Genomic DNA, 72,089 nt, shown 5'->3' with positions numbered 1-72,089 from the left:
TAAAACCTTGTTATTTTGTGAAAGCATATATCACATTTTACAATTCATGTCTTTTCAAAACTGGCTTCCCGATTTGTGGTTGAAATTGGTTTGTCTGGGACCAGGCTGTATTTGAAATTGGTTTATTTGGGAACAGTCCACTACCCTAGATAAAACTTAATAAATAAATAAATAAATAAATAAAATAAGCCTCAGAGTAGGTTGGTATATGTTTCTTTATTAGCATCCTTAGCTCTGCAGTTGGGATAACAGTACCATTTTGGCACATTCACAGAAGTCTTCTTTTGTTGTTTGTGTTTCTTTACATGGATATAATTTAGGTCTGCTTGCCAATTTAAGCCTTAATTCAAGAGCATTTATTTATACACCAGCCCTCTTAGCTTTCTCCCTCTGCTTCAAAAAAGAACCAATTAGGACACTCAGTTTACTCTCTTTTATAGCATGTATCCATCTAAAGGCGATAATTAGAGACTACACCCACATGCAGACATGAATATTCACTGCTTAACAACATCGGGCTGTTTGACTGACATCTGCCCATAGGTCTCAACCTCTTAAGAGGCCAATGTGGAACACAGACCCCAGCAATGTGTGACAAACAATCAAAATGTGGAACACCCTATTTTCGCACTGCGAAAAAACACACCGCTTCCATGGAACCTTGACAAATCTGAGCAGAATCACGAACAAATCAAGAATTAATAAGAAACAAAATATTTCCACTATTACCTTGAGTCACTGACAGAAGAAGAGAATGTAAATTAATATATACAATTTCTGAAATAGCAATCAGGCAAGAACAACAAATCCAGAGTTATAGTTCCCTCAACAGTCAGCAGCCTAGCAACAGCACTGTCAGTACGGAATGTTCCCTCCACATGTACTGCAGGCAAATTGAAACTCCCCAAGTATTACTTGTTTACTTTGTTGCCCCTACTAACTATTGGGCATCAAATTCTCTTAGTCAACTGGCCCACTTGTTGGCCATCACTGAGGCAGTGCTAACCAAGGGATGCAGTCAGTCAAACAGCCACAAGGGGTGGTTCTCCTTAGCCCTAACACCTGCACATGCTTTTTCATGCCCAATAGATTGTCATAGAATGGACCTTTGTGATGCATGCCACACTTCTGTGTGATGTAATCAGTTGACCATGCTCTCCTCCTAGCAGACAAATACCTCCAGATGATCCCCAGTCTCCACAAGGGATTCTTCTATGGAGAGTGTACCCATGAGCACACCCCTCCCCCATCCCATGCCCAAAAGCAGGCATAAACATTATTATTCCTCTCCTGCCCGTGCCAACTTTAACAGGCACCTGAGCTTGTATGTGAAATGGGGTTACCTGGCTGTTAGAATCATGTAAAAAATGATTGATTTTGTCCAAATGGAAACTACGACAAAATATGGTCAATACAGCAACAATATAATAAAGCTTTGTGATAAAATTCATATTTCTATGGAAACAACCCTCCCATTCATTTAACGTTTTCTGCATATCCTTCTGGTGCTTGGCTTTATCTTCCTGAATATTTGAAAGTTGCAGATCTTGTTATATCACCTGTCCATTTATGCAGAACTGCCATGATTTTGGTACCTGAGCCTTGCCTGGAAGCATGCAAAAATAATGCTTCAAAATAGCAAATAGCCTGGCGTTTTCAGAAAAAGATACATTTTTAACATCCATCCAAACACAGCAGAAAAATATGTGAGTATTAAAACACACGAGTATGAATAAATGACAAAAGAAACAAACAAGAAATAAAAAAATAATACAATTTTATAAAATGTGGAGTTTCTATTTGCAGCAACAAAGGTAAAAGAAGTCCTTTCCATTGCATGGAGGTGTGGCTTATCCTGCAAAATCTCATAAAGAAATAACCAGTCTTGACCATCTGAACAGGAGGCAATCTTGTCCTTATTCCCTATGCATCCTGCAACACTACGCCTTCAGAACAACAATGATCGCTGTCACTCTCCATGTCCTGCAATACCTTTTTTGAAGGTATTACAGTGGCACAGAAACTAGTAGTAGAATGCAATTGGCTGAATTCTCTGCATCCTCAGTAGCTAATTTACTGTAGGACCATTGGCTTGATTGGCTTGTATACCACAATGCCAAGTGACTGTAATTGTGTTATACAAGCCAATCAAAAATGGGAAAGCGGAGCAAGTGCTGTTCAATGCGGAACAGTGGAACAATGGGCTAAGTTGATGTTAAATGCTGAGTGTTCCACACAATCCGGAGCACTTGGCTGCTCAGCATCTGGCTGTACTTACTTTCCATATATCTGTGCAGTTCCTGCAAAAAAATTCTGTGGTACAATAAAAAACAACAGCCACCAATCAAAACCGGAACCTGCATCCACTTAAAAAAATCGCAAAGCACAAGAAATACACAAAAGGATCCAAGGACGACCAAAAGCTTCCAAATTAAATCTGTCTTTAATGTACAGAAAGTAAAAGCATAAGCACTTATGCTTTTACTTTTTTTACATTAAAGATGGATTTATTTTGGAAGCCTCTGGTCGTCCTTGGATCCTTTTGTGCAATTATGTGGTACACATTCTGACATACCTGTAGTATACATTATTTCAAAAACTACAAAAAAATCAGAATGCAAGATGCATTCATATTATCTATTATCTGGCAATGTACCACATCTTTTCAGTGGTAATATTACTCTGTTTTGTTCCCATGGTACTATAGCATGCATTCTGATCCTCTTCACTGAAGAAATGGTCAGTAATGTATGAAGTAATTGTAATTCAATAAACTCAATTTGTTGTATACAAGGATTCTTATTTTTTACCTGGCTGAATTAATTTCTTTATTTCCTTATGTAAACACTATATCCTATAAAAAAGCTGCAAGTGCCATCCTATAGTGTCTGCATATAATGGAATAATGGATTAAAATGTTGACTAATTACACTGCCATCATGTTGGTGCCCTATAATCTAAATGTTTTGCCAGGTAACTTCTGTAATTCTGAACTAATTGACATTTCAACTTCTGCATAAATTGCCTAGTCATCACTTAGCTTGAACTGCAAATGTCTCTTTTCCCATGTCCCAGATCGTGGTTGACAAAGATACTTGGACCAGTCCATCTGATGGTTAACAAATAACACAAATAATGAAGAGAACAAGCTGTGTAGTAACCTATTCAGCATCTCAATGCAAAATGTAGATGAATGAGATCTGTGGCTTGGGTCTCACGAAAACTGGTCAAATGATTTTGTTGCTTTTTATTGTTCATTGCAGAGTTTGCATATATATATATATATATATATATATATATATATATATATATATATATATATATATATACATACACACACATGCACACACACACACACACACACACACACACACACACACACACACACACACACACACACACACACACACACACACACACACACACACATCTAATCTACAGATGCTCTCAGGTTAGCGTCTGAGGGTTGGCATAATGGTTAAGGTCTTAAGCTCACAAATATGCTTTACCTTGTTTGATTCTGACTTCTGGTTAATGGCTAGGCTTGTATTAATCTGTAGATTAATAGCTTAACATTTACCTATGAACCTATAGCGATTCAGTGCTGTAAGCATTGACTGTAGGTGATTTGCAATATCCTGACCCCATGTAAAAATGGGAAAAAGGAGGTAGATGAAGATGACCATCCATGTCAACAGAGACTCTCAGGCTGCTGGCATATTGCAGTAAAATAATATATTGGATTCAGGGTAGTGTTGATATGATTTACAGACAAATGTGTGAAATGGAAATGAAAAAAAGTACTTGGTTTAGATTCATAGATTAGTAGAAGGCTAACTGCCCTTGTGGGCTATTTTAAGCCTAGCCAATTATCCCATGTGAGAATCAAACTGCGCACTTTGTGTCTGTAAGGTAAACACTTTAACCATTATGCCAGCCTCCCAACCCCCTATCATGTCATCCACTTCCATTCTGTGGCCTGTCAGTGAACCTACATTGAGCGTAGCTTAGTTCAGGTTGATTGGTTTGCTTAACAGAGATATCCCAGGTAAAGCTGGGCAACTGGACATCTGCTGGCCTGACTGGACTCCTGCCCATGGATCCCTAGTGCCACTTATCACTGTCAAATACCCATAATTAATCACCTACAGCCATCCATATTTTACACTGTCAAGTGGCTAGCCCTGCCACAGTGTGAAGTCTGTGTTCTCCTATCATAAGGATACTGCACACACAGTAGATGCCCAAAGCAGATGGTCTGTACAACTCTCCTACCTATAGGGCACCATATAGCACCATACAGAATCTGTGTTGCTGCCCACAGCTCCATTCTTTGCTGAGTTTGAGATGGAAAGACTCAGCATGATTTTTTTAGAGGTGGGAGGAATCCCCAGAGAGAACATGCAAACTCTACAGTGGCATTAGCCAGATGTCAGGATGGAGCCTTGTACCTTGTGCATAGTGGACAAAAGCCTTAACCATTATGCCAGCTGGCCTCTAATGTTTTTATCAGCATTTCATTCCAGTGTCTGTTATCATAACATGTATTTTAATGTTTATCAGAATCTTCAGAACACTTAGCCATCATATATTATAACTACAGTATTGAAAAAGAAAGACTACATTTCATAGCACAAAAAGTCCCATTATAAGTTTTGTTTCTTCATTTGCTAATAGGGTACGTGACAACTGATCCTTTCTTACTCTTTTCATCTATGTTCTGGGCCCCAGGTAATATGATCCATCATTCATTGTTATCTCATTCATGTAACTGTGATCAGATGATGTGCAGCAGTAACCAATAAATTATGGAAAAACGAGAGCTTGTGTTTTGTTACAGAAACAGTAATCCTTCTGTTCCGTCATTGTTATTACCCAAAACACACACACATGAGAGCACATATATATAATTGAGCGTTGGTAATGTTGAACGTAACATCAGCAGAAGTGATCAAAAGTCATTTGATCAGTTCAGCCGGCATTACGCACATGCAAGCTTGTGCACAGTGTGGATCAGGGAATTTGCCCTTCCACACTGTAGAGCAATCTTTGAGTTGATAGATATATATAATTAGTGGGGAATGTTGGGGCTGTGCAGGAGGGCTTGCCTTCCTACAAAAAACATAAATGTTTTGTTGTTTTATTGTTTTGGCTTTCGATTTTTCAGGATTGATCATTAGCCGTTCGATGTTTGTGAACTTCTGTGTTTCAAAGTACACCCACATACACACACATATATAAATGCACACGCACACACACACACACACACACACACACACACACACACACACACACACACACACACACACACATGCATTCCTAAGCCATCCTCGCTTTTGCACACACACACACACACACACACACACACACACATGCATAGATACACATGCATGCCTTCACACACATGCACACACACACACACACACACACACACACACACACACACACACACACACACATGCAAACTTGCACACAAATGAAAGAATACTACAGAAATGAATAATTTCTTTGTTTACTAGTAGAAATAGACAAGTGCTTTCCTATCTACAGATCTTTTTTCTGTGAGCAAATCAGCCAATACTGATAGTCTGAGCTGACAAAACTGTTTCTGAGAGAGCAGCTACAACTACTGGGACCTATGTTCTTAACATAGGAATGGATGGTATTTTAAGAAGCTATTGAAAAATCAGCAGCTAAACATTGCTGTGTTCCATCATCCAGCAACTAACAACTTCTGTGCTTCCAGTACAGGTTTAAAGAAATGAATGGTTGACATTCCAGACTGCAATATGAACCTAGAGAAAGCTGGGAAATTGGTGGGCTTTATCAGAACAATAGCACATTTAATCCACCTCTGCAATGTGATGAGCGGGATGAACTGAATGAGATTTATTGTGCAGCTCTTGGCATGCTTTCGTTAAGGGGCATTTATCGTATTAGCATCCATTAACCATAACATTGTTAATGATAGGGAAACACAAATGTCCAAATACTCTCTGATGTGGGAACAGAGGGAGGAGGCAGAACAAGCATATGAACAAATAAGCTATAATTGAAGCTTTATTCTCAAGATTATGCATTAAAAGCACTATAAGGCCCACAGCTTTAGAAGCCAGTTTCCATCAGCAATACACAAATCACATTATAATAAGAAGCAGAAACTGAATGGTAGCAGTCAAAAGTCAGGAGGCTAGAACAATGACCTTTGGCATCATGCAGTTTACATTTTTAATTACACATGCCTGATGATATCTCCCACTTGGCATCACAGAATGATAAACCTCACAAAAACATACGTAACTGTGGATTCGACTGACTTTCATATGCATTTTTGCTTTCCTTCTCCACTGGCTTAGTTTCTAGTTCACAGGTGCTGTGTATTGCTACATTTTTTTAATCTTTAGGCATCTATAGCCATCACTGCTTCTAGAAGCAATCTTAATATTCCTAAAATTCGTGATCACTGATATTTATTTTAAAAGACTACAGAAACTGAACCAACCAGCAGGTACAAAGTTTCAGCAAATGCAATAATTCCTGCTGCTTTTCTTGAAATAGTGGATCATTTATTTGCTTATTTAACTGACTTGAGACATCAAAGATACTATTACCAGAGCATATGACAGTAAAATACAATATCACTTACTATTTCTGAGGGCTAAGGTTATTCTAAGTAGATTTAAAGGCAGAAGAAATGTAGTTAGAAGGGTGGTCAAGAATATGGAGTGGCTTGATCCCAAGAATCCGGAACCAAAGCGCAAAACATCATGTAGAATGGCCAACTGAAATGGGGGTGGGCTAAGTGAGAAATCATTCAAGAGATGTCTACAGTATGCCCTTTGAATCTGTTTCAGAGGGTAGAAAGAGATGTTTAATGTATGACGAATGCACAACTCCATATGAGAAGAAGTGTGCTCTGATGATTACAGTAAAACATTAAGAGGTGGAGGGAGATAAAAATAAAATAAAAAAAAAAAACACCAGACAGTGTGCTAAGGGTGAAAATGCAAAAAAAGGCAAAAATAATTTGTTTGCCACTGTAGCTTGCAGTGGATATCTGTCCCTCCAATATTCTCTCTCTCACTCTCTCATGCACACACACACACACACACACACACACACACACACACACACACACACACACACACACACACACACACACACACACAATTAATGTACACAAATACAACTCCTCCCAGCACACACAGTCATTCATGAAGGATTATCTCCCTAATTCTGTAACCATTGAACCCCCATATTTAATAACCACATGTTAACCTGCATCAGTGATAAATGCTGAGTCTAAGGTATACAGAATCAGTATCCTGCTTTGAACACATGCCAACAAAGTCAGAGAACAGAGATCAGGTAGAGTTCTTCAGGTACAGCAAAGCCAGAATTGTTAACCCTAGAAAAGACACTTTTCCTCACTGTTGTTCATCATGGCTCATGTCCAGACATTTGCTGTGGTTCAGTGATCCTCTTGTAGGACATGCTGGGCAGACTGGCACTTAGGTTCATAGGTTCATCGGTTGGTACTAGGCTATCCACCCTAGGGCCTATACAAGCCTAGCCATAACAATTCCCTGGCTATTTCTTCCCACAATATTTACTTCCCTGCACCCCTGTCTAGCAGGGTGACTGACGTGATCACCAGGGTAAATTTCCTATCTCCCATCCAGTCATCAAGGTTTCTTTTGAAGAGGCCCAAGGTGGCACTCTCCTTGAGATGTATGGGCAGTCTATTCCAGAGTATTTTGAGTCTCTGGGTCAGGAACCTATCCCTCCAGCATGTTTTTGTTCATTGTGACGACAAGGTTTAGGTCCCTGGAGTGTGTGGCTCTGATGGATTGGGATTTCTTTAAGTGTAGCATGTCCAGCAGCTCTGGGTTTGACATGGCCTTGTATGTAAAGCAGTGATCACCTCTGAGAAGACGATATGCGACAAAGTATAGCTGGAGTTTTTTTTGTAGGTCAGCATAGGGCATCTGCTTTAGGCCTATGATTCTTTTAGTGAGGTATTTCTGCGACCTTTCCAGTTGTTGCAGATGTCTTGTGAGGTACATACCAAATGGGGCATTGTACTCTATAATGGGTCTAATGAGGGATGAGTACAGTGGGACAATGACCTCCTTTTTACTGGATGAAAAGCCCTTAGTGATAAGGTGTGCCACATATAAGGATTTTCTGACTGTTGTGGCGATGTGGTTATCGAAGGTGAGACCACTGTCCACCTGTGTTCCTAAGTCTCTTATCACACTTTTGGTATTTAGTGTACTGCCACCTATGAGATAATTCATGGGTACATGTTTTTTCTCAAAGGGGATAACTATACACTTCTTGGCACTGAGCTTGAGCTTATGACTCTGGCACCAAGCGTCTGTTTCTATAAGGCCCTTTTGTAGAATATCCACATCATTTGGTGATTTAATAATGGCTCCTAGTTTGCAGTCATCTGTGAACTTTGTTAGCCAGAGTCCCTTAGTGTTGGCCTGTACTTCAGAGAAGTAGATGCCAAGCAAGAGCAGTCCCAGGACTGAACCCTGAGGTACTCCACTTGTCACTTGTCTGGAACTGGATTTGGAGTCAGCTACTTTTAAAGAGTGGTTTCTGTCAGTAAACCAGTTGGCAACCCATCAAGTGACATAGGGATTTATGCCCAGCTTAGTAAGTTTATCTATGATTCCAGAGTGGGAGATGGTGTCGAAGGCCTTGGCGAGGTCCAGATAGGCTGTGTGGGCCACCTTACCCTCGTCCATGACTCTGGAGACTGATTTGAAGAAGTCAGTCAGGTTCAGGAGACACGATCAGCCCTTCATGAACCTAAACTGCGTGAGGTCCAGTGTTTGAAGGTTTCCAATGTCTTTGCTTATAGGTTCCATGATAATACGTTCCATGGCCTTGCAGATCAGGCTCGTCAGACTGATGGGTGGGTAATCACAGGATCCAAGGTGGATTCTCCCTTGTGAACTGGGATAACTGTAGCTGTGTGCCACTCAGTAGGCACGAAGCCTGAGGTGAGGCTATGATTAAACATGACACTTAGGTGAGGCGAAAGTTCATTTTGTAGCTCATGTAGTACACAGCCCTGGATGTCATTTGGTCCCATGGATGTTGTATTCTTAGCTTTGGAGAGTGCATTTTTTACCTGTGTGGCCATGATTATTAGAATTTGGCAATCTTTTGGTATTGAGATGGGCCCTTTAGGGGGTAAGAGAGGGGTGAAGTTGGCACTGAATCGATCTGCCAGGATATTGGCAATCTCCTTGGGATCAGTATATTCAATGCCATTCTGTTGTAGCTCAGACCAGAGCTGAACATTGCCATTTAGATTCTTGACATAACTATAGAATGCCTTGTAGTTGTCTTTGGAATCTTTGGCAATTTTATTTTCATAATTAGCTTTGGAGGATTTTATGAGGGATCTCAGCTTCTTACAGAGGCTGGCAAGGGAGTTTTTTGCATTCTGGGATTTTCCTCTTTTCTGCAACAGTTTCTTCCATCTGTTGTATAGTTTGTTTATGACAGGGGACCACCAGATTGGCTTCCTTTCTTTGGAGGAGAGCATCTTGGTTCTAGTTGGAATGGCACGATTCATGCATGAGTGGATGTGCTCATACAGTGCTTTAGTGTAGGATTCAGCAGTCAAACTTTCAGTTTCCATCTGCATGGGTGTCATGAAGTTTGTCACTTCTGACTTGAGTAGCATGAAGTTGGCCTTGGAGAAGTTTTTTTACGGTTATTTCCTTACTGGGAGGTGGGGGTGGGATGTGGATGTCAAAGGTGATTAGCTTATGGTCAGACCTAACCAACAAGGGGTGACCATAGGTGTGGAGCATCAATTTCCCATGTTGGTAATGGCCAGGTCCAGGATATTGGAGCCCCTGGTAGGACTATGGATTAGTTGATCCAGGGTGTTGGAATTTATGAATTCCAAAAACCGTTGGGCAAAGGTGTTGGTACATGAGTAGTTTTCCCAGTTAATGGCAGGGTAGTTGAAATCACCCAGTATTAAGGTGTTTGGTTGTATCCTAATATTTTCCAGTATGTTTAAAAAGGTGTAGTGAGAATCCTGGGGCATGATGGGGAATCTGTAGCAAGCTACAATTTGGATTGCAGTCTTACCTAGTGTTAGTTGCACCTGGAGAATTTCAGATGCATTGTGTTGGGCGACTAGCCTGGAGGTGTGATTATCCTTGGTGAATATGGACAGTCCACCACCTTTAGTGTTTCGATCCTGGTTTGGTGGCCGAAAAGTGTGGTAAGAGGTGTAGCCTGGTATTGCAGGGGTGCTTGCTGGAGCATTGAACCAGTTCTCAGTTACTGCACAGATATCGATGTTCTCCATTTTTAGGAGTGCCTCGAGAGAGTGCATTTTGAGGTTTAGACTTCTAGCATTGAGTAGCATTACCTTCAGATTTTGCATACTTGTACCTGTTATGATGGTGGTTTTGTCCTTTGAGCCTTGCCTAAAAAAAGCACTATAGGGGTGGCAAGAGCCTTAGCCAGTAACCTAAATCCCAGGGCCGACAGGTGCAGACCATCTCTGGCAAAGCATCGTGGTTTGTCGATCATGTCGTCCCAGGTAGACAGATACTGGATCCCGTTTGAATGACACCAGAAGCTTAGCCAATTGTTGAAGTCAATCATTTTGTCCTTATACTGTCATATCATTCTGGGTGAAGGCAGGATACTACTCATGGCTAGGGTCATACCTGCCTGGGCCACATGATCCGAGAGCTCTTCCATGTCTCTTTTCATGTAGTCCAGGGAGATACATCTCAAGTCATTCACTTCAACATGGACAATGACAGAGTCATATTTGTACTTGTTGTGGAGTGACTTGAGTGCATGCATTATGTAGCAGATCCTGGCACCCGACAGGCAGCTGACTGTAATTTTCTCCTTGTTCAGCCTGGTGAGTGGGACATCAGTGTGTCTGACTATAGAGTCACCTATAACTAAAGTGTTGGGTATGTCGTCTTGCCTTAGGGGCTGTTGTTGGGTGGCACACTGGTGTTGTGAGCTATGTGATACTTTGGTTGTGAGTAGTGTTTGTTCGCGTTTCAGCTTTGGAGGTCCTTGTTGCTTGGGCAGGTTAATGTTAAGGGTCTCTGCATATGTGGGTTTAGTGTTGCTATATGTGGGTGTTGGTGGTCAGGGTTTTGAAGGCCTATGTGCTGCTTGAGGTGTAGTGTAGGTGTTAACCTTCTCCTCTTGATTGTCTAACACAATCTTGGCTAGAGAGAGCTTTGCTTCCAGTTTGGCTATGTAAGTGCATCTCTCGCAGGTTGTACTGTTGGGTGGTAGGAAGAGAGGGTTGTCTGTGTACATGAGGCAATTGCTGCATTGCCCCAGTATGCCCAGATTCACCAGGTGGACAGGAGAAATCACGGAAGCTGACCGTTGGACATACCTGGTTAGGTGCTTTTTTTTTTTTTTTTTTTGTAAAGTACAAGAGCTGTTTTTAAAGGATACTTGTGAAATCAATACAATATTTATGTGAAGATATAGAAACACACTGTAAGCTGTACGCTGTCTTTGACTCTCTAATAAAATAAGTGACAAAAGGTAAATTTGCCCATTATTTCCTGGGCTGTTTACAGTGGTATTTTTTTTCTTCCACTAAAACTTGAAGCAGTAACCTGTTTGCACATACCAAAACATAAGGTGATACTGTTTATGTTCTTTCCTGAAATCATGCTCCTTTCATCTCCATTGTAAATAATTTCTATTCGGAAATATTTTGTTAACAAACAGTAATTATTTAATAAAAAAATGTATAACACATACTTAAGCAATAAATAAAGCATTTTCTTTGCATTCTCCAGCTCTAAGGAATCACTTTCTATCCGAAGTTAAAGAAGACAGAGACATTGGGAACCTCCAAACACTGGACCCGACCCAGTTCGGCTTTGTTGAGGGCAGATCATGCCTCCTAAACCTGGTGGACTTCTTTGAGACAGTTACCAAGGCTATAGATGAGGGAAAGGTGGTACACACAGCCTACCTCAACCTCACAAAGGCCTTCAACACCATTCCCCATTCAGGTTATTATAGACAAGCTCACCAGCCTGAACATAAACCCCTACATCACAAGATGGGTTGCCAACTGGCTCGTGGATAGAACCCACATGGTGAGAGTTGCGGGAGCTAGGGTGGACTCTAAACAAGTGGCATTCCCCAGGGCTCAGTCCTAGGACCTCTCCTGTTCGCCATATACTTCTCAGAGGTACAGGCAAGCAAAGGAGGACTATGGCTGACCAAGTTCAAAGATGACTGCAAACTAGGGGCTATAATTGACTTTCCAGCTGACACAGTCATCCTCCAAAAGGTTGTCACTGAGACGGATACCCGGTGTCAAAATCATGGCCTCAAGCTAAATGCCAAAAAGTGCATAGTCATCCTCTTTGGAAAAAACAAAGTACCCACAAACTACCACATAGGTGGTAGTCCCCTAAATATGGAAGATGTAATAAGGGATCTGGGGACTCAAGTTGATAGTAATCTCTCCTTTGATAATCATATTGCCAAGTGGTTAGAAAATCCTTCTATGTGGCCCACCTAATCACAAAAGGGTTCACATCCAGATCAAAAGAGGTCATTGTGCCCCTCTACTCATCACTCATCAAACCCATCATAGAGTACAATGCCCCATTTCGGATGTACCTTACAAGACACCTGCAGCAGCTGGAAAGACCACAGAAGTACCTCACCAAGAGGATTACTAGCCTCAAACAGATGCCCTATGCAGCTTGACTAAAGAAACTTCAGCTGTAATCAGTTGCATACCGCTTACTCAGACATGATCTCTACCTGACATACAAGGCCATGTCCAACCCAGAATTGATGGACGTGCTCCACCTAAAAAAAACCTTATCCCCTCGAGCCACATGCTCTAGGGATCTAAATCTCACCACAACAATAAATAGGACATGCTGGAGGGATAGATTCCTATCCCAGAAACTTCCTATGCTTTGGAACAAGATTCCAATCTACATTAGGCAGAGCTTCTCGCTAACACTCTTCAAGAGAAACCTTGACGAATGGATGGGAAACAGAAAGTTTACCTAAGGGATCACTTCAGTGGCTCTGCTGGACAGAGGCACAAGGAACTAATCTAAGGGGGCGGCGAAAGCCAACACATTCTGGCTTGGCTTATAAATGCCTTCACGTAGATAGCCTAGTACTTACCTATGAACCTATGAACCTATAAGACAATGAACTGGTTGGGTATGTAATGAAAAATAAAGTACTTAACTTCAAACATTGAGCACAAAACACAGATAGTACATATAGCTGCAACTTGCAAGCAGTGATCTATGAATTACTGAGAGCACATTATTTATTTGTGTTTGTTTTCTGTGGTAGAGCACCAGTTCCATGTACCTTTATCAAACTCAGCCAGGGAGCAATGTTTGGTTAAGTGGCTTGATAAGAGACACACAATCAAGCACTGGAAGCTAAAGTGAATCAAACCTTCTAACACTGGACCAGAAGAAACAGCTTAACAGTTCCTTAATCCTCTAAGCCAACAGCCAGACTTATAAATACACTAATATGCTAATAAATAAAAACATTAAATCTAGACAATGCTATAACACATTTAAAAAACTATTAAATGAAAAGGTCTCCCTGAACTCTTAACTCTATTAACTCCAAGATCACACTTCAAGAAAACTTAAGGCTTGGTTTAAACATGAAAAATGTGCCACCTTGGAATTAATATATTCAGAGAAGGAAACTATCATAAAAATATACTTAAACTAAATAAGATTTTAGAAATGGCCCTCTCTTAGCAAGTGTCACATTGTCCTACAGTACGGAAAAAACTTGATTATTCACCAGACCAATGCTGTAGATCTACAGGTTACAACACACCTGTAAGTTATTACTGGTTTTCCTATTACTGCTAAGTCTTAATAGATGATATTCTATACATAATTAGGTGTTATCTGCTGTTTATTGCACTTATTGTAGTGTACATTTCCTTATACAACTGATGAGTGGCATGTTCCACTGACCTGCTTTGCAGTTGTTTCACTACTTTATATTTTAATGCTGTTTTAATAATTGTTTCTACCATTTTACTTCTGTCATATATTATTGATACTAAAGTTTCGTTGTGCTAATCCAACCAAACAGTTAGGAACTAAGTAACATAATAAGCATACATACCACTTGGTTTCTGATCTCACCTTGAACAGTACCCCCAGTTTAAGTGGAAGGTAGTTTGGGAATCTGCTATTATATTTGTGTCATTGTTTCTACTGGTATTCTGTGGCAGTCCTCTGATTTGCCTGCTATTACCTTGTTTCACTCAGATTTGGAGTGTGTACTGGTTGTTCAAATTGGCTTCTTTCACTGCCCATGTTTTGACTAACATAAAGCCCGAGTTACCAGATTTCCTTGTCTGTCTTTGTTTGCCCTTTCCTGCATACTCTCTTTTCCTCATGTTACTTACTTTCAGGGTCTCCTTGTGCTGGGCAGCTGTTTTTTCTTTTTTGTCTTTTTCATGGAATTTCCTACACTTTGCCCTCATGAATATCAAGTACTACATATGTGCAAGGCTTGTAGGGAAGCAGGGTATTTAGGCTTAGGTTTCCTTTGCAGTGTTTATTTTATTTTATTTTAATTAATATAATTTGGTATTATTGATTTGGTCTGTCAGGACTGGCTGTTCTTGGTGCTTTTTCTTTTGAATTTGATATCCCCACCAGTCACCACAAGCAGAGCCAGATCACCACAAGCAGAGCCAGATCTAGCACTAAGTGACCTAGGCAGCTGCCTAGGGCCTGTGTTGGCTGGGAGGGGGGGGGCGATAAAAAGTAAAATTGTCTGTGAATGAAACAACTCTAAAGAATTCTGTAAACATAGGGATTTATTTTGCAAATGGGCAACAAGAAAAGGGATTTATCCAGCAAAGGAACAGAACATGATGCCACCAAAACAGTGAATGCATGCTGCAGCAAAGGTGTGTGTGTGTGTGTGTGTGTGTGTGTGTGTGTGTGTGTGTGTGTGTGTGTGTGTGTGTGTGTGTGTGTGTGTTTGTGTGTGTGTATAATGTCCCTGTTAGGTGGTCTGTCTTGTTAAATGACTTTGGTCAAAATTAAAGCCTGAGTCTTGATAACTGGCAAGTAAGTGCCTTAAACCTCCACACCAACTGCCAGGTCTCCTTTGATTTATTTTGTATTTTTTTTTTGTTGTTTTTGTACTTCCCTGAGGATTACAGCATATCAACGTCAGTCGTAGAATTTCATAGTTGTGCTGTTTAGTATCAGTTGTGCAACGGATAGCACACTTATCTTTGGTGCAGAACCAGGTAGTCCGATTGCAGGCACTAGTCTGCAGCTTAAGGGGAGAGAGTGCTGCACTCCTGAGTGTGGTCTCCTTTGGATGAGATGCCTACTAACTATTAACCTGTCTGTTTGCTAGCCATTCCCAATTGCATAACACCAGCACAGCATTTTTTAAGTAACACGTACAATTTTATTCTTCAAGGACAACAGGCACTGAATTTGTAGTTGAAACACTGAAATGCAAAGTTAAGGAAAGAGAATAAAGTGGCGAAACATGGACCAATCCCAATCCAAAAGAAAATTAATAATTTCAAGCACCAAACGCCCACCACTTCTTCTTCTCTTCAGACAAAACAGCATTAAAAACCTCAAATAAAACACAATTAAGAACTAAGAACAGTAATTTAACCACAATTAAAATTTAATTAAAAATAAAACCTAGCTTTTCTTTAAAGCAACCTACTAAAAAGAAAAAATTCTAACTATATTCAACCCACAAACATCATAAATGACATTATTCCATCTTTCTTTAAAAATTTTTAAATTGATTCTAATTTTAATCCTATAAAATACAATTATATATAATACCAAAAATATGCAATGTTATTAGGCAGTTAGTAAAAAAATACTAAAAAAAAATAAAATATTATTAACTTTTAAAGCTTTTAGTTTAGTTTGACATGATTGAACAAACATCATTGATGCCTGGGATATACATATACAGTTTTAATAGCCAAATACATAATCTTTTTCTTCTTCCAGTAAGTGCCAAAGGTCCTCTGAATTTTAAGAAGTGTGTTATGTTCTACTAACTTAAACTTGTAAAACTATATTCTATCATGTAATGCTGGATATCAGGCATTATAACCTTGTATATAGTATAAGCATGTATGTTCAGATCGCTGCCTTTAAGAGACACAGGGCAATATTGAAGATAGAACACAGGGCAAGATTGACATGAAGCACACACTACACCTTGGGGACCCCAGTTGAATTATTTTAATGTAAAAAGACCTACTTTAAAATTTTTGGAGAAAGATAATTTTGACATATATTTACAATAATTTTATCATGTTGTTGATATTTACCCATTTTTAATATGTGTTGATGGGACCTTTCTTAAATACCATTAATTGGGACCCTTTCTAAAAAACCTTAGTTGTTGTTGTTGTTGCAAACCTTATAGTAATTATTTGTTTTTGTGCCCATTACAATAAATTAATATACAAATGCCCCTAAACTGTCTGTGAATATGATTTGAAAATGGTGTTAAAACTAGTAACATATTTTTCACCATCTGTATACGACCAAAATGTTTGCTATTTTTGTGGGCACCTACCCACCTTCTAGGTTAGTTTCCAAATGGATATTTAACTTTTTATTATTTACTATTAAATAATACTCTTTAATCAACTTCAATACTCTTACATAACTTTTTAATCAACTGCAAAAGTTACTAACTTGTTGAAAACACATTCAGTAGAAGTTTGGTTTGAATCCTGGGAACTAGCTTTGTCCTTTGAGTCCCCCTCTCCGTCCTTTATGATCCCAGTGAAAGAAAAAATGGATGAAAAATTGTAATAAAAAAAAGTTTTAAGAGGTTATTTTTCTCAACCCTTTTTTGTTTTTAATTTGGGTTTGTATTGTCTAAACATCTATAAATAAGATTAGAGGGGTTATATTTTAATTTGTGTAACCGGGAATATGATTTGTTAATTAATCCGTAATTGTAGTTTATAATAAGTGTCTAAACAAAATTCGATTTCAATAAAAGATCACTCAAAAATTTTTGCTTTTTCTGCTATGTTGAAGCTTTAAAAGCAATGTCAAGTTTTAATAATTTGGATTGTTGTTAATTTATATATTACAGTTCAGAAGCACTAAGGTGTGATGCATGAAAGCTTAACGCTTATAACTTTTTTTTTATTTTGATTGGTCCTCGTTTCTACTTCTCTTCTCTTTCTTTTTTGTTTGTTTGTTTTATGAAATGCAAAGTTGATTGCCAGCAGCGACCTCTTCATTAGCTACAGATCTCTTTAATGTGTAATTATTCATATCCTTTTACTTCTGTAAAGATTGTGCATATTGACTGATATTTGTGGATTATAATGACAGCAGTTTGAGTGGCCTTTATGGTTAACATGTTCTGAAATGTGTAGCCTTGTCATTATTGGTGCATATGTTTATTTTACTGGTTACTGGAAAAAATGTTCAAAACTACAAATTTAAAACACACTCTAACAACTGGTGTTGTATTAAACAAAGAATATAACTGAATACAGTCAGGAAGGTGAATTTATGCATGGTCCTAAAACTACATGCAGGGGGTCCATGATTTAAAAAACAGCCAAAAGGTACACAATTCACCATGGGCAGATGCATTTTTTATGGATGTGAGTTTCAAAGGCAGACACCTTTACTTTTGCTCATGCTAAGTCTGTTTTCATTATGAGATTGTTTTGTTTTGTTTAGCAAATGGCTATCAGTGTTTGTGTAATAAAATTTGGAATAAAAAGTTTTATATTAAATCAAAACATCTGTAACCATTGTAGAAGTAAAGAAGAGAATAGTATGCATAATAACAGATCTGAACATTGTTTTATGGTAAGAGGAGAGAGAGAGAGAGAGAGAGGTAAACAATGGGATACGGGAATGGCTGCTGTGAGGGAATGCTGAGAGCTGGGGATGCAGGGGAGCCCTGATCCATTACCCTATCAAGGGTCCAATTGACCATCATCCATCTAAGACCACAAAATAGCTTGGCATGCTTAAGTTTTTTATGGACAAATTAAGGAATTTTCACACAATATATACACTGTGTGCTATTCTGTTGTATATATATAATTCACTCTAACTGGGAAGTAAATCCCAAGTTATCCCATCAATGTATCTAGTAACCACCTTGAAAGACAGATTGGTACAACTACCAAACACCTCTGAAGAAATTGATGCCATTTTTGTCAGTGAAATATTCATAAAATCATTCATTTATTTGTTACGGACAACCCTCAAATATGCTTAAGCAAGCATATTAAATGTGATTCATTTATTCAGTAACCTAATAAGAAAACACACCTATCCAGTATCGTAACAGCTTGCTTTCACTATGCCACCATTCTGTTGGAGGCAGGAAGTCAGCAGCTCAGTGTACTATGAATATGTCATTACATTCATATGTTAAGCCTTCCCTGCTGATTTGCACTGGAACAGAAAAAATAGCTGAGGAATGATGTTTGCTGTAAGCACTGGCATTATTTTAAAGAGGTAAAATTATTCTTTAAAAAATGATTGTATAATAGCAATACACCACAGTAGTGCTATGGGTAATTCACATATTTAGCCATTTTGGGAAAGCTCTGGTTTGGAAGAAAAGTTATAGTTTCATGTCCAATAAATGCTGCCCACTATGCATAAAATATAAATTACCTACTGTCTGCATTGATATATTATCAAACTATACAATGAGAGAGTTTCACTAGTGTCAGGACATGAAACTCATTAGATCCCACCAACAATTTAAATAGATTTATGGAAAGACAGATGAGCATCACTAATTGACACTTCTAAAACCATTATTTTATTTTTATTTTTATTTATTTATTTATTTATTTTTTACATTTGTTTACCTGGAAAGTCCAGCTGGACATGTGTCCTTTTTCAGTGAAGGCCCGGGGAGATAAGCTCCAGGTTATAAAGTAACATAGTAAAAGTACAACGTATTAACAAAAGTGAAGTACTTCATATTAACAAAGTCAAAACAACAGTGATTAGACATTGCCACTATAGATATAACATCAAGTAGAACTTACAGTAATAATAACAAGGAGAGTATAACATTGTTAGACATTGCAAATATAGCTATAACTATAGTTATAACGCCAAAAAATGTGACATCATCCCCTTTGGTAAAAACTAATTTCCCACTAATTACCACATTGATGGGAACCCACTGAACACTGAAGGCATTATAACAGATCTGGGGACGCAGGTTGACAGCAACTTCTCCTTCGTCCACCACATTGCCACTGTGGTCAGAAAGTCCTTCTATATGGCACATCTCATTACCAAGGGTTTTGCACCCAGAAAAAAATAGGTCATCATCTCTCTCTCTCTACTCTTCCCTCATTAGGCCAGTCATTGAGTATAATGCCCCATTTGGCATGTACCTCACTAGACACCTGCAACAGCTAGAGAGGCCACAGAAGTACCTCATGAAGAGGATCCTAGGCATTAAACACATGTCCTATACAGGCAGATTGAAAAGACTCCAGCTATTCTCTGTCTCATATCGCCTACTTAAAGGCAATTTTTGCTTGACTTACAAAGCCATGTCTGACCCAGCAATGTTAGAAATGCTATATCTAAAGAAATCCCAATCCCTCCACACCACACACTCCAGAGACCTCAACTTCATTGCCACAATCAACAGAATTTTCTGGAGGGACAGGTTCTTCACCCAGAGATTGCCCATGCTCTGGAATAGACTTCCCATACATGTCAAGCAGAGCACCTCGCTGTCCTTCTTCAAGACAAATCTTGATGATTGGATGGGTAATAGAAAGTTCACCCCGGGGATCACTCCAGTGGCTGTACTTGATAGAGGCATTGAGAACTAACTTTGGATGGCACGATGCCAGGACACTTATATTGGCTAGGCTTGTAAAGGTTCCAGGGTCATTAGCCTAGTACACACCTATGTACCTACATACCTATGAACCTATGAACCTAAGTAGATTATACAGTTATATACACAGTATTATCAAATATGAGGAAATACTTAGCTTGGCAGTTGATAAATAAATAAACATAATTATCAATAATGTGTGATGAGCATTTAGCTCTTAGCTCTAAGATTGGGCCTAAATCAGTTAAGCAAGGTTAGAAGGAGTGATGGTAGAACAGAGTGGTATGTGAAATGGCCTATCCTGGGGGGCTACAGGGACAGACCCAGGAGTTTGCAAGGTGCTCTTTTAGTAGTGTTTTAAATTGTTTAGATGAAGGAATGGTCACTACTGAATTTGGCAGGGCATTCTAGAGCCTTGATGTGTAGTTGGAAAAAATAGGAATTTGGCATTTGTTTATTTATTCAGTGATGACCAAGTTAGTTCCACTAGGCCAGTGTCCTCTTTCAGGGGAAACATGATGTGATACTCATACTGACTAGGGGGAGTTTGGCCAGGGCATCAGGGATCTTCCCCTACTCTTTTTTTTTTGTTTTTGATAGATCCCATAGAATCTTTTATATCCATCCGAACAGCAACTCATCCAAACAGCAGCACACTCAGGAGTGCAGCACCCTCACCCACCTGTGCTACACTGCATTGTCATTATTTGAAAATTAAAATTAATAAAATAAGTAGTAGCTTAGAACACACAGCCAGCCTTCTGAACTTGTCAAACCCAAGTCAAGTACCCACACCCACTGAGGCACTAACACTACTACCTTATTGCTGTTACTGCTAAGCAGTGAATATATATGGCACACTTAATATTTTTTTTTTTTTCACACTTTCAAGTTTCTCAGTTCATTGTGTGTATTGTTGCATTCATTTTTCATTTAAAAATTTGACACCTTAAATTTGAATTTGATTACTTTATTATTTTATTAACCAGGTAACTGGACACAAGTGCTCCTTTACAGGGGCAACCTGAGAGCACTGTTTGGTTAAGTGACTTGCTCAAAATCACTCAGCAGACAAATGGATGTGTAAGGGATCAACCACTGCACTTTGGTTACAAGAAACAGATAATTAAAATGCTCATTGCCTTCATCCTCTGTCCTAACTGCCAGACACTGCAATGTCATAGAGAGTGACCCACAGAAGTGTTAGGACTTACACTGCAGAGGCTAACTATTCCAGTCCATTTTCATTCTGTTATTTATTTATTTATTAGATAAGTGAATTGGCACTTATTAGAACCTTTCCAGCCATGACCCAGGCCACAGGGTAAGAGTAAATAAATCATATATACAGTCAGTTTAGTACATCCAGCCAAGCAGATCACGTCTGGGAGGTGGGAGAGAAGCAGAGTATATACAGAAAACACAAGCAAGCAACGGAATAACACGTAAAACACCGTACAGATAGTGACCAGAGGTCAGAATTATGCAGTAAATCTTCCAGTCCTTTCAGTTCTTTCCATCGCTAAAGATTTTCTTACATGCTGTAAATGGCCCGAGGTGTCTTTTACTTAGTTGTTTGAATATTTGCAGTGAATGTTTTTGTGATGATTAGATAAGTGCTTCTTTTGCTCATGCCAAGGAAGGCATCACAGTGCTGCATGGTCAGCACTGCTTCCTCCAAGCTCTTGCTTCCTCAGTTCACTTCTCAGCTGGACTGCCGTACACACAGAGTCACTTCATTCTGCCTGTGACTGCACAGCTTTCAGTGCACTACTCAGGTTTCTTTCTATATGCTGAAGTCAATACATGGCTCATAAGTGTGTTCATCCTGAGATGAGCAAGCATTTCATCTAGGAAAAGTTTCTCTACTTTATGACCAATGAGTACAGGAATAAGATAAGCTTTCAGAGACTGTGACTTCAGTTAAGTGAACAAAAGAAAAACAAATCATTGACAGACATATTGTGTTTGTTTTTAGCATAAAATTGTTTTACCATTTATTCCACATCTCATTGTTAGGCATAATACTTGTTCATTCCAGGAATAGGTTTAGTCACAACTATGTATGCCTGCGACTAGGGCTGACAACTTTTCATGTCAAAAATTCTGGATATGTATATGAAAGTAAAATGAGTGTAATTTTGGTACCCAACATGCAAAATTTTGTTTAATAATGTTTAGATCGAACAGAGTTGATCAAGTGATTATTATGATAAAGTAAGTTTTACAATATCTATGCTACTGTATTACAGTATTTTGCCAGATATAAGGTTCAAACTCATTTTCTCACACATAATAATTTAACAAATGTTGCCTTTTGTATGATAATGCCATGACTAAGCAAAGCTCTTTTCAAAACTACTTTAAAATGGTTAAGCAACACTGGTTTACCAGCTGCAAAATGAAAAACTATGTCATCGTGATTAGCTACAGTTACCTTCTTCAGAGAAAAAATGATCACACAGGACATAAAACTGGTTCACAGCTTCTCTCCAAGATTACGTACTGTACTATACAAGCTTGAACTGTTTTAGACTTTGAAACCCAAACTAAGACTGCCTCACCCATCAAACAAATGTTGGTCTATTTCAGACTCCTCAAGAGCTCACTAAATGCACCCTGATGGAAACATACTGATAAACTTGCCCATAAAATGTACAACTCCAAAGGTGCATAAACAGCATGCATACTCTTTCACACCACATTCAGCAAGTGCCTACCAATGGACATCCTATGATCTGTTGACGTTTCCTTAACTTTCCTTAACTCTCTCCCATACCTTCAACATTCTGCCAATTGACCAAAGTACCTACAGAACTTACAGCTGCAACCAGCACTGCTAAATGTACTCTACTCATTCTCAATGCATTACTTTTTTCCCATCTCTACACAACATGTTTTGAGGTCAAACAGAATAATCACTTTCTTTCCTGCAAAGGCAACTTGTCCAAAACAAACAAAAAAAAAAAAACCTGAAAGACAACAATGCAATCCTATAACACTTCTTGAAGAGTTTTTTTTTTGTCTTACATTTTGTGTCATGGTCACCTGTCTGTATATAAAATCATACATATTTTATTTAGTAATTGTGAATCATCAAATAAAAGGAAACCACCCTCATTGTATAAGCACACATAAAGTACTTTGTGTTATGTGTTGGTACATCATACTTCTATTGTGTGATTCTTTCCATGCTTCGAGATTCCCCAGCAGAACATTTCTATGAACATGTATTTTATATAAATATTGTTGGATGTGAAGTCTGCATGAATATATGTTTGCAGCAGTCATGCAACAAGTTGTTACCGTAATGTTTCAAATTAAATATGCAGCGTGAGCTGTTACATTTTCAATACATCAGGCTCTTCCAAAATGTACCAATGCTGATAGCGAGAATTAAAAGAAAAAAATAAAGAATATAGCTTACCTACAAATCAGAAACAATATCCCTTCGTAGTTAAGCGCCACTACCAGTTAATTACAGGGAGTCGGCATGTTTACCCAGCAGTCCTTAGTTGTCCAGCCTTATTCCATTTGGCTAGTTCAATGCTGTATAATGTTGGTGGAAACAGTTACACCAAATATCTGATTGCGTGTTGCTAAGTATAAATATCTGTGGTTAAAATCTACCAACTAGCAGCTCAGACAACATTCAAGATTCCTCTTCTTCCCGCTCATGCAGTTTTCCTAACTCTTCTCCATCACCCTTAGCCACCCATCCTGCAAAAACAAGCAATGTTTAAAAATGTAGTATGTATAAGCGGGAATAATTGCAGTAATTCTGTTGCAGGATGTCCAAATAAATATGAGACAGTCACACCTTCTGTGAGTTAAAGTGGCCCCATGCTACTGCTGATTTATTTGTGTACATATGGATTCTGACTTAAATTCAGAGCTGTCAAATAATTTTAATTTACAGAATAATTTACTTAATGTTTACTTGTATATTGCTGGTACAGGAACTCATTCCCACTACAGTACTGCAATGATTTATTCTCTCTTGCTGAATGGTGCCAGATAAAGGAGAGGCAATGTACTTATTGCACAATAACTTGTCACTGAAAATGGCACAAAGTTTCCAGTACTGTTTTCACTCTTTCATATATATTGGACTAGCATTATATTTAGCTACAGTGGAGGTGGGGTCAGGGGAGCAAAATCTACCTCAATTCCCCATCACACCAAAACTGTGCTCACTCACAATACAAACAATTCAGACAATAGTAAATCGGTAAAACCAGGCTGAACAAGGAGAAGGTCACGGTGAGCTGCCTGTCGGGTGCTAGGATCCACCACATAACACAAGCACTCAGGTCACTCCAAGGCAAGTACAAATATGACTCAGTCATTGTCCATGCTGCCCTGGACTACATGAAAAGAGACATAGAGGAGCTCTCTGAGCATGTAGCCCAGGCCGGTATGACCCTGACCTTGAGTAGCATCTTACCCTCAAAAAGAATGATGCCACAATATGAAGACAAGATGATCAATTTCAAAAATTGGCTTAAGTATTGGTGTCATTCAAAGGGGATATAATGCCCGTCAGCCTGGGATGACATGCTCGACAAGCCACGATGCTTCGCTAGGGACGGCTTGCACCTGTCACCCCTGGGCTTTCGGATATTGGCAAAGGCTCTTGCTACCCCCATACTGCCTTTTTTAGGCAAGGCACAAAAGACAAACCCACCTCCATGGGTGTCACAAGGGATAGGAAACTAAGAGTAATGCTATTTAACGCCAGACGTCTAAACCTCAAGATGCATGCACTCGAAACTCTCCTTAGCATGGAGAACATCGATATCTGTGCAGTAACAGAAACCTGGTTCAAGGCTCCCGAGAGCACCCCAGCACTACCAGGTTATACCTCATACCATGCTTTTCGGCCCCAAAACCTGCACCGAACCATAAAAGGAGGGGGAGTATCAATATTCGTCAAAGATACTCACACCTCCAGGTTGGTGGCACAGCACGAAGCATCAGAGACTATCCATGTGCAACTAACAGTGGGCAAAACTGCCTTCCAGTTTATAGCCTGCTACAGACCACCCTCCCAAACCCAGGAACCCCACTCAGCCTTCCTGAGAACACTGGAAAATATGAAGGTCTCTCCAAACACCATTATATTGGGTGACTTCAACTACCCAAACATAGACTGGGAGCATTACTCTAGCTCCAACACCCTAGCCTAAAGGTTCCTAGAATTTATAAACTCAAATGCTATGGAACAACTTGTTACCACTCCCACAAGAGGGCAAAACATACTGGACCTGATCATCACCAACATGGGGACTCTATGCTCCAGACCAGAAGTGTATCCCTCACTGGTAAGATCAGACCATAAACTAATCTCACTGGATATTCACATCCCGACTCCACCCCCTGCCCTGAAAACCACAGTGAAAAACTTCTTTAAAGCAAATTTCACACTCCTCAAAACCGAGGTGGAATCCTTCAAAGCCCCCGGGCCTGTGGAAAATACGGCCCAGACTGCAGAATCCTTTATAAACGCATTCTATGAACACCTTCAGGAATGCATGAATCATGCAATCCCAAATAAAACCAAGACCCAATCCTCCAAAGGCAGACTTCCTGTCTGGTGGACCCCAGCCATAAACAAACTATACAATAGAAGGAGGAAGCTACTACATGATAGAGCAAAATCCCAAAAAGGGAAGGCATCTCTGATCAGTATTAGCAAAAAACTACAGGCACTCATAAAATCGTCTAAAGCCAGCTTCAAGAGAAAAATTGCACAGAACACTAAGGATAATCACAAGGCTTTCTTTAGTTATGTTAGGAACCTGGGTGGGAATTCCTAGATATGCTCAGAATTAGTCCAAAATGACAAAAAATACACCAAACCCACAGACATTGCCAACATCCTAGCTGACAGGTTCAGCGCAAACTCCCCCCCCCTCCCCACCAAAAGGGCAAATATCTATCCCAGCAGAGTGCTGCCCCCTTGACATCTCAGATGCTCAGGTAAGAGCTGCCCTCTTCAAAGCCAAAAACACAGCATCAATGGGACCAGACGGTGTCCCGGGCTGTGTCCTACATGAACTCCAAGAAGAGCTAAACCCAAACATAAAACTACTGCTCAGTCTCAGCCTTACTACAGGATATGTACCCAAAGAATGGCATACAGCAACAGTGGTCCCTCTCCACAAAGGTGGTGCCTCAATGGATCCTGGAAACTATCGCCCCATAAGCCTGACTAGCTTGGTCTGCAAAGCTATGGAAAGGATCATCATGGACCTCATAAATAAAGATATTGGGGACCTACAGACACTGGATCCTACCCAGTTCGGCTTTGTTAAGGGCAGATCCTGCCTCTTAAACCTGGTCGATTTCTTTGAAACAGTCACCAAGGCCATTGACGAGGGGAAGGTGGTCCACACAGCCTACCTGGACCTCGCAAAAGCCTTCAATACAATATCCCACTTGGGCATTATAGATAAGCTCACCAGCTTAAATATAAACCCCTATGTCACTAGATGGGTTGCAAACTGGCTCAAGGACAGAACCCACATGGTTAGAATTGCTGGAGCCATGTCAGACTCCAAACCAGTTACAAGTGGCGTCCCACAAGGCTCAGTCCTGGGACCTCTCTTGTTCGGTATATATTTCTCGGAGGTACAGGCCAACACGGAAGGACTGTGGCTGACCAAGTTCGCAGATGACTGCAAACTGGGCGCCATAATCGACTCTCCAGCCAACACAAGCATCCTCCAAAAGGGCCTCATAGAAACAGACAACTGGTGCCAGAGCCATGGCCTCAAGCTAAATGCCAAAAGTGTATAGTCATCCCCTTTGGCAAAAACAAAGTGCCCACAAATTACCACATAGGTGGTAATCCATTAAGTACAGAAGAAGTAATTAGGGACCTGGGGACCCAAGTTGATAGCAATCTCTCATTTGACAACCACATGGCCAAAGTGGTTAGAAAAACATTTTATATAGCCCACCTAATCATGAAGGGATTCACATCTAGATCAGGGGAGGTCATCGTGCCTCTTTACTCATCCCTCATCAGGCCCATAATTAAGTACAATGCCCCTTTTGGGATGTAGCTTACCAGACACCTGCAGCACTTGGAAAGACCCCAAAAGTACCTCACCAAGAGGCTCAAAGGGCTCAAACAGATGCCATATGCTGCCCGGTTAAAGAAACTCCAGCTCTACTCAGTGGCATACCGCCTGCTCAGAGGTGATCTGTGCCTGACGTATAAAGCCATGTCCAACCCGGAATTAATGGACATGCTGCACCTCAGAAAATCCAAATCCCATCGAGCTACGAGCTTGAGAGACTTGAACCTCAGCACTGAAATAAATAGGACATGCTGGAGGGACAGATTCATAACCCAGAGGCTCCTTTCACTCTGGAATAAAATCCCAGTCCAGGTTAGGCAGAGTCCCTCATTGACTCTCTTCAAGAGGAATCTTGATGAGTGGATGGAAGATCGTAGGTTTACCCTGGGTATCACTTCTGTGTCACTGTTAGACAGAGGCACAGTATACTAACTTTGAAAAAGGGCATAGCAAAATTAATTTAAAATGGGTGGTGAAAGCCAAACACACTCTGGCTAGGCTTATAAATGCCCTAGGGCAGATAGCCTAGTATGAACCTATGAACCTATGAACCTATAATAGCCCACATAAAGCCCTCTTCATATGTGAATCAGTGGAGGAGAAACAAAACAATTTGAATTTTTATAATAATAGAGGTTTCTGCAAACCCCCTGTTCAAACTGATAAACTGGAAGGCACTGGCATAAAGAAAAAAGCATCTCCCATCAAAAGCAATAGAAAATAGTCCCCTGTAGATAACTGATTTTATTTTTTTTACAGGAAATATGCTGTCCGGAAAAGGCAGTCTGCATTTTCCGAACAGTGCCCCTTAATTCTAAACAGTATAGAAGAATTCCAGACGGTTAGCAGCCCTACCTGTGACAAACAGATTCCACCCCATTCCCCTTTAGACAGGTGAGTCAAATGTGTTATTTACCATGGAGTCAAGCACAATGCTCTTTCTTGTTTCATGTGCGAAGAATAATGGTGTGGCTAGAATACAGGCATTTCAGAATAACAGAGAAAAACATGATGCCATAGAAATGTCTGAGGTTAGAACAAAAAACTTGTAGTTTTTCATGGTTCACAAGATTCTCCCAATTATAAAATAGGTGAGTAAATTTCTGTCTCAGAAACAGAAGCAGTAAAGTGAAAAGGTTTATGGGTTGTCCAAGCTTCAGTTCCAAAGTCTAAGAGCATAGATATGTGGTCTTAGTCAAGTTAGATTTTATCGCTTTCAGACAAATAAGACTGTGGAGCATACATCAGATGTCAAACTTAATATCTTGACCTTAATAGAGCCCCCACCCCCACCCCACCACAATCATTTGTAATACTTCTTCACTTCCTGTACAGCCTGTTTCCCTCTGGTTCTTGCATTACATATTCCCTCTCATTTAGGAATAGTTCTTGTCTTATAGCAAATAGATTACAATTTATTGATCATGGACAAACCCCAGGGGAAAGGGCATATACCCCAAGTCCAGGAATTGCCTATCTTGCACAACTGTCACCCATGTGTTTGGTTAAACAAAGTATGTCAACGAAACAACAGAGGTCAACATTATGGAATTTTGCTTATTTTAAGCACTCCCACACACACACACACACATATATGCGCGCGCGTGCGTGTGTGTGTGTGTGTGTGTGTGTGTGTGTGTGTGTGTGTGTGTGAGTGTATGTGTGTGTGTGTGTGTGTGTGTGTGTGTGTGTGTGTGTGTGTGTGTGTGTGTGTGTCTCATTTAATAGCGAATGCAAAAAAAGAGCAATAAAAAGAAAAAATGACTGAAATCAAACATTCAAAAGAAAGAAAGCAAAAACAGAAAAGAAAGAAAAAAAAACACTGTTTTTAACAAATGGGACAAACCCTTTGCACTCCCACACCCATGCTAATAAAACATTCCATCACCAAGATCACACTACAGTGAAGAAAAAAGGGCAAACCCATATTCATATAACATATATTCATATATATCTATATCTATATCTAATATATGTATATATATATATATATATATATATATATATATATATATATATATATCAGTAGACATATAAATACATAGATATATAACTGTACTAATTTGTCCAGAGATGCCTCGTGGAGGGGTGGGTGATTTTTAGTTGTAAAAAAAAAATTAGAAAGGGTAGCTTGGAAGGAAAGTGAGCTAGTTTATGATTATTTTGGAGAGAGGACAGGGTTAAACTTAGTGTGAGAGGTAAGGATCTGGTTGAGGAGGAAGTGAGCTTGAAGGTAGAGAAGAGTTAGATGAGCTTTTACTGATATCTGGGCTACAAGGGGATAGAGTTTTGGCTTGGATTTGTTAATCCCACCCTCCCTTCCCCATGTAGAGTTATTGTTTGGCTTCTGTATGTATCCTGGATTTTAAAGTTGATTTGGGATGGCAGAGAAGATGGATTCAGATTAACCCCTCTTCTGTTCCCCCCTTCTCCCTCTACTTTCCGTTCGGTTGTTTTTCAGTGGTTATTTTTCTTGGTGTTATAGAAATGAGCATATTACTCTGCTTCTAATGTAGTTTTGGTTTAAGTGAGCAGATTGATTTAATGCCATTTTGCATCAAGACTAAATGGAGATGAGCGGGTAACACTGCCTACTGGAAATTTTTTATGTTGTGAAACTAAGACAGGCTGTTGAATGCTGTTGAATCTATTCATGAAACAACTTGATCAAATAAACTGGTCATCTTATCCTAATTGGTGTGGTTATTTATGTGAAGGGAGATCTGCACAAATATATATATATATATATATATATATATATATATATATATATATATATATATATATATATATATAATAAATTGAAAAAAGTACTACAAGAAAGCAAAACAATCATTTAAATAAAATCACATAATATAAATAGCCCAGCCTCAAATTAAAATATAGTTTAAAAAAATAGTACAGTGTCAAAACCAATAGAATAAAAAAATACACAGGGAGATTCAATAATGCCTACACAGTTGTTTTTCACCACGTGCGTGTTGCAGTGCAATGTGCACATGGCCACAGAAACCTTTAGATTCAGTAAGCTGTGTGTACAGATGCGCACCCCTGTGCAAATAAGCTAAACAACATGGCATGCTAATTACAGAATAAGAGCTGAATTACTTGCTAATTAACCAATCTAACATGGTGGAATTATTCAACAAGCTATAAAGCAACCATGTAGACTCTGTGCTGGTGTTCTTCGTGAATTCCAAAACTTTTGGTATACAGCCATGGAAAGGAGTCTACATGGACAGAATAAAAAGTAAAAGGTGTGAGATTTGTACAGAACTGGCCTTAACATGTGACATCATTAGATACAGGCTGCATACAACAAAAGGAAAGTAACCATAGCAAAATAATCCTCTTTTTGTGCCATAACAGAAATGCAGCTTTCCTCCCCCACCCCCACTTATAAGTAATACAAACAGATAAAAGTGTAAAAGTGTGTGCTAATCAAAATAAATATAAAAATCATTAAACAGAGTATTCATAGTTACAGGGCAGACGCATTAAGATCATGAACACATGAGCAACATCAAACATAAAAAACTTACAAATGCTTTGTATAAACATCAGTTAATGCACTCAACTGCTGAATTTAAGTTCATGGTTATTGATGTAATCTGTGGGAATCGGATGAATAAAACTGGATGGCATAATATATTAAATAGTAAAGAAAAGTGGATTATTGACTTAATGAATATTTATGAATGTTCAACCAATGGGAAATGACTCTATATTATTTAAACAGCATGTTTTTTGTGATTTGTATCTATACACTGAGGAAGGCTGTGTTGTTCCAGCCGAAACCAGTTTGTCTTTGCTGTATGTATTTGTGAATACAAAAAATTTTTTTTAAGTCACTTCTGCTGGCTCTTTGTGTTTTTTGCTATTCATAGTTACATGTCAGCATATGCAATATGTAAGTGGTGAAATGCAGGCATACATGCAGGTAGGTGCAAGCGTGTGTGGGTGTGCCTTCTTTGAAGATTGGGCGCCAGGCTGGCAACTTGACACTGAAAAAATTCACTGCCAATCATTAACAGAACGGAATTCTGCTGTGGTGACCCCTAACCGGGAAAAGCCGAAAGACAGTTTATTGTCTAAAAAGCAGTACTCCTCTGTGCAGATATATCCCACAGTAATATCCTCTCTTCTGTGTTCAACACATAAGCAATTCAGCTCCCCTTTAGTTTCCCCTAGCTACAGGGTTGCTGTCTGGTGTAGATTCAGGGTTGACAGCATGGTGAAGATGCAAATGAGGTCTAAACTCATTAGAATTGCTGAATCTCAAAATATTCGATCCATGTAAGTATGTAAACATAGTGCAGGCACTCTATCGGTGTTTGTGTTTAATGGATGGCAACTATGAATGCTTACATCAGATGGGTGTGTCAGTTTACACTTACAAAGTCTTACATGTACGTCTGTCAGAGTTGGAAATGCCAAGTAAGCAGTGCACAGTTCACAGGTTCTGTTTCATTAACATCCAACCTCCTGTAAATTTGCTGGCAAACTGTGTTTTCTCTGTCAGTTTTTTTATTATTTTATTATTGTTTGGCCATTCCTTGCATGATAAGGTGCTTAGTGCAATCACAGGAAAAGGAGGAATGGATGGAAGTTTTGACTGTGTGTATCTTGTTTGTGTAGCATTGTGCGATGGGCAAAAGGGAGACTTTAAGAATAATTAGTAAATAAGGGAATGTCATGTAACTTTTACAGTGGCAGCATTGCTAAAGTATGACAGTTAGTACTGAGTTTGTGGAATACACCTGATACTTAATTGACTCTGTGGCAGCAGGTGTTAATGCAGTGATACATTCCTTTTTGTGGCCAAATGGTACTGGGTTCGAATACAGGTGTATGTCATACTTTAAAGTACTTTGCATTACAGACTGATAATGAAATGACATGAATTGTTTATACAATATGTACTGCTGTGTGTTGGCATACCACAGCAATGTTAAGCAGCAGTGCGCTGGGGTAACTGCACCTGTTTGCTGCCACTAACTGCTAGTGTGTGATGCACACTTCTGAGCAAACACGGAGCCCAAAAAATGAAGAGATTCATTGCTTCTCCAGCATTGCTAAGTTCTGATAGTTAGCACTGAGTCTCTGGAATGCACCTGTTACTTAACCTACTCTGTAGTACCACATGTTAATGCAGTTAATGGAGTGTTAAATTCCTTTTTGGAGACAGATTATATTGGGTTAAAATACAACTCTGTGTAATCATTTTAACTACTTTTGTATTACCGTTGCTGTGAGTTTGTGCCCGATGCACACTGTCACACAATAATGCAGTAAAGAAAAGAAATGATGAAGATAGGACAGAGGTGAAATTGGGAGTAAGCAGAGGGAAGAACAAATGGAAACCAGTGTAGAAATATGCAGGGGGGAGGTAGGAAAGAACCATAGTTATCAATTTCTTCAACAGTAAAAATTGAAAATATATGCAGAATATTAGCTGAATTTGGACTGTCACCTCCAAAGAGATGGGTGACCACAGCACAATCATGTTGTATAGCCAATTGGATTGAATCAAATGTGTCAAGAAGACCTGTGTGTGAAAAATGTATGGGGCAAGCTTTTTTTGTGGGACAGGTGTCCATTTTTATTTTTTGAGAGCGAGAGGAACATTGGGGAAGGGACGTAGGTATGTTTGGGTCTGGTAAGGTGGGTAGGTGAGGAAGGAATTGCAGACAGACAAGACAAACAAGACAAGACACAGACTGTGATGGGCACAAAAGGTCAGTGGACACTATGGATGGGGTGAGGGTGGGGACATCCAGGACCCATGCTCATCAAGTTGAATGACGGTGAGAATCAAGTCCTCAACCACTGGACTGTCATCACTGTCCCCTCCCCCCACCACTGGTTGGATAACTCAACATTTACTTCTCACCCTCCCATGCATCACCCCTGGCAGTTCAGCACAGGTGATAAATTCACCACCTCTGTCACTACTCCCAGAGTGAACCACTGGACTATCCTCTGGGGTATAACTACTTGAGGGGGCAGTTAGTGCAGGGGCAGCAGAAGTGGTGCTGCCAGGTTGGCACCTAGACATGTTATGCAATGATGCCAGGGCTGGTGGAGTTGGGGCAAGTGGATCCTGTGAGGCAGGACTACCCCACTGTGCTGTGCAGCATTTTATGATGTGGTACACATGGATGATATGGACACATTTTCATGTCACATAGTAATACAAAACAAACAAAAAAAGATAGATAAGGGTTTGGGTGAGAGAAAAAAGAGACAAGATTAGTATATCCATATGTAACATAAAATGGATTAATACAATTATTTGACTCTGTTATCTTAACCTTTACACTTAAGGCTACCACCCCCTAACAGATAACTTTTACTTTTAAGAGTATGAGCTCCTAACAGATGCACCGTATATTACAGATTGCAGCAAGTACTCCTTTACATGTGCATATATTGCACATATGCATGTTCCAGTTATACAAATTACAGTTTACAGCAGGGTATGTATGCCACTGGTATATAGCTTTTACTTTAAACATTTATGTTACAAATAATTGAAGAATTTATAGTATTGTATATCTGGAAATTGTGGTATTTGAACCCGCAACCTCTGACTAAAGTCTAATGTTGTACTCTTGCTTTGTGCTACAGACTAATGCATGCATACTTATTTTTACAGTTGAGATATGCATGCTCAATTTGATACAACTCTATAAATATCAAACAAGATATCTTTAACTTTTAATGCTACAGTAACACTACTCTTCTGCTGCATACATACCACATGTCTCCCTCATCCTTGCCAATCTATCACCATGGGTCCTAACATTCACCTCCATTTCCATGACAGCTGTGGAAAAAAAACAGAACAGAATGCCATTAAGAATACCAGTCTTGCCTATATTCAGCTTTTAAGCCTTACAAGTACTCTCTGTAGTTGATACTTACACATCTGTGGAATGTCCTCCATCCTATATTCCTTGATCCAAGCATTGAAGGTATCCTTCTTCCTGTGACATAGGTCACTAAAGTGGTACCTACATTGGTCACCAGTGTGGAGGATACTGGTGGCATTGGTTATAGCTCAGGTCAAAGTATCCCAAGCCTCTGACTTATACTGGGACCCAGAATAGTTCTCCTCCAGTAGTCTGGCATTGTGGTGTTTCACTAGGAGTCCAACAAAAATCTTGGACTCCTGGACACCCCATCTCTGGGCCCTAAATCTCACACCCTCTACACAAGCACCTGCTATGTCTAACACAGATCAAGACCAATAGAGAATGATGGTTTCCCACCAGTGCCAGTTATTGCATTTACTAGGAGTGCACACACTGTTTGAAAATGTTGTGCACCAGTTGCCATGCCACAAACACAGTGCTCCAAAGTGTGCACTCCCAAGCCCCATATTTGCGTGATTGTAAGTGGTGCACAACAGTGGCAAGCTGTGAAACATTATGCAGACAGTTGTGTATGAGTGTTAGACAAATGTGAAGGCCATGCCAGTCCAGATAGCAGAAATATACTTACAGAAACATACTACACAGTATACCCACAGTAAAACATTTGATAATAAATGTGATAATACATAGATAAATAAATAAATAAATAAATTATTGAAACAATATTAGTGTCTCAGCCCTGATACATATAATTAATATAATCTGTACTATGTCAAGTGTTATAAGTAAGAGTGGTTATAATGGGAAGTGGAACAACATTAAATGTGTATGGAATATGCTGTATTTAAACCCAGGAACATGTGTATGATAATCCTTCATTTACACCTGTTTCCACAAGAGAGTTGTAATAACAGCTGTTCATGTTTTAGTTCATTGCTATAAACTGCAATGTCACAACAGTGAAAAAATGTTTCACACCCTGTACTAGAACCCAGGCCCATTTGTATTCCAGCCCAACACTTATACCTACTACCAATGGCCATAACATTGATGGAATGTAACTGGTTTCTGTTTTTGGCTGTCAACTTTCTAGGTGAGTCACTTATCTAATTTGCACACTGCCATGGTTTGCACAAACAAGATAAGCACAGCCAAGCCTGACATTCTTTTTTCTGGTTCCTGTGTTTGCGCTAAGTGGCACATCATGCAAACATTGGCCGAAAAAAATAAAAGGGAGGAATAGTTGAAATAAGGAAACAGAATCTGACATACACAGCAGAAAATGTCAGTACACATGAGATATTTCTACATAAGTCTGAATTTCAACTCTCACTCCAATGCAGCTTCAGAAAACAGGATGGGTGCCTTATCCTCTTTGTCATACAAACAGCTTTGCAGCAGAACTGAAGTTATTCTTCACACAACCAAATGCAACAGAATGTACATTGATATCAAACCATAAACTATTTGTACATGTATTACATTTATTATATTTGGATGTAGTGCACTTAATGATCACACAACCTGTTATGATTATTGCTTGCAAATATACAGCTCCATCTTACCTTTCTGTGTTTCTTGGTCATTCATCAGTTATCTGACCAGTACTTTCAGACATGCAGTGTGTAAGCCATTCCACATCATTAGTCTTAAAATGTGTAAGCATATTAACTGGGAATAATATGATATGCAGTTGCCAACAACTGAAGGGAAGGTTGGATGGCACAACCAAGCATGGAGGAGGCAGAGCCAAGACATCATAGAGCTCTGTAAACTACATATTTAGACAGAAATTCAGTTAAAAATATTTGTAATTTTTATCAAATTGTATTGATAATAGTTCAGACTTCCAGACTACCAAAGTTGGTGAGTCTACTCAGAAATTCCTGTCAAATTATTAGAGACTTTTTTTCTGGTGAATCATGAACAGCTCTAAGCACTCTCAAGCAGAAACAGCACAAAAAAAGAACTACAACAGGTGACTACTACTTTACAAGTATTGACTTTAAAATAGATGATTTTAAACAAAATCTAGAAAACCTTCAACAAAACAGCATGAAACAAACTGAATTATTTAAGGAGCTATTACAACAACATCAAAATAAAATCTCTGATATAGAAACTGGTTTAACTGACATTGATGGGAGGCTGAAAGAAGAATTAAAAACTGAATTCCTTCTCAAAGTACATGGCTACAAAATAAACTGGATGACCTTGAAAAGTGGGAAAGGAGGTGTAATATAAGGATATTTGCTCTCCCTGAGAAAACAGAGGGCGATGACATTATAGTTTGTTTAAACTCATGGATCCCAGAAATTTTAAAACTGCAAGAATGTTTATCTTATGGCATTGAGACAGCTCACAGAGCCATAGGAAATCTGGCATCTACTTCTTCCTCATCACCACCAGGATCAATTGTCATAAAATTCTTATACCTGGATAAAGAATGTGTATTAAAGGCAGCATGGAGAAATGCCCCTTTGCAATTTAATCAAAGCTACATCAGGTTTAACAATGACTATTATGCCAAAGTATTAGAAAGGAGGAAAAAATGCTGACCACTTGTGAAGTAACATTAAAAATCAAATAATGTATCCTGCAAGTATTAAAATTCATCTCTCTAATGGACCAGGAATATTTAATAGTCTAGAGGAAGCATCTGCCTTTATTAAAAACAATAGTTTAATTTCTATTCCTGAGGACATGGATGTTTCCACTTCTACATTAAAGAGATCTTCTGAAAAAATACTTGGACTGACACAAAAAAGAAAAAAAAACAAAAGACTAAAATTGCATCTGTGAATATCTGCAAATGTCTCAAAGCATCTACTGATAAGTAAAGTTTTATTTTACTATCATTAATCTGACTTTTCACATTGGACATGTTTACTATAATTCATCCCATTATTAGAATTTAACTTTAGCTAACATCTAATAATAATAAGACAAACAAGCAATATTAAATGAAAAAAAAATCATATAGCTCATAATACGTTTCTATAACAATATTATTTGTTTATGAAACTGAGCATCTGATACTCTAATTTGTGGGGTGTTCTTACTGTTAAAATACCTTCTTTACTACTGCTGAATGTTAAACATATTTTATTTTAATAACTAACATAAATAAGCCTTAGTTTATAAAAAAATAGCTTATTTTAATTTATTTATACTTTTACATGGAAAAATGGCCTGGCAACTGTCAGTAAGTTTGTTTGTTGTGATACAGTTACTGTATTTATTTAGAAAATAACCGGGAGGCTCCAAGATTTTTTTTTTTAATTTTGCTTGCTTAATCCAAACTATTGCACTTAAAATCACTTCTACGGATTAAAGTAAAGCTTTACTCACCTCAGTGAGCCTCATGAGGTATTTTTAAACAACACAGATTCATTAAAATGACTGTGAGATTCTTTGGCCACTTTTTATGCTGTCACACACAGAAAATGTGGGGAAGCATTTCAGAGATCCACCCCTTGCTCTAAAGTTCCTGTTTTAATGTGTGAATGCTAGGAATGAGAGCTATTACTAAACAAAGTTCATATTTCACTAGTAATGTTATTAAATGATTATTTTTGTTAAATATGTGATAACTACAGACATTTACACTAATCGGACACTGAGAACTAAAGTATTAATGTTATTTACCTCTAATATTAGCTTCACATATGCTTCTGTATGACACTTGGTATCTGTTTCATTCAACACACATGATTAAAAAAATGAGTTATTAAATGTAATTCTTACTTGGTACTCTACATATAAAATATTTGTCTAGAGATCATATTTTTCATCTCGCTTTGAGGTAATGACTGCATAATTCAGTGAATACATTTAAACATGATATTGATTCAGTAAATATTTCTAATGAATTTTAATTATTTCGTACTGTTAGATTATTATATGCCTTACAAAAGTCACGTTTAGTGTTAAAGTAGTACATTTAACTTAACTATAGTAATGAAAACACAGATAAAGTGCTTCATGTTAATGAGATTCATCTTTATGTTGCATGTTTGAAAATATTGATGTCTTTTAGACTTATAGCCTTAATATTTATATTGTTTGTACTTATAAATGGTGCATTTAATATTTATTTAACCACAGATTTACGTAAAATGGAAGCATTTGTTTACTGCCTGAGAAACATATGTTTTCAATGCTTATTAATTACATTAGCTAGAACTGTTCAGATTATTTAACTTAGTTAAACAAGTCACATATAAGACTTACAAGAGCTACCAGATAGAGTTATGACAGTTAGGGAAAGCAGTCTGACTGATCTTAGCACATCTTTCAGATTAGGAATCTTTAAGATTCCATGCTTGATTTTGGAATATATTATTGTTTTCTTTGAATATATATTTTGTATCATATTTCTCATTTTTCTATATACACCTGAATATATGCAGCTCTAGTGTATAATTACTAATGCTATATTGTCAATTTACTATGTTTATTTACAAATGTTTATATGTTTTTGCATATTAGAAAGAGTTGTAGTAAACTACTAATCATTATTAATCTTTATCATATTTAAAATATCTTTCATATACACTTATGTCATTAACTATAACTTTTCTTAATGTAATTGGTTTGAATAATCCAAGGAATGGGTCTAACTTATTAAAATATTTGAATGTTAATAAATCACAAGCTGTTCTTCTACAAGAAACACCCTTTAAATCTACAGAAAAAAATTTGTATCCCCAAATATTATTCAATACTAGTGCACTCCTCATATAAATCAAAGAGGATAGGTGTCATAATTTTATGGAACAAATCTGTTGTACATCCATAAACTATATACAAATACAAAGATCCAGAAGGAATACTATCTATCATTATTTTTAAGGTTAATAATAGAATTTGGATGTTAGTTAATTTTTATTGATTTCCAGAACTTGGAGTAACAACTGCAAAATGTCACCTTGATCGTATAAATAATATCCACAAAGGTAATCTTATACTGGGGAAGATTTCAACTGTATCTTACTGACACTACAAATAATCACCCGCTTAAACTTACTTCCACAGCAAAACTTCTCAAAAAATGGATTGAATCTCTTAAATTATATAATACATTTACTTCTAAACATAACTCTTTATGTTTCTCACATACAGATCATAGATTTAAAACACAAACAAGAACAGACAGAATTTTAGTATGTAATGACTTCAAGTTAAAAATATCACCTTTTTCTATACTCCCTTGTCCTATTTCTGATCATGACAGTCTCACACTGAAGTTGCAAATCAACTTTACTAGAGTAACCTTTATAACCAGAACACCAGCATATATTACTAAAATCAAAGACTTTAAAACATGGCTTCTAGCAGAACTACAGTTCTTTATAGAAGTTAATCATACTCTGATAGTAACATAATAACAGTCTGGGATGATGCCATGAAACCACATATTTATGGTAAAACTGTTGCTTGCTTTAAAAACAAACTAAAGTAATGGGATGCCGAAATACAAAACATAGAATCACAAATTTCAATAATTAAGACCAGAACTACACATTTAACATTAAATAATAAAAAGAAAGTAGATGAATTGCACAAAAAATACTTAGCTATCCTAACCCATAAAACTAATTTAGCATTAGAAAGATTGAAAATAAATTATTATGCAATAACACCAAAACATATGCACAATCTATGTAATAACACCAAAACATATGCACAATCTATCACTGAGAGTCAGGATTCAAACTAAGTCCAACAATATTACATTATTACATGAAGGGAACAAATAAGCATAGAATGCTCTTTTGGGGGTGGGCAAAGATGAGTTACTGCTATGGCACAAACAAGGACATGTTGCTCATGTTACTCTCCTGCTTTGCATTCTGCCTGTTGTCTGATCTTGTGAGGGTTGTGAAGTCAGAAACTGCAATGTGTATCATCACTTTCTAACTTCTCTCATTAATGATTTTCCAATACAAATGTATGGTGCTAAACTGAGGACATGCAGTGATCATCAGTACTTTTGAGACATATGACTTTGTGAATGACTTGAGACATATCTCTCTGGACTACATGAAGAGAGACATGATTGAGCTCACTGAATATCAGTCTCAGGCATGTATGTCTCTAGCCTATCGTCACCCAGAATAATGCCTCGATACAAACAGAAAATGATTGACAGCCTGGGAGGACATAATTGACAGACCATGATGCTTTGAAAGAGATGGCCTTTATCTGTCTCCCCTGGGATTCAGGCTTCTGGCAAAGGCTTTTGCCTCGCCCATAGTGCCATTTTCAGGCAAAGTCATGAGCACAAAATTGCCAACATGAAACATCCTTCTAAACAAAATTTAAAGGTCATGTTGCTAAATGCTAGGAGTCTTAGCATGAAATTGTACTCATTGCAAGCATTCCTTGCCCTGAAGGATGCTGACATTTCTGCAGTCACTGAATCCTGGTTCAAAGCTGTGGAGAGCACCCCAGTCTTACCAGGTTATTCATCCTACCATATTTTCAGACCCCAAATGGAGGGCTACAAAGCCAAAGGAGGTGGAGTTTCAATATTTATTAAAGACATACACACCTCCAGGCTGGTGAAATGGTATGACACACAGGAGAAACTCCGAGTGCAGTTAACTGTTGACAAAACTCCTATTCAAATCATAGCTAGCTACAGACCCCCAAACATGACTCAGGACACCCACTCCACTCCACTTATCTGGACTTACTTGAATCATCAAGATTCAATCCTCTACCCTGATCCTGGATGACTTTAACTACCAAACCATAGAGTGGAAGACCTATTCCAGCCAAAATATGAATGCCCAGACTTTTCACAACTTTGTCAATGCCAATGCATTGGATCAGCTGGTTGATATCCCTATGAGAGGTGAAAATATCCTGGACCTGATCCTAATCAACATGAGTAGCTAATGTAGCACCCCTACAGTGTCATCTTCCTTGGTAAGATCTAACCATAAAGCAATCACTTTTGAAGTCACCATCTCCCAAGACCATGTCAGGGTCAAATGAAAGACTTTTCCAAAGCTGACTACAATTTCCTCAGAACAGGTATAAGAAGCTTCAAAGCCACCATCCCTTTAGTTGGAACTAGCACTAATGTCAAAGCCTACACTAAAAAACTGTATAAGCACCTACATAGCTGTATGGACTCAGCAATACCTGACAGCATCAAATCATCTTCTCAAGGAAGAATAAATGTGTCTGGTGGACAGCAGCAATAAACACACTATAATAAAAGGAAAAAAATGCTTTCCAGGACCAAGAATAAGCAGGTGCAAAATTGGAAGCAATCTCTCTTTTGTCTGAACAAGCAAATGAGCAATGACCAAGCAGTGACCACTGGTGAAATCCTCTAAGGCTAACTTTGAGTCCAAATTAGCCACATCCACTAAGGACAATCACAAGACATTCTTGTCATATGTCTGCAACCTCAAAGGTAACACCCAAATCTGCTCTGAACTGTGGTCAATAACACCACATACACAAACACCATAGATATAGCCAACCTGCTGGCAGACAGGTTCAATGAAAACTTCATCCCCTGCCCCCCCCCAATCAGTAAACCAGGACATCCACAGCACCTGACCCCTCCCCTCATCACCAGGGAGCAGATCTTTAATGCCCTCTCAAAGGCAAAAAATACAGTCTTCATAGGACCCAATAACATCCCTGGCTGTATCCTACATGAACTCAGGCATGAGCTCTCAGCTCCATTAGGCACCCTATTCAACCAAAGCCTGAGCACCAGCTTCATCCCAGCTGAATGGAGGACAGCCACTGACATCCCTCTACACAAAGGTGTAGCATTCACTGATCCATGCAATTATAGGCCCATCAGCCTAACTAGCTTGATCTGCAAGGCCATGGAAGGCATTATTGTGGACCTTATAAACAAGAACATTGGCAACCTCCAAACACTTGACCCCACACAGTTTGGTTTTGTCAAAGGAAGATCATGTTTGTTAAACTTGGTTGACTTTTTCAAAACAGCCACTAAAGCCATGGACGAGGGGAAGATGGAGCACACCACCTACCTTGACCTAGCCAAAGCCTTTAACATTATTCACCTCTCGGGCATAATAGATAAACACTCCCAGCTAGGCGTCTACCTATATGTTACCAGATGGGTAGCTAACTGGCACAGTGATAGAACCATCTCAGTCAAAATAGTGGAAGCCACCTCTAGTAGTAGACCTGTAAAGAGTGGTGTACCCCAAGGATCGGTCTTGGGGCCTCTACTGTTTGAGATATACTTTTCTGAGGTGCAAGCCAAAACCAGTGGTCTGTGGCTGACCAAGTTTACAGATGACTGCAAGATGGGTGCTGTCTTAAATTCCCCCTACTGATGTGAACATCCTCCAAGAGGGCCTTACCCAAACTAATGACCGGTCTCAGAAGCATGGCCTCAAACTGAATGCTAAGAAATGCATCATTATCACCTTTGGGGAAAATTACATCCCCACTAATTATCACATTAATAACAATGTACTAAGCATGCAATCAGTCATGAGGGACCTGGGCACCCAAGTTGATAGCAACCTGACTTTTGACCACCACATTGCCTCCATTGTATGGAAGGCTTTCTACATGGCCCACCTCATAAATAAGAGTATTTCATCCAAGAACAAGGAGGTCATAACATCCCTGTACTCCTCTTATCATACCCATTATTGAGTATGATGCCCCCTTCAGCATGTACCTTGCCAAGCACATGCAGCAGATGGAGAGACCACAGAGGTTCCTGATCAGGAAAATCCAGGGTCTCAAACACCTATCCTATATAGATAGGCTAAAAGCTCTGTCCCTCTACTCAGTCTCATTCAGAATGCTCAGAGGTGACCTGTGTCTGGCATACAAGGCCATATCAGACCCAACCTTGATGGAGTTGCTGCAAATCCGTAAGTCAAACTCCACTTGTGCAACCCACACACAAGGCCTTAACCTGGTCTGTGACATTAATAGACCTTGTTGGCGGGATAAACTTCTATCCCAAAGACTCTTGCATCTCTGGAATAGACTCCCTCTCCATGTGAATCAGAGTACCTCTCTAACCCTCTTTAAGAGGAACCTGGATGACTGGATGGGAAACAGAAAATACACCCCTGGGATCCCACCTGTGTCCCTGCTGGACAGGAGAAACAGGTGCTGACTTTGAGGGAACATGGGCCAAATTCTTGGCTAGGCTTATAAGGACCTGCAGGCCAATAGCCTAGTATCATCCTGTGAACCTATAAACCTATGAATCATTGATGCCTGAGGCTTACTACTTACTAATGGACACATATAAGTCAAATAAGTGTCTGCGGTTACATTTTAAGGTAATTTCTGTACAAATCTCCCACCTTCTACTTGCTTACTGTACCAAGTGATGAAATACAAAGATATGTCATAATATTATTAAACAATACACTCCAGGCTCAGGACTTACTTTGTAAATGCAGCAGTTGCCACAGTGTTAGTTTAGGGCTGTCTGTCTGATGCAAGCAGTACATAACCAATAAATGGGGAGGTAACGGTTGTGTGAGTTGCCTGGCATCAATGTTGCTATATGTATGTGAGTAGGAAGAAGGTTTTAGACTCCTAGGTGGTGAGTGAATTTACTATTCATTGTCTCTTAGCCAATGCAAAGGCATACTGAGCACACCTATGTCTGCCTACACCCACAGCAACTGGTGGCTCCCCCTCTGACTCTACATCTGCCTGTGGCTGTGGTGACCTTGGCATTGGTGGTGGGATGTGTGCCCCTTCCCCTTGTTGATCCTGCTGCAGCTGTTTCCTCAGGATTATGCTCTGTAAAATGACACATACTGTGAAGATTTCTGTACATGTCCATGGAGTGTACTGCAGCACTCCCCAGATGTATATAGGCACTGGAACTGTGACTTTAGCAGCCCAGACACATGCTCTATGATATTTCTGGTTTGAACGCTTGCCTCATTATAGCATTCTTCCAAGGGTGTGTGTGCATTTCTGATGGGTCATCAGCCATGGTTGCAATGTATAGCCTACATTCCCTAGTAAATGACCCTGTGGGATATCCCCCCAACAAACATCTGGCACATTTGGAGGGTGTGCCGGATATGTGATTTGTGGTAACTGCCAGGGTTGCCAGCACACACGTTCAAGATGATTCCTTTTGCATTACACATGACTTGGCAGTTGATACAGTGGTAGCCCTTTCTGTTAATGTACAGCCTACCCTGTTTCCCAGGGGGTGCCTTAATATCTACATGAATGCAATCTATGGCACCCAGTACTTCAGGGTATTGCACTACCTGGTAGAACTGTTGCATATTTCTGGCCCTCTCCTGAAAACTACGGGGAAAATAGTTGTGCCCACTGGCATGTTGGAGCATAGCATCTAGGAACTGGTGGAAAATCCTGGATTTTCATACCTGTGACACCCCTGCATGTCCCCTGTTGGTCTCTGGAAGGTACCTGCAGCTAATATTCTAAGGGCTACACATACTTTAGTTTCCACTGGGATGGGTTCCCCTCAGTTGGCTCTGGCTCTGAGTTGAGGGTGGCAGAGGTCACAGAGATCCTGTAGTGTGTCTTTGTCCACCCTGTAGCACTCTACAATTTCCACATCATGTAGGTTGTGAAAATTTAAATGGGGCCTGAAAACTCTTCTCCTACTCGGCCTAGGCCTATTGACATTGGCAGCAGCAGCAGCATTGGTTTCAGCCTCTAGCACATACAAATGAATTAAAGCATCAACAGCCCCTGACATTCTGTCTGTGTAGACTTTATGTGTCTGTACTCCAAAAGTTTTGAAATCCACAGGAAAAAACAGCATGGAGTCTACTCAGATGCTTTGTAGCTTGTTGAATACCTCCACCGTGTCTATGAAACACAGACAAAGAAAGATGCAATCCATTAATAATCTACACCATATAAAAAGGCAGCCTTGTAGCTAGCCACACTGATGGGGATGAGAGTTGTATATGTTTGTAAGACTGCAAAAATGCTTATTCTTCAGATATATCTGTACAGAGGAGTACTGAACTTCAGCAGGTATGTTCCCATTTTGTCACCTACATGTTACATATGCTGGGATGTATTTAAGAATAATGTGAAGCAAAGGCTTTTACACTTTTATCTGTATGCATTAGATAGAAGTATACTGATGACATGGTCATGTTTGTCAAGCCATTTCAGAGCTATACATGATTGCCAATACATGAAAATGGAATGCTGTGTCCTAAATATGTACAAATATATAGGTACTTTGATAGCACTTTTAGCATTTCAAATATGTTTTGTAAGCAAACTGGATCATTTGCCTGTTATTTTGAATGGGGGGCAAAGATGAGTTACTGTTATGGTACAAACATGAATGGTTTGTTCTTCTGATGGGGGAGCAAAGGTGACTTACTGTTATTGCACATACAAGGATATATTGCTCTTGTTACTGTCCTTGTTTTGCATCCTGCCTGTTGCTGATATTTCACATCTGTAGACTGTTTTATGTTTCTACAGTGGGTAATACTGACTGGCTACCTTTTCTACTTTATCTGGAAACAGTTATTTTGTAGTTATATTATACGTATGTGTATTATACTTCTGTTTTCTTTTAGAACACCTACAAGTATGCCTCTCAGGCATGTCAATCCACGGAGAACCCCCCTTCACCAATGAAAATCAAGTTATTGTGGATGGGTTTTGGCAACATGGTGCTTTTCTCCTGGAAAGGGAATGGGGAGATATAGTACGCAGGATGCAAATATGGCAGCAGATTGTCCAGGATATTAATGCCATGGGCAGCCATGACAGAACATATGAACAGGTGTGCCACTGGGCCTTTGACATGATCACAACTGCACAGAGGCTGCAGTGGGCCATGACCAAATGGCTACTGGAGGAGGGACTACTAGGGAAACACCACTAACCCCGAATGATCAGCTTCTGGCCAATACCAGAGATCCAGACAGCTCCCAGAAGAGTGCAGGACAGCATGTACTGGATGTGGGTGCAACACCTTCCAAGATAGCAAGCACATCCCAGGAGGAGCTTCCAGGTAGTCTTTGTTATCTGAACAGTTGAATACTGTTGTATAGTAAAACAATTGAAATGAATAAGTTAATTCTGTGTCATATGCCTTTTTGGGAGGGGATGGGGATTGAAGATTGCTACAGTTATAAGATTAGGTTGGAGTTGTCAGACAAGTTCTTGTTGAAAATAGGCAATGCACATATAAAGGGGGTAAATGTTTTACCCCCTGTGTTACTATTAATTGTGAAGATGTTGCCCTTACCTTTTGCTTAACTTCTTCCAGGTACGTCTGAACTACATTACAGTATGTCTTCTACAGATGGTAAGCCAACTATTACTTATGAAGATGTTGCCCTTACCTTTTGCTTAACGTCTTGCAGGTATGTCTGCACCACAGCAGAGTATGTCTTATACAGATGGTAAACCAAATATTTTTATGTCAGCACTGCTGAGCAATTTAAAGAAATATTGTAGTGTGTGATTTTGATCTCAGACCTGTTGTGTATATTGCTGTATTGGCTGTAATAGTAGCAGCACTGTTAGTTTGTTAGCATATATTGCACTATAGTAATGCAGGTATTAATGTATTCATGTGTTTCTTACTTTTTATCACAGATGATCATGACAGAGGGTGTGTGGGCCCTGTGCCATCTGATGTCAGTGTGTCAGCAGACTCTGATGATGATGGTGGTGGTCAAAATGAGGCACAGTCAGGGGTGCAGAGGTTGAATCTAATGCAAAGGTTGACATACAGCCATCTCTTGCATTTCTATCGGACACAGCCAGTAGGCCTATGCCTACCCAGTCCTGTGACCCCACTGATATTGGATAGGTGGAAGACAAGGACATTGATCAGGGAAGTGTGGCTACTGTGGCTTCAGTGCCTGTTGACTCTGGCCATAGCCAAAGTGTGGGCAAGGTGCCACACAGGAGGATTGATGGGGTGCTCAGAGGGGGCCTGCTGTCCCTTCTCCACCTGGTGCAGGTGTCACTTCCTGTGACACTCAACATATGGTTAGGGCCATCATGGAGGCACAGGAGTGTTTCCATAGGTGCTCCAGACAAATGCTTAGGGTTGTGAATGTGGGACAGTCTAACATGTGTGACTACCTCCACCATATTTCCAAGTCACTGGATCGGATGAATGACATGTTGGAATGAGGGGTGTCTGTCATGGACAGAGGGGTGCCTGTCATGGAACAAGCAGTGTCTATGATAGAATGTCTGCTGGAAGGGGAACAGCATCCTCATGGGCATAGGTCAGCCACACCATCTGCTGTCAGCCAACGTGGCTGTGCCCGATCATGGTCCCATAGTGGCAGTACTTCCACTGCTCCATCACTGAGTGTGCTGTCCACACCCAGAAATGGCAGGCCATAGGGTCATAGTCCTGGGCATCCCCATGAAGAGAGCTCATCCAGCAGACATCAGTCATATTCGAGTAGCAACACTGCTTCTGACTTTGGGTGTGGAGGTGCCAGTGCAACTCCTGGCAGAGCTAGTTCTCGTGGTTGGGTCAACAACAGTGAACTGCCACCTCTACCATGCATGGCTCACACCTGTCCAACATACCAAGATGAAGAGGCAGCATAGAATGCTGCTGTGTTCATGCAAACACTCACACACCAATTTCACCTGGAGGACCCCTACAGACACACACAACAGTTACTCATTTTATCTCACTGTCCATTTGTTGTTTTATCCCAATGTCTACCTTCTTCTCCTTTTTACTCACACACACTCACCTACCTTTTATGTCAACCTAGGCTTCCTGCCCCCCCACACACACACAACACCCTGTCCAAGTGATGATAACTGTGATATATCCCTGTTTTACGATCTTTTGGATTCAGGGATACAAAAGCTGTGTTTGATGCTCAGGGTGGGTAGCTAACTTAGTGTTTAGTATATCTGCATTTGTGTTGTTTAAATGCTTATTGCACCTTTAACTTATATTGGTCTTAGAAAGTTAGACAGTTAATAGCATCAAATTTTCACCACTGTATAGTGAAAGCTCTTGTAAGGGCTGTGAAGTCAGAAATTGCAATGCTTATCATTACTTTCTGACTTCTCTTTTTAATGATTTTGCAGGACAAACATATGTTGCACATCATAAGTCATGGCATCATATACAGATCTTAGGATTGTATGACAACACTCTACTAAAACCTCATCAGAACAGTAATACAGTATAATGCTCTCTTTTGTGTGTACCTCAACAGGCACATGCAGCAGCTGGAGAAACCATAGGCCTTTCTCAATATGTGGATAGATTAAAAGCCATGTTACTATAATCTGCCATGTATAGGATGAGGTGACGTCTGCCTGGCCTCCATGCCAGTGCCTGACCATGCTCTGGTGGGATGACTGCATATCCAAAAATCTTATATAGCTGATGCCATCAGCAGTCTCTGTTGAGAATATGGTAATAACAGTGTCCCACATGCTGCAGTAAAAGGCTCTCTGTAATGTCAGGCAAGAGTACACACACACACACACACACACACACACACACACACACACACACACACACACACACACACACACACACACACACACACGCACACACAAACATACACACATACACTCACACGCACACGCACACACAAAACATACACACAAACACTCACACTTGACTGCAATGAGAATAAAACCCCTACCTATCTTCTAAGTACACAGACTACAAAACACAGTACTTAATACAAGTGCCACTGCATAAGTCTGACTTTTGCAAGACTACAGCTGAACTTATAGTACATAACATCAGCAGGCCAAGTGTGAGAAAAGATGTTGGCAGGCCTGCATAGGTTCATATAAGTCTACTGCCACAATGGCCCTAGGTTCATAGGTTCATAGGAGGTTACTAAGCTAATGGTCCTAGGCCTTTTCAAGTCTAGCAAAGTTGTACCATTGTTCCCTTATAGACCAAGATATGTAGTCCATATTTGCAAATCCATGATCAGCACTGGTTGCCTCTGTCTAAGAGTGACATAGGTGAAACACCCAGACTAAATTTATGATTTCAAATCCAATTGTCCAAGTCATGCTTAAATAGGGTTATTGAGGAGCTCAGTTTTACATGAAATGGGAGTTTATTAAATATCAGTGGCAATCTCTGGGAGACATATCTGTCTCTCTAGCATGTCCTGTTGATATCACAGGCTAGGTTAAGGTCCCTATAGCAGGTGAGTCTTGTCCCATTCCATTTGTGGAAGTGCAGCATTTCCATTCTGCCAAGACAAAGCTAGTATTTAGACTGTGGTTGAAGAGAGTACCCAGTGGTTCCATTAACTATTGCTTTATGACATTTAGTAAGGAGCCTGGGATCAAGTCCCATAGAGGCTGTGTTTTTGGCCTTGGCAAGTACAGTTATGACCTGTTCTTTGGAAATAATATGTAGACAACTGATGACAGGTATGCTTTGGGGTACGATTGCTGTATACAGGGGTGTGAAATTTATGCCAAACCTGTCTGCTAATATGTTGGTGATGTCCTCAGGTTCAGTATTACTGGTATTGTCCACTGTGAATTCAGTACAAAGCTGGGCCTTCCCTTTTACATTACAGACATAGCTAAAGAATACCTTGTGATCATCCTTAGCTATGGATGCTAATTTAGTTTCATAATTAGCTTTAGAGGACCTTACAACATGTCTTATTTGCTTGTTCAAGCTATTGGAGGTTGTTCTTCTGCTACAACTGTTCCCTCTAATTCCTGGACATCAATTTCTTTCTCTTGTTGTATAAGCTATTTATGTTAGATGTCCACCAGGGTGGCTTGTTTTTTGTGAGCAAGTTTTGATCCATTCTGATGTGCTAAATCTATATACTTGTAAAGGTCTGTATACAGGGCATTTGTGTACACTTCCATATAGAAGTTTTTACTGTCACTGGTGGCAGGAGGTTTGAAACTATTTATGCCATCACTTAAGAGACTATAGTTTGCTTTGGAGAAACTTTTCAACCTTTTTGATCCTGGGGGCGGTCAAGTATGACTGTTACAGTGAACGTGACTGATTTATGGTCAGTCCTTACCAGGGAGGGTGTCACACATGGGGTGGTGCAGCCATCAACTGTGTTGGTGAGTACTAGGTCAAAGACATTCCAGCCCCTTGTGGGTGTGCAGACTAACTGTTCCATAGCATTTGTGTTTATAAAGTGCAGAAACCTTAGGGCAAGCATGTCTGAGCTCATACATGTATCCCAATTGATGGAAGGATAGTTAAAGTTATCCATGTCTAGGGTGTTTGGCTGTATTATGGGTGACTCAAGTAGGTTCAGGAAGGCACTGTGTGGTTTTCATGGTTTATGCTGGTGGACCTGTAGCTAACAATGATGTGGAGGGTGGTCTTCCCTACAGTTAGTTGGACTTGGAGCAACTCTAGGGAGTCGTACTGCTTAACCAGTCTTGAGGTGTTTTTGTCTTTTATGAAGATGGATACCCCTCCTCCTTTGGTGCTTTCACATTTATTTTGTGGCCCGAATGTGTGGAAAGCATTATAGCCTTTGATGGCTGGAGTACTCTCTGTGGTCCTAAAACATGTCTCTGTGACTGCACAAACATTGACATCTTCCCAAGTAAGCAGTGCCTCCACTGAGTGTAGTTTCTGATTTACACTCCTAGCATTAATCAGCATGACCTTCAGTTTGTCTTTTGAGTATATTTTTATATCAGGAATTTTAGACCTATGACATTGCCTAAAAAATGCATTATGGAGGAGGCAAGTATCCTGGCCAGTAACCAATAGGCAAGAGGTGTCTTCTGGCAAAGCAGAGTGGTCTGTCGACCATATCATCCCAGGCTCAGAAATACTGGATCCCCCTGGACTGTCACCAGTAGCTCAGCCAATTGTTGAAGGTGATAATTCTTTTGTTTGTATTGAGGCATCATCCTGGGTGAAGGTAAAATGCTGCTTAGGGCTACAGACATAACTGTCTGGGACACATAATCTGAGAGCTCAGTCATATATATCTTCATATAGTCCAGTGAGGTACATCTCAAGTCATTTACTCCAACATGGAATACGACAGAGATGTAACTGTGCTTGCTGTTGAGAGACTTGAGTTAGTGCATGACTTTGCAGATCCTGGCACCTGACAGGCAGCTGACCGTGACTTTCTAGTTGTACAAACTGGTGAGGGGGATATCTGTGTGTCTCACTATAGATACGTCTATGACCAAGACATTGGTTTTCAGGTGTTTTGCCTTAAGGGCTTAATGGGTGACACACTGATACATTTGTTTTTTATGTATAGTGGGTTCCATTGGGACTGTAATGTGTGCAAAAGGTTTGCATTTGTGAGGTCTCTGCTCTTTTGGTAAGCTTCTAATGAGTAGTTCTGCATATGTGGGGTTATGTGTTGTGCACTTGGTTTGTTGAGAAAGTGAAGTGTGTGTGCTGACAACCTGTTTGATATCTGGTTTGCTGTTACCTGAGAGAGAGAATTTATTCTAGATTTGTTGTATAGTTGCATCTCTCACATAATGTATTTGTAAGTTTTAGGAGTACATGGCTGTCAGTATACTCAAGGCAATAGAAGCCTAGCTGTGTAAAAACAAAAGTACCCTTATTAAGCATATTTACATGGTCATTGTTAGCAGACCAATTTTGTGAGCAGCAACATATGGCCTGCCTATGAGGGGCATAGGTGCCACCCCAGATGTGACTTTACAATCACCCAAGCAGTAGTAAAGGTTGCACTTGAACAGGGTCATTGAAGACCACCACATTGCAAACAGTGGGAGCCTATTACAGAGGAGTGTGTGTCACTGGGGGATATATCTGTCTCCCCAGCATGTTCTGTTTATGTCACCCTGGGCCAAGTTATTCCTGTCCTATTTGATTTGCAGATGTCCAGAATTTCAGTAGGGCAGGATCTGAGACTTCTGTGTAGGTCAGGCATAGGTCACCTTTCCGCAGCTTGCAGGATACTGAGTACAGTGACAGGTCTTGTAGTATTTCCATGTATGTGATATTTGGGGGATCTGCATTCTCCCAATTACAAATCTCTATTTTTTCTCCAATTGCTGCATTTGGTGAGGTACAGACAGAAGGGAACCATGTACTTAATTATGTATGAGGGCACAATTCTGAATGTGTGTCTCAACACTATGGACACATAGTGATGAAAGTGTAGATTGCTATGAACATGTGTTCACAAGGCTCACAACACTGTTTAAGCTGAGAGGGGTGCTATGTGTAGCATAATTAGCAGGGTTACTTCATTGCCAAAGGCAACAATGAGTCATTGATTGCTGTAAGGTTCAGTCTGTGAGCTTGGCACCAATCATTTGTCTTTGTAAGCCCCTTCTGTAATATATTACCAACATTGGGGGAAATCTCTATGAGTACATACAATTAACAGTCATCTGCAAATGTGGTAAACCACAGGCCATCTACCATGGCTTGCACTTCAGGGAAGTAGTTTCCACACATTTGAGGGGCCAGTATTGATTCTTGAGGTATTCCATTGGTAAGTGGCTAGTGGGGGGGGGTTGCAGTCCCCAACTTTCACAGTGTGCGTTCTGTTGGTGAGCCGGTTGGCTATCCAGCTGGTACTGTATGGCTTAATTTCCAGATAGGGTATTTTCACTATGAGACATGAATGTGAGATATTGTCAAAGGCTTTGGATAACTGAACATAGGTGGTGTTTCCTGTTATCTGTCATCCACGTCTTTGGGGTCAGTATCAAATAAGTCCATGAGGTTCAATAGGCAAGATCTATCCTTGAATAACACAACATGGGTCGACTCAAGTATGTTGAAAGTCACCTATGTTCCTGTGGATAAAGTTCATGCTGATCCCTTCCCTAGTCTTGCAGGTAAGGCTTGTTAGGCTTATATAATAGTTGTAGTTCTGTATGTTACCAAATTGATGTGCATTACATGTGACACATCATTTGATATTAATTTCTGTAGTGTAAGTGACATATGTGTGGAAAAAGTACTGAGACACCAGGGTTGCAGGGCCTGGGGAGCAACACGTGGCTGTATTGTAAATATGTGACATAGTGTTAGATAGGACAATCATTTTTTAATGTTTCCACATGTAATATCATGTCATACACAAGAAATGGACAATAGACAGCAGTAATACTTAATAATAAGTAGTTGTTCATTGTGCAATGGTTACCAAAGTGTATACACATATGAGATACTCCTGTTTGTACACTGTTTAGCAGTGCACAAATGCGAGCCGCATTGCTAAAGTCTGACACTTGGTACTGAGTCTATGTAAAATATATGTTACTTTCTCTCTCTCTTTTTTTCAGTATTGGTGTGCTGCACCTCTTAGTGCAAACCAGAGAAATGGATAAAAATGAATGTCAGTTTGGCTGTGTTTATCTGGTGTGTGTGTGAAGCACAGTAGTGCAGAAACTGACCTCCCCAGGAAGCAGACAGAACTCAGACAGTGAAAAATAGAAACTGGATGCTTTCAATGAATCCTATTGGCATTGCACAAACCTGCTAAGTGACATTGCACTCAAGTTAACAGCAAGATCTTAAGAATGAATAGTAAGATAGGGAATGTCATGTAACTAATCCTGTGGTAGCAGGTGTAAGTGTATGGATAGAGTACAGATGGTCCTGGATTCTAGTACAGAGTGTGCAACATTTGTTTTACTGTTGTGACATTCCAGTTTATAACAATGAACTGCAACATGGACAAGTGTTTTTTTCAATCTTCTTGTGGCAACAGGTGTAAGTGTAGGACTGTCATATACATTGTCCTGGGTTTGAATACAGCATATTCCATACACATGTAATGTTGTTCCATTTTCCATTATACTCACTCTCATGTCTAACACTTGACACAGTGTAGCTGATATTAATGATATGTATGAGGGCTGAGATGCTAGTATTGTGACATTTTATTGGGCGGCACAGTGGTGCAGCAGTTAACATCACCTCACAGCAAGAGGTTCTCAGGTTTGATTCTTGGCTGGGGCATCTTCTGTGAAGAGTCTGCATGCCCTCCCTGCATTTACATGGGTTTCCTCCAGGTACTCTTGTTTCATTCCATATTCCAAATACATGCATCTGGAGTGTTTCTCCCCTTTTAAAATAGGCTCTGTCCTAGTTGGACTTTCCTGGTCTACAAATGTTAAATAAATAAATACATACATTTATTTATCTATGTATTATCCGCTTATTATCAAATGTATGATTGTGAATATACTGTGTAGTATATTTCTATAAGTATATTTCTGCTCTGTTTACTGCGATGACCTTCATATTTGTCAAACACACATACACAACTTCCTGTACATCAAATAACCTTGAAATTGCATTGTTTGCCACTGTTGCACACTGCTTATCATCACACAAACACGTTGCTTAGCAGTCTGCACCCCTGAATACCATGCCTACATGATGGTAATCAGTGCAAAATATTTTCAAACAGTGTTAACACTCCCTGTAAATGCAATAGCTGGAATTAGTGGGAGACCATCAGTCTCCATTGCTCTTGGCTCATGGTAGACATGGTATGCATTCATGGAGAGGATGTGAGATTTAGGGCTCAGAGATGGTGTGTCCAGGAATCCAAAGTTTTTCTTTGGCTCCTAGTGAAACACCACAGTGCCAGGTTGCTTCGGGGTGACTGTTCTGGGTCCCAGTATAAGCTAGAGACTTGGGGTAGTTTGGCCCGGTTTGTAACCAGTGTCACCAGTATCCCCCACACTGGTAACCAATGTAGGCACCACTTTAGTAACCTACGTTGCAGGAAGAGGGATACCCTCAATGCTTGGATCAAGGAATATAGCACGGAGGACATCCCACAGATGTGTAAGTATCAACTACAGGCAGTACTTGTAAGGCTTAAAGCTGAATATAGGCAAGACTGGTATTCATAATGGTATTCTGTTCCATTCTGTTTTTTCCACAGCTTCCGTGGAAAGGGAGTGCAATGTTAGGACCTATGGCGCTAGTTTGGTGAGGATGAGGGAGGCATGTGAAATGTATGCAGCAGAAGAGTAGTGTTGTTATGGCATTAAAAGTTAAAGATAGCTTGTTTTGTATTTTATACAGTTGTATTAAACTGAGCATGAATATCTCAACTATGAAAGCAATTATGCATGCATTAGCCTGTAGCACAAACCAAGAATACTATATTAGACTTTAATCGGAGGTGGTGGGTTCAAATACCACACTTCCCAACTATACAATATTAATTCTTCAATTATGTGTAACTTAAAGGTTTAAAGTAAAATCTCTATACAAGTGGCACACATGCCTTGCTGTAAACTGATATCTGTATAACTGGAACATGCATATGTGCAATATGTGCACATGTAAAGGAGTACTTGCTGCAATCTGTAGTATAGTCTGCATCTGTTAGGAGCTCATACTCTTCAAAGTAATAGTTATCTGTTAGGGGGTGGTAGTCTTAAGAGTAAAGGTTAAGATAATAGAGTTAAATAATTGTATTAATGCACTGCATGTTACATATGAAGGTACTAATCTTATCTTTTTTCTTCTCTCACCCCAACCCTTATCTCTCTCTATTTTTTTTGGTTTGTTTGATTATTATGTGTTGTTAAAATGTGTCTGTGTCATCCATGTGTACAACATCACAAAATGCTTCACAGCACAGTGAATTAGGCCTGCCTCACAGGATCTGCCTGCCTCCACTGCACCAGCCCTGGCACCATTGCCCAGCATGTCTGGGAGCCAACCTATCAACACCACCTCTGCTGCTCCTGCACTACCTGCCACCACAGGTAGTTCTTGCCTCAGAGGATAATCTAGTGGTTCCCTCCAGGAACAGTGGTAGAAATGGTGAGTGTATCACTCATGCTGAACTGTCAGGGATGGTGCATAGGGTTCTGTGCCACACTGTTGGTGCACTCCTATGCTGGATGGAGGGTCTGCTCTCCCTTATTTTATATAGGACCAGGAGGAGGAGGAGAAGAAGGCCAAGTGCTCCAGCCAGTGGTGGAGTGAGGTGACAGTGATGACAGCCCAGTGTGTGAGTACTCAATTCTCATTGTCATCCAGCTTGACAAGCATGGGTCTTGGATGTTCTCACCCTCACCCCATCCATGGTGTCCACCAACCTCTTGTGTCCATCACCATTCCTGTGTCTTGTCTTGTTTGTCTTGTCTATCTTCATTTTCTTCCTCACCTACCAACTTAGCAGACATAGATATACCTACTTCCCTTCCGCAACATTCCTCTTTCTCTTAAAAATAAAAAGGGCACGTGTCCCACAAAAAATTGTCCCATACATGGCTCTCCATTTTGAACATGTATCTTCTTGACACACTTGATTCAGTCCTATTGGCTATACAACATGATTGTGTTGTTGTCACCCCTCTCTCTGGGGTGACAGCCCAAATTCAGCTAATATTCTGCATATATGATCAGTGTTTACTGTTAAAGAAATGGATAGCTATGGCTTTTTACTACCTCCCTCCTGCACATTTCTGTATTGCTTTCTATTTGTTCTTCACCCTGCTTACTTCCCATTACACCACTGCCCTATCTTCCCTATTTTTTCTTTAATGCATTATTGCATGATGTATGCATCACACACTAAAGCACAACAACAGTAATACAAAAGTTGTTAAAAGTATTGCATAGAGTTATATTTTAACCCAGTATCATCTGGCCCCAAAAAAGAATGTATCACTCCATTAACTATATTAACATGTGCTGCCACAGAGTCAGTTAAGTAGCAGGTGTATTCCAGAGACTCAATAGTAACTGTCAGACTTAGTGCTGGAGAAGCAATGGATCCATTCACTTTTTGGGCTCTATATTTGCATAGAGGTGCACATCATGCACTAATGGCAAGCTGTGGCAAACAGGTGTGGTTACCCCATGCAATGCTGCTTAACACCACTTCAGTATGCCAATACACAACAACACATCTTGTATAAACAATTCATGTCTTTGCATTATCACTCTGAAATGAAAAGTATTTTAAAGTATGACATCTGCCTGTATTCAAACCCAGTTAAGTGTCAGGTGCATTTCAGAGACTCATTACTAACTATCAGACTTTAACAATGTGGCTCATGTTTTCACATTGCTTAGCAGTGTGCAAACATGTGTATCTCACATGATTATACACTTTGCTAACTATTGCACAAGCCTGCTGCTCATCGTGCTATGGAAATGTATATACTATGCTGTATTACTGCTGTTTACTGTCCATTCCTTTTGTATGACATGAAATTACATGCAGAAATATTACAAACTGAGGGCCCTATCTAACTATATGTCATATATTTTAAACACATCCATGTGTTGGCACCCCCCCCCCGTGCACTACAACCATGGGGTTTCAGTACTTTTCCCATACATATATCTACCGCACTACAAAATGTAATACCAAATGTTGTGTGCTATGCAATGCACATCAATCTGGCAACATGCAGAACTATGACTATTGACTCATACAAGACTACTGTGGGAATCAGCATGGATCATATCCACAGGGACATAGCTGACCTTCAACACAATTGACCCTACCCATGTTGATTTTGTCAAGGGTAAATCTTGTTTATTGACCCTTGTGGACTTCTTTGATACTGATCTCAAAGACTTGGATGAGGGATAACAGGACATAATGCCTATGTTGAGTCATCCAAGGTCTTTGACACTATCCCCAATTCATGTGTCCTAGTAAAAATTTCCCATCCGGGAATTAGGCCATAAAGTAATAGATAGACAGCCAACTGACTCAATGTCAGAACATACACTCTTAAAGCTGGGAACTGCACCTCCACCACTAGCCCACTCACCAGTAGAAATACCACAAGGATCTGTGCTGGGCCCTCAACTGTTCGGAAAATACTTCACTGAAGCACAGGCAAGAGTAGATGGTCCGTGGTTTATCAAGTTTGTAGATGACTGTTATCTGGACACACTCATATAGAGTCCCCAGTGATGATTACATATTACAGTAGGGGCTGACACAGACTGATGATGGTGAAAAACTCATGGAATGAACTTTAAGCATGCAATGACTCTTTGTCACCTTTTTCAATGATGTACACCTGCAAATGTTGATATACATAGCACCCCTAAGCTCAAACACAGTGTTGTGAGATTTGGTAACACATGTTGATAGCAATCTATGCTTTCATCACTATGTGCCCATAGTACTGACACACACAATCTGCATTGTGCACATCATACATATGGGCATCACATCCATGACCAGAGTAATCATACCTCTGCTGTATTCTACTCTTATCACGCCAATAATTGAGTACATGCTCACATCTCTCTGTACCTCAACAGATACCTGCAGCAATTAGAGAGAACATAGGGTTGTGCCCGAGAGACTCTGAGGCTTCCAGACATGACATACATGTTTATTAATTTAATTTAAATTAATTAATTTATTAAGCTTTATTTATTATTTTTAACATACAGAGGCATTTTTAAGTGGGGTTGTTTTCCTTATTATTTAAATTAACCTATTTGTTTAAAAGAATTACTGTTATTTAACTGATAATCTGCTGTATACCAACAAGAGCAACGATTAGTTTCTATAAAAAAATTACCAATCACACATAACTCAAATTACAATGTCCTCACTGGTGTTTGTTATAAAATCCATAGCAGACCAGCATTTCAATTTTTCACCCAGTCAGATTTTACTTCCTGATTTCCCGGATACATTTTCTCAATCCAATCACACAAACAATGGATAGTGTAGTGTGTGTTTTAGACATGTTAGCCTACATAGTTGATTAGATGGCTAACATCTAATGGTGCATATTTATCTATCTATAAAAACCACCAAACATACGGACCTCAATTACTATATCTTCATATGTGCATTTATAAGTCTTATAACACACCAGTTTTTCAAAGTTCTCTCATTCAAGTTTTACTACTGAATTTCCTTGCTGCAAACACTCCATTCAATCACACAGAAGTTGGAAGGAAAATAACCATTGGAATATTAAAACCACCTTTATTCTACTATATATTATAAGAGATATTCAAGTTTAACCAATCACAATTATGTTTACATTTCTATAAAATTAAATAGAATGTTGATTTTTTTCTTTGTTTTTGAAATATGTATAAACACAAGATTTATTTCCAGTTTCTTTACAACAGCACAGTCCTTATCTGCCAATTTATAGAAGTTTCACCCAATAAAGATGTATTGTTTTGCTAGTAAGAAGTGAAGCTATTTAATCACAACAAGATGATTTGTTGTTTTGGTACGAAGAATGTGAAGCTGTTTTTATTCACCAAAGTGAAGAAATTTTGATTACAACAACATTTTTTACTACTGTTTGGTGTTTAATTTACAAATATTTCTTACTACTACTGCTTGGTGTTTTAACTTAGCTCGAATAGCTCAAAAGGCTATTCTTTCATATATTTTTTCTAGTTGTTTTGGCCTGAATAGTTGGAGCCTGTCCACTGTCTGATGGTTTAAGCTAACTAAACTTCAGGGTACTCGCAGTGCTTCATTTCTAAACATGACATACATGGAAAAAACTGACATACCTGCCACTGTACTTGGCATCATGCAGGCTGCTGACAGGTGACCTATGGCTGCCATGCAGAGCAGTCTCAGACCCTGCCCTTCTGGAAATGATGGACATCTGTAATTCAAATGAGGCAACTATAATTTGCCCCAGGGTTCTCAACATAGCCTTTAACATAAACAGAACATGCTGGGGAGCAGATATAGCCCACAACAGTTCCCAATCATCTGTAATAGGCTTCTACTGCATGTGAAGCAGTGCTTCTCAATGACCCTGTTCAAGCGCAACTTTGACTACTGGTTGGGTACTTATAAAGTCACCTCTGGGCTGGCACCCATGTCCCTCATGGATAGGACCAGTTGGTGCTGATCAAAAACATGCTGTGATAAAATCACCACCTAACTATGCTCAATAAGGGTACTTGTGTTTTTACACAGTTAGATTTCTAAACACCCTACTGATGTTAGGCTAGTAGCCTCACATGAACCTATGAAGCTATGTGCCTATCCAGGCCTCACAACCTGTTATCCACCATATGGCCTGCTGATGTCATCTACTACAAGTTCACCTGCATTCTTGTATGAATCAGACTTGACCTGTGGTGCTTGCATAACATACAGTATGCTGTAGTCTGTGTACTTAGCTAGGTAGTGACTCTGCTCTCACTGCAGTCAACTGTGTTTGTGTGTGTGTGTGTGTGTGTGTGTGTGTGTGTGTGTGTGTGTGTGTGTGTGTGTGTGTGTCTAGACATCAGAGCATATGTGTGTATCCTACAGTTACTTCTCCAATTACCTGGATTGCCATTATTTTGATACTTGCTCATACTTACACATCCTTTTCATACAGGCCTCCCAACCTCTTGTCTCTCATATGGCCTGCTGATGTCATCTACTATACGTTCACCTGCATCCTTGTATGAATCAGACTTGTGCCATGGTGCTTGTGTAATGTACAGTGTTCTGTAGTCTGTGTACTTAGGCGGGGTTTTGTTTTCACTACAATCAAGTGTGTGTGTGTGTGTGTGTGTGTGTGTGTGTGTGTGTGTGTGTGTGTGTGTGTGTGTGTGAGCTGTTATTTGTCATTACAGTGAGCATTTTACATCAGCATGTGGGACACTGTCATTTTCTCCTCAGCAGACACTGCTGATGTCATCAACTATATCATATTTTTGGATATGCAGTACTCCCACCAGGGCAGGGTCAGAGACTGGCCTAGGGCCAGGCAGATGTCATCTTATCCTATACAATAACATTTACAGTGACATGGCTTTTAATTTATCCACATACATCATAACATGGCATGTAGGCCCTGTGTTATCTTGCTGAGAAATTCCTGTGGTCTCTCCAGCTGCTACATGTCTCTGGTGAGATACATGTAAAAATCTGCACTATACACAATCAGTGCTATAATGAGGTTTGACTACAGTGCAGTAATAAAATCCTAAGATCTCAATATGATGGTGTGACTTATGATGTGCACAACATAGGCTTTCAATAGCAGTGTGGACACTTGGTGGTCAAAGTTCATACTCACTATCTAAATTTGTTCCCAGTGCTTGTGTCACTGGGTTTCTGCATAGCAGGACTGTTGTCAATGCTGTAATTAACAAAGAACTCCACTTTTCAGATGGACAATATTACAAGCACACATTTTTGCATTAATTTGTACATTGTGTGCCTTTGTCACCATTCAGTTGTGTGTGTTAGCTCCTCCTGTACTATGTTATCATAATTGGTGGACTCAATGATTGCACACAATATGCAAGAATCAGCGAATTAGGTAATACAAAGCCCATATACTTTAGCATAAACTGTTGAGAAATGCAGTTCAAACAGTGAAGGACCAAGCACAGATCCCTGGTGTTTGCAATGGTGACAACTCCACTGGTAGTGTTCAGTCAGTGAGCCAATTGTTTACCCATCAACTGACATAAGGTTTAATCCCCAGCTCGGGGGTTTCCTCAGTAATACCAGGATGTGTGATTATGTCAAAATCCTAGGCCAGATCACAATAGCCAATATGCACTATCTTACCTTCATCCAAGACTATCACATAGAGTCCATGTGCTGTTACAACATCACCGATCGCCTATGATGTGACCCAGCACATACACCTTCCTGATATTGTTGAATATACAGTTCAACACACCCTCCACATGGCCTATGTTCCCATACAAGGGTGTACAGCAACATGCATCCACTTGAGTTGGAGGGACAGCACCTGATAGATGCATGTATAGAGACATTCTGACTCTCCTTGACTGTGAGGTAGACCAGCATGTCATCATGAGCCTCTTCCACATGTACACTTGTAATATTCCAGGTGTATGCAACACACCTGTGTGAGCTGTTACTGCTACATCAGGTCTGTTACATCTGATAGATGCCCTCAACAGGTCATCAAGGGCATGCATGATGACAACAGTATTGTCTTGTGGAACTTGAACAGGTCAAGGGATTAGACACAAATCCACACTGAGGTATTCAATCAACACTATCATATGTGGCCATAAACAGCTATATCATCAAATGGGTAGACCAGTATATGACATACGTGGCATCTCACAATGTTGAAATGTGTGACATGACATATATTTCAAGTCCAGTGATCAGGTTGGTACATCAGGGGTGTCTGCTAGGCCCTTTCCTGCCCATTAGTTGAGTGATGGACATCACAGATGACATACACATGCTGTGTCTAAACAGCTGCCTGATGGACTACAGCTTGTGGGCAATCATTGACTCCAACTGTGATATTAGTATAATACAGATAGTATCAACACATACCAGAGACTGCTGCAACAGCCATGACAACACCTGCATTGAAAAGACACATGGAGGGATTTCTTGAATCAGGAAACAGACACACCACCCAAGTATAATGTGGACATCACACCCTATAATAAGACCAATAGGTATGTGACTTGTGTCCTGGGGTAGAGGGTAAGTGGTACATCTACCAGCATGCAGTCACAGTGCTGACTACTCCCTTGAATGTACCACAACTACTGGGTATGTGAATGAGATGCACATCAGACGCGGTAATAACTTTATGGTTCCCAGCCTTTGTCACACCAATAACTGTGTACAATGCACCCTTCTTCATGTACCTCCCTACACATCTTCCAATGATGTGTAACTGAAGTGTACCACCTTTGTTACAGTGTGCTGTCACATAGCTTATTGGCCATACCTAGGTATTCTTTATGGGGAATATACATGACTGTCTGATAGTGTGGAACACCAATAGATTTACAGGTTCATATGTGTTTACTAGGCTAATGATGACAAGGACCGTTTAAGCCTAGTCATGCATCCCAAATCTCTGACAAGTTCTGATACCCTTGATAAGTGCAAGCAGGGACTTGGGAGATTTAACATTTACACGCAGGGGCCTGAGAGATGAAGAATTTACAGCTTGCCTATATCCATTAGAAACACAGGTGCCAAACCAGGGATGAATTTCCTGTTCCCCATCCAATTGTCCAAGTTGCACTTGAGTTGGGTTAGGGAAGAATGCTGCTTCACATGGATGGGGAGCTGGTTCCAGATACAGGGAGTGTCTGTAATCCATACCTGCCTCTCCAGTAAGTACTGTTTATATCAAAGGCAAGGTTTAAGTCTTTAGAATAGGTAATTCTGGTACTGTTTGTTTTGTGGATATGCAGGAGGTCCATCAGAGTGGGGTCTGACAATGTCCTGTATGCCAGGCATAGATGTCCCCTCAAAAGCCTGTAGGAGACAGAATACAGGGATAGGACCTTGAGTTGGTCTGCATAGGACATTTTATATATGCCCTGTATTATTTTAGTGAGGAACCTCTGTGGACATTCCAGTTGCTGGATATGCCTGGTTTGGTGCATACCAAAAGGTTTTATTTTCAGTGATAGGTCTGATGAATGCCAAAAACAGTGGAACAATGACTTCCTTGGACTTAATTATGCTATACCCTTGTTTATAAGCTCCACAGCATAGAATGATTTTCACACTACTACAGACATTTGATGGTCAAAGGCTAGATTACTGTCTATGTGTGTTCCTAAGTCCCTGACTACTGGGTGAACTCTAAGCAGTGTGTTGTCAATATGATAGTTAACAGGGGTGGATGACATCCCAAAGGATACTATTATGCATTTCTTGACATTTAGTTTTAGTCCATGAGTCTGCTGCTAGTTATTGTCTGTATCAGCCCTTCTTGGAGAACATGTATGTCAGTGTGAGACTCAATGACATCTCCTAATTTGCAATTATCTGCAAATTTAGTCAGTCAGAGACCACTGACACTGGCCTTAACTTCAGAGAAGTAAATGCCAAAAAGGAGCAGAACAAGGACTGATTCCTGAGGGATTACACTTGAACTTGCCTCTTTGTAGAGGTGGACTCCCCAGTTCTAACTTCCTGGGTCCTCTCCGTGAGGCAGTTGGCTATCCATCGGGTGACATATGGGTTTGTACTTAACCTCCTGAGTTTGTCAATGATGCCTGAGCAAGGTATTGTGTCAAATGCCTTGGCCATGTCAACATAGGCAGTGTGAGCCATTTTGCCCTCTTCAATTGCTTTGGTGACCTCAAAGAAGTCCATCAGGTTGAGTAGGCATTACCTGCCCTTGACAAAAACCAAACTGGGTCAGGTCCAGTATCTGGAGGTTTACTATATCACTATTGATCATTTCCATGATAATTCTTTCCATGGCTTTACATATAAGACTACTGAGATTTATGGTTCTGTAGTTTCCAGGCTCTGCAGATGGCCCACTTTTGTGCAGATGGATGACTGTTGCTGTTCTCCATTCATGAGGCATGAAGCATGTGTGGAGGCTACAGTTAAATAGCAATTCCAGAGGGCATGATAGATTATGTTTCATGCCATTTAGTAGGCATTCTGGGATATTGTCTGGGCCCATTGATGCAGTGTTCTTGGACTTTGAGAGTTGTTACACCAGACACATGTGTGCTACCTGTTCAGCTTATGCACACACTGCATACGTAGGTGTTTGGCAACATTAATGGCATGTATATCATTCCTGACCGTATGGATTGTGCCATAGATATATGCCATGCACACAAGGCAACTAGCCTGTATTGCCCATACTGTCACATACAGGTATAGCAGTGTCCCTCCTAATACCTCCTGCAGATATTACAGTACCAGGACAGTGTGCATGGTTACCCTCACAGAGTGCGGATGTATCATAATAGTTGTCGTGTGTGCATGCAGGCTCATCTGTTATCACTCCACATCACATATGTTATGTCACATGCATGGGATTAGTGGTGGTATTATTCTAATATTGTCCATGATTTTGGTTGCTTCTTGTAATGTTTGCCATGATCCTTTACCTGTGGCCAACTTGCTAGAGACCTCTGCTTAGAGTACACTCATATTCAGGTATAACCGTTTGCACAGCTTTCCAATATACACCTAACCGCAATTGTATGTCAGACCCTTGATAGATGTCCCCTGGATTATCCTCACCATTGTTATGTCACCTTGTGTGACAGCCACAGACAACGCATTTTCACTGTACAGTCTGTACTGTACCATATAGATCTGTGCTTGGTGTTGCTGCTACAACCATCTTCCATTGACATGCCCCCTCTGCTGTAAATGCGAGAGTTTCATCTGTACTATTTCCCTGTATTCATTCCTACAATTCATCTGTGTGTCGCTATTCAATACACACACTTCCCTTGGGTGATCATTTTACATGGCAGTCCCATGTCCTGTTACAGATCATTAACACAGCTTCAGTACAGAATGCCAGGAATGGGATTTCAGAATATTCTATACTGTAGGTACACTGCCCTGTACTGTGTTTGGACCATATAGATCACATTCATACATCTCAACTGTCCAGATATTCCCAGGATGTGCAGATGTTTTTCTTATTAAATATGTGGCTTTCTGCCATATAACTGGGATGATCTCAGGACTGATATGACTCAATATTGTGTACATTTGAGTGCATTCCTCTTAACTGACCTGATCTGTGCAGAATGTGCAGGTTTTGTCTCATATTTGTGATCTTTTCCTCATAACATTTTTTTTCCTGACAAATCAATGGTATGTCATTGCAGAGTGCAGTCAGAAATTGATGACTGACATTTGAATTTCAAACTTCATGCTCTTCAGAAAGTTCATGCTAATGTACAATCTATATATTCTATCAACTTTCTAAGTTTGGAAGTGCAATATTAAACATCTGTCCCTTTTTCTGGCCCTTTGTCCCCCATTTTTATGGCTTTGTCCACATTTCTCGTTCTAAGAGGTTGAGAGTGTTACATTCTAACTCATTCCTATGTGACATCTATGTCAAATATGTCCCTATTACTGGTTAATTGTCCTCGCATTAAGTTGGTCTCTGTGCAGATATCTGCAGAATGAGTTATTTGTAAAGCCCTGGTAATCATTGCGGCATTCAGCACAAATCCATGGACTGTAGGTGCTCTGCCTTATACAGAATTGCTATCTGCATTCGTTTACACAGTTTCACAGCCAACAACACTGTTGCAAACCATAAAACCTAGCTTAGGCATGCTGCACCTCAATAATATGCATTGCAAACTGCAGTTCTCCTTGCACAATCAAACTAACACATACACTTCGTGTAGGCTCTGCGCAATGCCTACACTAAGTTTATTGAATCCCCCAGACAGTGTGATTTGGGATGTATGATGTAACAGCAATGAAGACATAGATATCACACTGCAGCAAGATTAGATTTTCCTCTTACTAGTAGATATTGGGGTGAACTGAGGCCTTACTGTAATGGCAAACTGTATACCTGCTGTTGCAAAAAAATTGAAATAGTGTTGCAGCTATATTTTTTAGACTTGGGATGTATAACACTAGGCACAAAGTCATGATATTCAAGCATCAACACAAAAATGTTTAGCTAAAGATTCCAGCTAGTACTTCAAAAAGTATGTGTGCACAAAGTCATAGGCTGCATGAGATAATGCTAAAACAAGCATTCATTCACATGAAGAAAAACATCTATACTTTGTTATAGAAAGAAAAAAGAAATAATGGAAAAATGACTAATAAATTGGTGCTGCTGTTTGGAAAAAAAACACAAGGCTATTGATAAGAATAAATCGTATTTGTATACTTCAATGCACATACATGTGCATGTGTATGCAAACACACACACACACACACACACACACACACACACACACACACACACACACACACACACACACACACACACATACACACACACACACACACAAACACACACACACAATGTTGCATGTATATACAGAGACGGGTCACCTTCATTTCGTCGACAGCTCATTTCACCGACAACCAAGTCAGCAGGCCCAATTCACTGAAACCTCATTTCACTGACACTTCATTTCACCGACACTCATTTAGTCGAAAATGATATATGGTCTATTCCCCACTGTAGAGCGATGCTGGAGTTAGAATATATAGTAAGGGGGGGGGCGAAGCCCCCCATATATCATAAATGTTTTACAGTATACAGATGCATTTTTACAAGTGCAATGAATAACTGTTACCAACAAACCATTGTAGAATCACCCCCACACTGCCATTGTGGGGGGGCACAGCCCCCCACACCCCCCTTACTATATATTCTAACTCCAAGGTTGCTCTACAGTGGGGAATAGACCATATATAATTTTCGATGAAATGAGTGTCGGTGAAATGAAGTGTCAGTGAAATCAAGTTTCAGTGAATTGGGCCTGCTGAGTTGAGTGTCGGTGAAATGAACTGTCGACGAAATTAAGGTGATCCACAGAGACATATAGTTAGGTAGATAGATAGAGATATAGACAGACAGATATGTTCCCATTCAGAATTTGCATAGGACAAATAAAACAATAAATTAATGGGAATGGAGATCACCCAAGGAGGAGAAGAGTTGATAATGTGTTGGTCAAATGATGCCATCAGGCATCATTCGTGGTAAACTCATCTGCTCAGAGAGTTCTAGTTAGCTAACCAGCTTTCCACCTTTTATGTGTAGCGTTAGAAAATGAAAAGATGAATGACATGCAGGAAGGGCTCTAGAGAAAGGTTCAGCTAGGAATTTAAATTCCTGAGACACAAAAACACAACACCATGTAACAGCAGCAGGTTCACGTGCCTAAGTAAGAGTTTCTCAGAATAAGGAGAAGGTTACAGCATCTTAAGAGCCAAACTCAAACTAAACAAACCTTTGCCAGTGGAAAATCATATATTTCATCTGTTGTGTGATCCTCAGCAGATGACAATCCTGGAGTCAGCTCCATCTCCTCAATAGCCCATTATGGTGCTAGTTCCAGCATCTACAAGTACTACAGCATGTGTCAACCTGCAGCTCACAAGAGCTACTGTGGTTTCAGGTGAAGTCAGCAGAAAAAGGGATAGAGCCCATGAGAATGAGAGAGAAAACTATAACATTAGTGATGGGATGAAGGCAAATCTGTTGAATATATATAAACTTAACAAAACAGCAGATTACGAGGCACTCCAGTGGGCTAAGTCTATTTTGGCAAAGTTAGATGTGTTACATTCAGTAGCTTGTTTGCTGCAAAAACATGAGGCAAGAGTTTGAACAGATTAAATGCATATTTCAAACTGTGACTTTTCAATTACATGAATTTCATGAAAAACAGTGTCAACAGCAAAAATTAGCTAAAAAGATATAGCGTAACAATGCATTCACTGAGCAGAAGAATAAATCAATGGCAAAACAGGTTATTAACTTACAACAAGTTTCAAGCAAAAAGACAAAATCTGAGACTATAGGAGTTTTGGAATGTTTGGATAATAGTCTATCACTTTTTTGTGACAATTTTTCTTCAGTTTTCACAGTACTGACCATGGATATTACTCTATCCACTTTAGCCAAAATCAAACCTGACGCTGTTCATAGATGGGGACATTCCTACTCAGGCCAGAATCATGGTATTATTATTATTATTATTATTATTAGGTTGGATTATTTATAGGATTGGAATTTAGTGTGCTAAGCAGCTATGAAAAAAATAAATTATTTGTGTAACCATGCTACAATGTCATTTTTTAGGCCTTGCCCATGCAGCTGTCTCCAAGAGGCATTTATTTAACCCTATCCAGAATGGTTTAACTTCAAAATTCTAGTTCCCTACAACTTTACAAGTCTTCTGTATGGACTTGAATCTCTCTGTTACCTCTGTCTATGAGGCAGAGACTAAGATGAAGATTATTAACTTTATGCCATGAGATGTCTACCCCTCTATGGTTTGGAGAATCTCTAAAGTGTTTTAATGTTTTAATGACTTTGCTGGACTTTGACCTCTGTGGTTTTGGATGAGGAACTGGTTTTGGTGTTCTTTTTTTCATTGAGGATCTGTTCACTTTCATGTTCTTGGTCAGACAAATGAAATTTCAGTGGCCTTCTTGTTGCAGGGTTCTGGATTATGTCTTTTTATGAAAAGTTCTGTTACAAATATTACTTCTTTAAAAATGTAAATGTCTGAATCACAATACAAAGAGGACAATTTAGTAAAATGTTTGTAATATATTAATTCACCTACTGTATTACCTATTTGCAAGAATTCTGTTTAGCTTTAGACAATTGTGGCATCTTAGATCTTATAAAATAAAACTTTTAAATATGTGACAGACAATTCTAAGGGCAGTAAGTGCCCTTAATTTTTTGGTCTTGGTTGCAGCATAAGACTGGATGATGACAGGATATTCCTTCCAAAAATTATTTTTTTTTGTCAGATATGGATATGCTCCTTTTGCAGGATACAATACATTTCTGAACACATTATTTCTTGATATATACCAGGTTTCAGTAATTTCATTTTAACAGGGAACTTTAGAGTCCATTGGGGTAAATAAAACATGAAAAGGAATGCAGGCAAACTAAGAATTTTTCTATGGCTATTTAATCTTACTTATTATTGATTTCACAAATAGTATAGAATATTCTAGATGGTCAGGTTATACTCACCTTGACTAAAAATAAGAAAAAATGCAGGGTTATATTATTATTATTATTATTAGTAGTAGTAGTAGTAGTAGTAGCATCATCATCAGCATCATCAACATTATTATTTTTTCACCCAGTTTTTTAGACAATTTCCTAGGATGCATTTTAGGGTAATTTATTTTGGATATAAGACTTCTTGATCTTTTTATGATATAGTTTAAAAAGAAACAACTGAGTTTTGTTGCAGAATGATTAAAACAAGACGGAAAGCTTTCCCTGATAAATATAATTAACCATGGTGATAGTTGAGAGATTATGGAAATTAACTATGAAAAAACATTTCCCTGAGCAGCATGATGTAAAGTGCTATCAGTCAAATCTGAAAAGTGTAGAGCTAGACATCAAATGTTATACATATAAGATGTATGTATCTGAAAGTAGATGCAAGAGGACTGCTTTTTGGGGAAAAATTTTGTCAGGAGGCTCCATATCAACTTTTATATAGGCTATTAATCTCCCCTGTGATTTATTGACTACTTCTCAGCAGATTTCAAATATTTCTCTGGATATTATTATTATGATATTTATGGAAAGGCTGTGGACATTTCAGTGGAATAAATTAATCAGTTTATTTATGTTTGTCATGCTCCAAAGTTTCCTTTCCTGGCCTGTGTGTTAATTTGGATATTAGCAAAGATATATTTCTCTTCCAAATAACAAAGTCTCAGGGATAGATGCACTCCCCTCCAAGTTGTGGATCTCCTGGCTCCTTATCTGTTAGAACTATTTAATTCCCTGGCTAAACAGCCAACAGAAACATACTGATATTTTTCTCTTGCCAGAATAATTATGATCCAAAAACCAGGAAAACACATACAGCCAAAGAACTATAAACCTAATAGACTGTTAAATGTTGATTATAAGATTTCTACAAACATTTATAATAATTATTTCCTTCCTTCCTTACCTTATATAATTTAGTCTAATCAGTTTCATTCATCCCAGAAAAAAGATGGCTAGTATTAATCAGATTCTCAAAGCAATGATTTTATTTATTAAAATAATCCAAAGGATGTTCCTAGAGATGTTGTCTTATATTTAATAGATTTATACAAGGCATTTGATACAGTTAGCAGGGATTTTTTTGCTTCATTCTAAAATCAGTACAAACTTATAATTTCTTTAGTCAGAAGTTTCATCAAAGTTGATATATTTATGTTAACAGTTTTGGCTCTTTAATACAACTGTGGTTATGAGAAGTATATGAGAGCTGTTCACTCTTTCCTAGCCTTTTGTTATTTGCTACAAGCCCAAGTCTTAAAATGATGAAAGAATCAAACCCCATTAAGCATATATGTATGAAAGTTTTATGCATGAAATTCTTAGTTTATGCTGATAACCCAATATGAACAGTACCTTCAATAAATTAATCTTTTCCCTAATTTTTTAATCAAGCCCAGAACACAAAAACCTTATTTTATCACCAACAAAAAGAGCCGATCATTTAATATTTTTAGAATGGCATTATTCATATTCTTGCCAAAATGTATTATGAACCAACTATCATCTGTTTATAGAGTTAACATACCATCCTATTTCTAGTATGTCACAGAAATTGCATAATCTGAAACTGTCCTTTGTAGGATAGATAAAGTTTTTAAAATGTATTTATTTTTCACACTGTAGAGGGATAAAGCCTGAATATGGCCCTGGCAATTAGTGGCTTGAGTGACATATGGAACAGCAGGGAGGGATTGAATGTACCATCCTGGAGGAGAGGGTGATGACATGGGTGTCTCCTACATTGATATCTGCTAGACGTAAGGGATGTTGTATAATACAGGGCATGATCTAATGAGGTGGCAGAAGATGGGCATGGCTGAGCTGCTGAGGAGGCAGAACAATACATTGCAACATCCCCACTGTATGCCTCACCCTCAGCTGTAACCACTGGCACCAAGAAGGAGGGAGTTTGGTTAGTTCACATGAAATCTCTCCCAGCTGATTGAATGACAGCATGGATCCCCTAGGATTCCCTTAAGATCCACATGGACCCCCAGCAAAAATCAGTAATAGACTGGAGGTGAATTGGAGAAGCTGGTAGATCCAGTGATGGATGTGAGGCATTGAGGTGGCAGTCCAGATGAGGAAGGGCACCTATCCAAAAAATGTCCACAATGGGTCTTTGTTTTATAAAGAGCATACTAACCCCTCCTTTGTGATTAGTATGGCAAGATAAAAAGATTATGGAAAGGTTCCTGTAAAGGGGTCTCCTCATATACCTTGCCTGCTGTGGTGAGTTCAGAAGAAAATGGATGCTGTAAAACAATTGACCTCAAACTGGCATTTACACAAGTGAATCCAGTTATTCAGCTGTACCTGGCAAAATAGACTCTATATGTTTTAGCAAACTTTGCTGCAGGCTACTTCATCATACTTTTCTTTAGGCTGTTTACAATCACTTTTACAACAGACTATGCAAAATATTTTCCTTGTTCCCTTTCCTTGATTCATAGGTTCATAGGTAGGTACTAGGCTATCAGTCCAAAGGCCTAAGTAAGCCTAGCCAACAAGGTTCCTTGGCTTACGCCACCCAAGAAAGTTATTTTCCTGTGCCACTGTCGAGCAGAGCCACAGAAGTGATCCCCAGGGTGTATTTCCTATTTCCCATCCATTCATCAAGATTTTTCTTGAAGAATGCTAATGAGGAACTTTGCTTGACATAGATGGGTAGCTTGTTCTAGGGTATGGGAAGTCTCGGGACAGGAATCTATCCCTCCAGCATGTCCTGTTTATTGTGGTGACAAGGTTT

The sequence above is a fragment of the Protopterus annectens genome, chromosome 2.part0 (genome assembly GCF_019279795.1).
Source record: "Protopterus annectens isolate FY-2018-M chromosome 2.part0, PAN1.0, whole genome shotgun sequence".
Classification (NCBI taxonomy): domain Eukaryota; kingdom Metazoa; phylum Chordata; order Ceratodontiformes; family Protopteridae; genus Protopterus; species Protopterus annectens.
Note: the sequence above shows the minus strand (reverse complement) of the source record.